At 32.4% G+C, this 71,599-nt stretch overlaps 6 protein-coding genes, 1 long non-coding RNA gene and 1 pseudogene across 16 annotated transcripts in view; 4 read left to right on the forward strand and 4 right to left on the reverse strand.

The window, feature by feature from the left end:
- LOC114396027 overlaps positions 1 to 1,301 on the forward strand; it is a 4,446-nt gene extending 3,145 nt beyond the window's left edge. Inside the window, exons 4-6 of one of the 2 annotated variants that reach the window (XR_003663191.1) lie at positions 1 to 109; positions 251 to 412; positions 559 to 1,301. The exon at positions 1 to 109 is cut by the window's left edge and continues 36 nt beyond it. This is a non-coding gene — a long non-coding RNA (uncharacterized LOC114396027). The remainder of the gene's footprint in view (positions 110 to 250; positions 413 to 558) is intronic. The other variant, XR_003663190.1, reaches the window with a different exon arrangement.
- A 13,546-nt stretch (positions 1,302 to 14,847) lies between these two features.
- LOC114397717 (zinc finger protein 4-like) lies at positions 14,848 to 18,193 on the forward strand. 5 transcript variants are annotated; one of them, XM_028359896.1, is made up of 3 exons: positions 14,848 to 15,261; positions 15,351 to 15,515; positions 17,063 to 18,193. In XM_028359896.1, the coding sequence occupies exon 3, from the start codon at positions 17,160 to 17,162 to the stop codon at positions 17,913 to 17,915; it is 756 nt and encodes a 251-aa protein (XP_028215697.1). In that variant the 5' UTR covers positions 14,848 to 15,261; positions 15,351 to 15,515; positions 17,063 to 17,159; the 3' UTR covers positions 17,916 to 18,193. The 5 variants fall into 5 exon arrangements, with proteins under 5 accessions (XP_028215697.1, XP_028215698.1, XP_028215696.1 ...); XM_028359897.1 differs by lacking the exon at positions 15,351 to 15,515 and adding an exon at positions 16,432 to 16,578 and having other exon boundaries at positions 14,859 to 15,261; XM_028359895.1 differs by lacking the exon at positions 15,351 to 15,515 and having other exon boundaries at positions 14,859 to 15,261.
- Positions 18,194 to 25,386: 7,193 nt separating this feature from the next.
- LOC114395963 (protein GAMETE EXPRESSED 1-like) lies at positions 25,387 to 30,070 on the forward strand. The gene is made up of 7 exons (XM_028357831.1): positions 25,387 to 25,522; positions 27,621 to 28,149; positions 28,243 to 28,830; positions 28,908 to 29,034; positions 29,122 to 29,308; positions 29,386 to 29,533; positions 29,611 to 30,070. Exons 2-7 carry the CDS (start codon positions 27,671 to 27,673, stop codon positions 29,861 to 29,863), a joined length of 1,782 nt encoding a protein of 593 aa, XP_028213632.1. The 5' UTR covers positions 25,387 to 25,522; positions 27,621 to 27,670; the 3' UTR covers positions 29,864 to 30,070.
- Positions 30,071 to 33,360: 3,290 nt separating this feature from the next.
- On the reverse strand, positions 33,361 to 35,236 carry LOC114394512 (uncharacterized oxidoreductase At4g09670-like). The gene is made up of 2 exons (XM_028356105.1): positions 34,639 to 35,236; positions 33,361 to 34,232 (listed from the first exon to the last, which is right to left on the reverse strand). The coding sequence occupies exons 1-2, from the start codon at positions 35,113 to 35,115 to the stop codon at positions 33,612 to 33,614; spliced, it is 1,098 nt and encodes a 365-aa protein (XP_028211906.1). The 5' UTR covers positions 35,116 to 35,236; the 3' UTR covers positions 33,361 to 33,611.
- Positions 35,237 to 41,148: 5,912 nt separating this feature from the next.
- Positions 41,149 to 42,146, reverse strand: LOC114396227 (annotated as a pseudogene).
- LOC114396760 (60S ribosomal export protein NMD3-like) lies at positions 41,927 to 44,301 on the reverse strand. Of its 2 annotated transcripts, none has more exons than XM_028358904.1 (2): positions 44,199 to 44,301; positions 41,927 to 43,759 (listed from the first exon to the last, which is right to left on the reverse strand). In XM_028358904.1, exon 2 carries the CDS (start codon positions 43,731 to 43,733, stop codon positions 42,201 to 42,203), a length of 1,533 nt encoding a protein of 510 aa, XP_028214705.1. In that variant the 5' UTR covers positions 43,734 to 43,759; positions 44,199 to 44,301; the 3' UTR covers positions 41,927 to 42,200. The 2 variants fall into 2 exon arrangements, with proteins under 2 accessions (XP_028214705.1, XP_028214707.1); XM_028358906.1 differs by lacking the exon at positions 44,199 to 44,301 and adding an exon at positions 43,990 to 44,144.
- A 6,928-nt stretch (positions 44,302 to 51,229) lies between these two features.
- On the forward strand, positions 51,230 to 54,370 carry LOC114396821. Its single transcript, XM_028358998.1, has 3 exons — positions 51,230 to 51,637; positions 52,826 to 53,063; positions 53,808 to 54,370. The coding sequence occupies exons 1-3, from the start codon at positions 51,341 to 51,343 to the stop codon at positions 53,954 to 53,956; spliced, it is 684 nt and encodes a 227-aa protein (XP_028214799.1). The 5' UTR covers positions 51,230 to 51,340; the 3' UTR covers positions 53,957 to 54,370.
- Positions 54,371 to 60,201: 5,831 nt separating this feature from the next.
- Positions 60,202 to 66,536, reverse strand: LOC114395329 (transcription repressor KAN1-like). Of its 4 annotated transcripts, none has more exons than XM_028357074.1 (6): positions 65,082 to 66,536; positions 64,722 to 64,798; positions 64,148 to 64,193; positions 63,587 to 63,743; positions 60,590 to 60,689; positions 60,202 to 60,503 (listed from the first exon to the last, which is right to left on the reverse strand). In XM_028357074.1, the coding sequence occupies exons 1-6, from the start codon at positions 66,016 to 66,018 to the stop codon at positions 60,384 to 60,386; spliced, it is 1,437 nt and encodes a 478-aa protein (XP_028212875.1). In that variant the 5' UTR covers positions 66,019 to 66,536; the 3' UTR covers positions 60,202 to 60,383. The 4 variants fall into 4 exon arrangements, with proteins under 4 accessions (XP_028212875.1, XP_028212877.1, XP_028212876.1 ...); XM_028357076.1 differs by having other exon boundaries at positions 60,590 to 60,686; positions 65,082 to 66,535; XM_028357075.1 differs by having other exon boundaries at positions 60,202 to 60,500; positions 65,082 to 66,534.
- Between the last annotated feature and the right edge of the window lie 5,063 nt (positions 66,537 to 71,599).

A 71,599-nucleotide genomic window follows, 5' to 3' on the forward strand; every position in this document is an offset into this window, starting at 1 on the left:
CAGTCTTGATGGTCCACATAATGAGTTGAAGGCTAGCTGTCTTAAGTGAAGTTGCACGCGAAATCCATGGTTATTATGTGTTGAGATCATCACTGAATGATCCATTCAGGTTGTTTTTCTCTTCTCCACCCCACCCCCAAAATGAAAACAGAACATTGTTTTCACTCCATGGGGGAAGTCAAAGAATTTTAAAAGCAAGTAGCACATTCCTTTTGTTATATTATGCTCAGGACTGTATTGGTCTTTGCAGAGATATTGTAATTGATTTGCTTCGTGGAAGTGGACCCAAAGCCAAGCTGAAGAAGGCTGAGATACTTGAACATACTTGAACCTGCAAGGAAAAAACACAGTAGAGAGGTCACTAAAAATGAATATAACAAGGCAATTTGACCTTTTTCATGAGGTGACTATGGTATACTATTTAAGTTTTGTCTCAGTTTTATCAGTGTTTTCCGTTATTAATTAAGGCTCATGCACAGGTTTGCTCAGCCTTTTGATAAAAGTTCACAATGTTTCAATTCAACTAATTTCACTCTGCTTATTATGGCTCATGCACAGGTTTGCTCATTCCTTTTGTTATTAATCAAGGCTCATGCACAGGTTTGCTCAGCATTTTGATAAAACATTAGCAAAGCACCAAAGAATGATCATAAGCACAGCCAAGTCCCAGAACATATTGAGAGGAAGCGACGTACCTTTTCAGATGCAAGCACGTGGCTCTAGCCAAATGAACCATATGGCTGCAAAAATTGCACATTGTCTGTTTTTTTGCTTCCTTATTGCCAAAGTCTTTATGAAATGTAACTAGCAGAGAAACTCATCTAGAGTAAGATACCCTCACCTAAGTCTAACCAAAATTCCCCAAATTACGTGTTCCATAAGAAAGCACAGCTATTAAACGTCCAATATATTATGAACTGGCTAGAACAATACACGATGTACAAATTACAAAATAGGCTGGGGCCTACAAATTACAAAGTATTTTCTTCTCCTATAAATACTTATTGAGATATAGATAGGAGCAGCCATGATAATAGAGTTCTGACGCTAGAAGCAATAGATTATTATCAGTGATCAACTCATCATTAGAAGCAATGAAAAGCTCTCAATGTTACATATGCCCTGTTAGGATGAACTTTTGATGAGTGGATCACTGACAAATAATATATTGCATATTTGCAGTTGAAGATGTTGAGCTTTTTTGTTTCTGGATACTTAACTTATGGGCTCTTGATAGTTTTACAGTTTACATCAAGAATCTCTGTGCTGTTTACATCAATATGACTCTCCGTTGTTAGTAATACAGTTTATATCAAGTATCATTAGATTAATCGCCTATATTATAATGACATTCTTGCATGCTTAATCACTGCTCAATTAGTTCAGTATCATGGGCTGTTGATCAAGTTGAATGAATTTAATGTTTCAGCAACCAAAACGAAAGAGTTATAAACTATGTACTTGATCATTATATTACAGGCTTTTGATTCATTATTAAATTTGAAAAAGTTTTCATCATTGACATGTATAAAGCTAGTAAGTTTTATCCCATTGTTCCATATACTCATGCATCTATGTGTGTTCACTTGGACTGTCAATGGCTAGGGTTATTGTAACATTCAATTTTTCATAAAATAAATTAAAAATGATTTTATTTAAAAAAATAGACTTTTAGGAAAATAATGAAGTTTTCATTATTAAATGAATAAGGAAAAATAGTTTTATTAATTAAAATAATGGTTTTAAGGTAAATAAAAATAAATATATGTTCTTAGAAAACAAAAATGATGTTTTATTTATTCATTTGATAGGAAGTAAAATAATATTTCTACGTTCTCTTTCTCTCAAGTTCGTTTTCCCTTTTTACTCTCGCAAAATCCTCTCTTTTGTCCACATACACTTAAACATGTTCTAATAAAATTGCAATCCCGGACTCGTTAACCGTTGGATCATCATGAAATTTGAACATCAGGTTCGAAACTCATTTTCGCACATCCCCAACGTTGGGATTTACGAAATAATATCTGTGGAGGGAGAAATTTCCCTCGCACGCAGACAGTGAAATTGAGACTCAAATCCCTTCTCCTTCTCTCTAAAGCTTGGAAACCCTAGTAGAGCAATCAGAGGAAAAGCTTGAGAAATTTTAGAGAACCGCTAGAGACGCCACTATCAATGTTGGACTACACACATGAGTCCGCTTAGAGGTAATGAGTTTATCACAACTGAGATTAGAATAAACATGTGTAGGGATCCTTAGAGGATCAAATTAAGATTTATTTTGGAATGTTTATTGTATTATAATTCTTCCTTTACGATTATATTTATGAGATTGTTGTGTTTGACAGACCAATTTGATGCTCTGATGCGAATTGGTTGATAAAATTGAGTGCTCTTGGCATTTTTGTGTTTTTGACCTATGATTTTGATTCCTTTGATTTTGATATAATTATGTGAAATTGTGTTGAGAGGTTTTACTCCCCATGTGAAAAATATTTTTATATAATTTGTTTGTGTTTTGAAAAAAATTTACAAGATTAGCATGATAAATTGTTATATTGGGATCATGAAATTATGATTAAAATTGTGTGTGAGGGATAAAGTGAGCATGTGTTAATTTGTGGAATACAAGTGAACATGTGATGATGGATTGTGACATTGTGAGATGTTAAATTGTGAACATGAGATATAATCGTGAATAAGTGTGTGGTTAATACTTGGTGTGACAATACTTGTGTTGTGAGTTGTGAATTATACAATAACCCAACTAGTGTTTACTTTGAGAAAAATGTTTATGCACAAATACTTGTGTTGTGAGTTGTGAATTATACAATAACCCAACTAGTGTTTACTTTGAAAAAAATGTTTATGCACGAGATGTTAAAAGGAAAGTATAAGGTTCCAAGTTAGGAAGCTGAAGTGTTAAATTGTAGCGCAATGTATTAAATGTAGTGTAAGACCGTGGATATTGTATAATTCATGAGCAGTGTCTACGTGCAAAAGTTATTTTAGGGGTTGGAATTGGTGAAATTGGTGAGTGTTGTTATGTCTTAAGTCGAGTGTGTGATTCATGTGAAATGTGATTGGTGATTGAAAAATAAATTTTAAATGATCAAGTGGTGATGTAACATGGAATGTATTAAGTTGAGCTATGTTATAAATATTTCTATAATGTATTTTGCTTATGCCTTTTTTTATCTGTATTTTATTTAGAAATGTGATAACTCACTCCTTATTGTTTGTGTTTGGATCATGTGATGATCTCGAATCTTGTATTCATGGGAGCAAATGACTAGGTGGATGAATTTAAAGAACCTTGTACTAGAGGACGCTGGAACACAATGCTCTGATAAGATGTGACATTGAAGCATGAGTTTCTGTTTTAATTGCATAATGTTTCAAACAAGTTATTTTACCTTATTTTATTCTGCCGCTTAACTTGAGTTCTTTTATAAACTTAGACAGTCTTTTTCGAGCCGAAAATATTTTTAATAAATTTTATTTGATAACAGTAAAGTAAATGTGATCATTTTATCCACGTGAATTTATTTAAATAATTTAAATAAAATTGATTTAATTAAATTTCAAATTTTTACATATTTTTCTTAATTATATATATGTCAGAGCAGAAGATATCACAGCTAGATATTGTCGGTTTTGTTTATTTACTTATTGTCAACAATAGAGCATTGAATACCGGAACATGAAAGGATGCTAATAACTTAGCTATAAACAAGGGAAGGGAACCTTGCACGACCTAAAACAAGTAGCTTCAGGCTTTGATCAATTGCTTTATAAACAAGATAAAAAAAAGTAGAATGAATGTCACATGCGTAGCCATATGAATTGAAATCAGACAATGATTTTGACACGGAGGGAATGCAAATAAGTATTGCAAAATCATTCGTAAATATGATCGTGTTTCCTCATTTTGCATCAGTTATGATTATATTGCTCATTATTCTAATGGTTGTTTTGTTTGTTTGTCTTTTTTAAAAAAAAAAATCAGGTCATGAGTGAGTTATGTGTCTCATTTTGGTTCTGTTTGGGTCTTGAAAAGCGGTAATGGAAGTAAGCAATGATCCGAGAATTGAACTGCCCCCCTGCTTATGGACTTTGAATCGGATGAATGGAAGTCATACTACTACTTTCTCATGAGACTACGAGAGGTTGTTGGTAATAGTCATTATTCTCAAATATGCAAATCTTTTCCAACTTTTTAGCTTTTTAGATAAGGAGATAAAATAGAAGGAAAACAAATTAAAGAATTATATATGATTTTGGTCCTCCAAATATTGACCCATATTGATTTTAGTCTTCTAAAAATAATTTCATTCCATTTAGTCTAAAATTTTCAAAATTCTCATGTGCATTGCATGGAAAACTCAATAGTTGCAAGTTTTTAATTTTACATGTACTTATGTTTTCAACTTATTTACCGTTAATTTCCCTATTTCTAAGTAAGTTTAACACCTTTTGATATGACCTAATACACATATTTGGGTTTCAAATTAAAAGGTATCAAAAGAACTCTTGGGTAGGAAAGGAATAATTTTCAATTGGATCTATTTGTGAAAATTGCCATAGTGAATCTATCTCATCAAAGGGATATTGAAATCTCATCATCCAGCCCAAGGGGTACCCTTTCTGACCACTGATGAGGCTTAGACATGGAGTTGACAATAGTATTGGATGCCTAGGGATGTTTTAGGAGATGTTTGGTGGTGTACCTTTGTCAGTTAGGCGGTTGTATTCCGTATATATATGTATGCCACAGGTGCCTGCTCATTCCTTTTGTAGACCTTGATGCTATTTCATTACAACTTTGATAAATGCATGTAGATATGTGTGTTATCTTCTACAGACACGTCTATTTTAGATTCAGTTGTCTTTATAAATTGTTTATCAGGTATTTGCAGACGAAACCACTTGCAAAGTGTATCTTGTGAAAGTATATCTAGAGTATCTATATGCCATATGCTTCTTTTACAAATTACTTTATTATATAAGAGGTTATTCCCTTCTCTTTATTCAAATATAACTACATTGCGAAAATAAAATCTAAGTTATGAAAAATGTGAAAAATTTACCCGCTTCTACATCACATTAAAAACTACAATTAATGTTTATTTTCACTACCCTTGGACTAAAAAGAGAGTTAGGTCCTAATTCTGGTAGCGGTTACGGCATATAGTCGCCATGGTTCTTACCTTCTTCAAAAGTGTGGTTGATCCTCCTTTCAAGTTCTATCTGGCAAGAGTACATATTCGTCTTACCATAGTTGTGTTATTGTTTCTGTTGCTTCTAGCAGGAAATACCGTAGCAAGAGCTGCTTTATGAATCACTTTCTAGACTGAGATGCTTGTCTGCATCTTCCCAAGCCAATTTTACCCCCCTAAAATTTCCCAAAACTCTAGTCATTTTAAGCCTTTATCAACTTCAAAATTTGGAATTGAATTGGTTTAATTGATAAATGGTAAAATTACTAGTGCATGAGTACCAATAGATAAAAAAAAAAGAAGCAAACATCATAAAGAGGAAAAAAAGACAACTGTGAGATAGAATATTATGCAAGCTCTTGTGATTTGAGTAAAGGAAAAATCTGAAAGGGAAAAAAAGAGATGCCGCATGGCATAGGATCAACTTTAAGATGTCAACATGGAATGAATGTGGTGTATAGATACAAGTTGACTTTAGATTGGAAGAATTCTTGAACACACATGGCATCTTATCATGTCGTGATCCAAAATAAAGAGAATTAAATAATAGGTTTGATTCGAGATTCATTATATATATATATATATATATATTCTAAACAGTATAACTATATTTGCTATTCATCTAAGGTATATGTACCCAAAAATATTTAAAGTACAACCCACCATTTTAATGCTGATGTTTAATTTGGTCATAATGTCATATGCCAGCACCATATATCCAATCATCTATTGTTTTTATAAAATGCTCTTAGCATAAACCAATAGTTTATCTTTTGATCTCCCAAACCAACGATACCAATTGGTATCTAAAATTCAAATTAGTTCGGCAATCTATCCAATAGATTGGAATCATGAGCATGTATTTGATAGAAGGTCCAATATAGGAAAAGGCATGGCTATGAATGACTAAGCCTAGTCTCTGGTGGGCTCTTACTAATCAGCACTAACTAAATGTTTATACTAAACAACTGTAAAGGAAGGAAGCATGAGAATATATTAATAGTCACCAGACCAAGTGGAAGAAAGAAACTGCCTTAAAATACATCAATAGATTAGAGACGGTAATTATCAAATTAAAGAGGGAGTTAATATTTATATCTTTTTATATCTTCTGCACTAACCTATGAAGTACGGATTCTGACGCCGACATCGACTACGATACTGACATCGACACTGATATCGCGGCACGATTAAATTCTAAAACATAAGACAGGGGGACACGACATATATAATAATAATAATAATAATAATAATAAGCATAAGCATAAAAAATTATATTAAGTAGCACCATTATCATTTAAAAAAAAAATTCACAAGGTAAAAACTGTCTCTTTAAACAATAATCTAAAAACAAACTTACCAATATATTTAATAAAGAGTCTCACCTAAAAAAGTATCAAGATAAATCATCATAATTGAAAAGATAAATAAAAAACTGTAAATCCTAATTTATCTAAGTTCTTCCTCTTCCTTCTTGATCATTATAATTGAAAAATACAACTTCTAATTCTGATTCATTAAGAGATAAATTAGCAACTTCAAGAATTCCATTCTCATCAAGTGATCCAAACTCATCTCCTGCAATGTCTCACATTTTAGCTTCTTCTTGATGATATTGTGAGAAATTTCTTAAAAGAAGACGAAGATTACTATGAAGAAATACTAGATCTGCTGCTCGATGAGGTGTTTTCTTGTTTCTTTTGATTAAATGAATGAAAGAGTAAATACTCTAGTTTCTTTCACAACATGACGATGAACAAGGTTGTCCTAGTAAATTAAGAGCAATCTTTTGAAGTGTTGGTGTTGGTGCATGAGCATCATGAACTAGCCACCAAGACTTTGCCTTCATTAGACATTTATCCCTTAAAGAGTCAATATCATTAAAGCCTTCTCTTCCACCATAAAAGTTTGCAAACTCTACGTTAACTTATCTTCTTTCATTATCATCATCGAAATATCTTATGAAACATTTCAATCTTTCACAAGTTTTCCATCTTGGTGTGGAGGAATTTTATTTGAATCTTCACTTAGCTATTCACAACTATAATATCTATAATAAAAAAATGATTATAAATTAATATAACATATAAAAACTTATGGAAAAAATAGATTTTATAAATGAAAGAATATAATGCATCACATTGGATTTAAAGAATGAGCTAAACAATGAAGAGGTGAGCTACTCTTAGTTCAATGATCAATTAATATTTCATGTACTATCTTATAAAAGATAGATTCTTCACCTTCTCCCTTTCTTTCATGTCGATATATGACCTTCTTCATATTTTGAATCATTGAGTCTCACATTTCACACACCAAATGAAGACAAGTTGTATCCGTATCTATTTTTCTAAGAACATCATAGATAGGAGTAGTGAAAGAAAGTATATAATCAACATTGTTCCACCAAATGTCATCCAACAATGTCTCTTTCACATATTTTGTCTTATTAATATAATTTGCTTTATAAGAAGACCACTGCTCACTAATAACCATCTCTTGAAGTCCTTTTTTTTCAAATGTTTACCTCTTTAGCATCACTATGGTGGAAGCAAATCTTGTGGGAGCAAGAGCTAGCAACTTCAATGTGTTGGTAGTCCTGAATTTGCCTTCCTATAGTAAGGATTCCTTGTTAAATGAAATGATAGTCCTAAAAGAATAAGACATTCCGGCAATTTCATAATCAAGGGTCTCTCTAACTTGCATATTAAAAGAACCTTCAAGAATCTCTCTTTTTTGGATCAACATTGGTTGTCTCTTGGTTAGACACAGGAGGTAAAGAGACAAATTTTTTCTTTGACCTCTCTATTCTTAATGCAGCCTCATTGTCTATCTTTGTGAGTTCCACAAGCCTTGAAGGAGTTATCTTCTGACAACTTGTAACTCTTTTTCTTGTAATTTTTAACAAGTGTGTCCTTACTCTTGTGTAAGACTCATTAAAAACTATTTCACAGAAATTGCATCTAACTTTAAAATTTCTATCGCCTCCACTTAGACCTTTAATCTTTGAAACATAATTCCATAAATGTTTGATGTCATCACCTTGTTCTTTAACTTGATTAGAAGTAATCGTTTCTACAATTAATCAATATAATAAAATAAAAAATAAGAACACAATGATCAATTTAAAAATAAAAACCTATGAATGATTAGTTGTTATATTTAAAAACTATTATCAAAATAGGATATAGAATTAAAAATCAAAAAGTATTAAATGTATTAGTAGGTAAGAAAGTAAAGAAAAAAAATATTAAACTAAAAATTCTTACAAACCTATGAGAAATGGAAAAAAATTAGAAAAATTGAAAAATAAAAAAAAGGTTTCAAACTGCAAACCTTACAAAGTTAGAATGTAATAGGTCAAAACCAAAAGGTTTCAAATGTGCATTTAGCCTTTGTAATGAATTGTGGTGTGTGGTGGGAACCACCTTGCCAGTCCAGGGTGTGATGGGAACTGCACTAAGCGGCGGAAACATGGACATGTCTCTAACTGCCATGACCAAAAGGTGGAGTGTCACTTGCTCACGTGCCATTTGTGTGATCAAAATATTCAGTAAGTGAAAACAAAATAAGATACATAGGCATCAAATGTGTAATAATGTTGTTGCCTTTACCACGTGTATTATAAGCTTCGGCACCGTCTTATAATTCTGTTCGATTACCGAGAAAAAAGAGGTATGAAGAAAAAAATATGTTATTTGATTGTATTGTTTATTACTTTCTTGTGAGATCTAATTTCGATTGGACTAAGATAGGACACAGGTGGCTACAATGTTATGCCTAGTCTACATTGTCGGACTCTTAAAAAAAATGTTTTTCTTGATCACTCTGTGATTTGATTAAGAAAATCACTAATATGTTTTGAACATGTACTTTGGCCATAATGGACTCATTGGTTGGTATTCCTCCATATTAGAAGTCCTTTTAAGTGCAAAATCAATAGAGCATTTGCTTTGATTTGAGGAGCCTGTCTATCTTTTAACACCATTTTCTACTTCATCTGACTAAAAAAAAAAAAAAAGAAACCAATCCCCTTTTAAACACGTGATTAAGCTTCTTATAATTTTCCATTAAAAATATTGTTTTTTTTTAAAAAAAAAGTGGTAGAACATGGGTCACTCTCAATATTACTGTACTAAACGGATTAACAGAGTGGCAATGGCATGTTGATGAATCTTTAACTACTTCTACTTGTATTAACCTACATTGACTTTAACTTTAGTTGTTTGAACCCAAACATGGCTACTTGTTTTGTTATTTACTCTTAGTGCACTATTTTAATGCTCTTTCTTTAGCATTTTATGTTTATATTAATGTTGTTGTGCATTTTCAATTAATGATTCTTTAAAAGAAAGAAGAAACATGATGTGAGATCCAATTGGATATGTATATACTCGTCATAAAGTACTTTTTGTATTGGAAAATTATGTATGAGCATTTTATGTTAGTAGACACTTACAGAGACAAAAAGATAAAAGAAAAAGAATAGAAATTTAATAATTACAATAATATAATATGATAAAAAATATCAATAGAATATTTATACTCTTAAAGTGAGAAAAATAATTACTTTTCTAGTTTTTATACTTACTAGTTTTTTTGACCGCGTTATGTACGTCATAAATAATTTTTTTAATTATCTTTATTTTTGTTTTATTTTGTATGTACTTTGACAGAAAATAACATTATGTGGAGAACTACTGTTATTTGCTTAAAAATGATTTTAGACATTAATTTTGCATCAAGAAAACATTAGTGATTACGTTACTTTAATTTAATTCTTGTTATGTAATTAAAATTATATTAATTGTGCAAAATAAAATTATATTAATTATGTAATTACTTTATGGAGTAATAGATAGCTCTTCATACACCCTGCCTTGTCAGCCCATTAGCCAAGTGCTTCCTTTCATATTTTTTTTTATATTCACGGTATTGCTGTGGGTTTCGTTCCAATTTTACCTTTTTTTTTGGGCCAATGTAACTATGCAAGGTTGGTGCTTTAAAGATTACAGTGAAGCACAAAATCCTAACACCAAATACAGTTACACAGACACAAGAATCTTAAAAATTGACAACCTTAAAGTAATTGATCACTATAGTCAGTTAAAGCAAAACAATTTATTTATTGGAAGATACATTGGATCTGGTCCATCTATTAATTGGAATATATAGATATTAAAATAATACTTGCTTTAGTTATCTGCCTGAAAATTTTGTCTAAAATTAGTATATGTTTGTCAAAAAAAGTATATGTTTGCCAATTGTTTTTTTTTACCAATTGAAAAGATTATTTGATTTGATAAACAAAGTGTCTGATAAATAATTTTTTTTAATAATTTGTGGTATTTTTTTTATATGTTCTTCAAATACTGCTAACTTCTAACATTTAATTTCTTATATTTTATTTATTTTTAACCTTAAATATTTATTGAATTTTCTATATAAGGCAGAGTTTTATTGTTATTTTTTGTTTTTTTCTTCTTACATGACTTATTTTAACTATTACATTATTTATTATATTATTTTAACATTATACTTTAAAATATTTTAAACTAATCAACATAACGAAAATATGTCATTTACTTCAATATATGTTAATTTCTTTTATTTAAAACTTGGTTGAAAATATTTTAAGATATATTATAAGGTTAGAATGCATAAAAACAAAATGATTATGAGCAAACACAGATTCAATGACTTCAAGGAGAGACGATTTTCTATCATTTTAGACTATTACATTAATATCACCATTTAGACTTCCGAAAATGGTTTTAATTTTTTTTTGACGGTTTAAAATTACTATAGAATTTCAAACATTTGCAAATCCGCTAGACTTTTTTTTATTGTACAAATAATTTATGGCAGTTTAATAACCACAAATTTAAAAAACAAATAAATATGAAAAAAGAATTAATAATTAAACTAGAAAATATTTTCTAAAACAAGTGGGAAAATCTAAGCTATTAAATTGATTTAATAGACTGAGATGAGCAAAAGTCACGACCACTCCCTTCCTAAAAGTCTCAGTTCATTTCCATTCTGATTATAAGTTGCAGGTCTAAGATTTCTGGACAATAATAAAAAAAAGGACATGGGCATTTTTATATGTTTATATAGATAAGATTGTAAGGGCTATGAACGCAGGTATTGTTGGGGATTTTGTGAGACCCATTTGTTTCCTAACCATGTCACAAGCAGTAGTATCATACTAACTCGCGAGGCTGAAATTAAAGATCAAAGGAAGAAAAAGGGTGAGTCCCAAGTTGAAAAGAGCAAACAATGGACCTATGGCCATCATGATTCTATAATTTCGTGCGTGGAATAATGGACCATCCCATTATCTTCCTCAAAAATGTCAGTTTAATGAGGGAGTTGAGGGCCATGATATCCCTTCAGTCTCTTTCCATGGTGGGTTAATTTGCTATTTATTTTTTTAGGTATTTCATTGGAGTTTAGCTCGTTGAGGATCATTAAATATTATCAAATTCACATCAAATATTTTCTACCTTGGCTGTGTTTGATAAGATACCCTGGAAGTTTATGAACTATTTTGTTTAGTTTATGAGTTAGTTTGACCAATTTTGTTTGATAGATAAATTTATTTTAGTAGTTTGAAACTTATTTTCATAAACTATCTGATAAGCTAGTTTATAAGTTATTAATTTTTTTTATTTTCATTAATTTACTTGAGTCATTTTTTACCTTTTAAAACTAAATAATTAATTATATTTTTTATGTCGTTTTACATTTATCTGTTAATCTTATCAAACATTTTCAATTTAATCAGTTAATTTATAATTTTCAATTAATGCATAAGGTTCAATTAACTTACTATTAGTTTTATCAAACACAATAATATTAGTTGTTATTCAATAGTCCTTAAAAACATTATATTTTCCGTTAATTACTATAAATAAATTTTGTGATTTTACACTCAATTTTTACAATAAAATTTTATTCTCACTTATATATGAACATAAGAAAGTTTTATAGTATCACAAACCATTTACTCATAAATCACTAAAATCAGTATTCTAAGAATATTTTATTCTCAAAAAATATTTCATTCGATCTCTTCTATCATTCATGATAAACATACATTTGTATGTCATTTTTTTAAAAAAAAAATATTAAAATATTTCTTGTAGAAACTGTCACCCTAAGGTTATGAATCAAAATACAGCTGCATTAGACTCCAATAGATAATACCTAAATTCCAAATTCCTTTATTTTTATCATTTTTTTTATATTCTCTACTCAACGGTGCTATATATTCTGCAAGGTGACTAGTGATCACGATGTTGATAAGTGTGATATTTTTAACTAGAATTAGGTTAGCTAATGTTTCAATATAATTTTAGACGATTTAATATGAATCTGAACCCGCATTAACAACATTATCATTGCTAACATGGTCACATGACATTGATTGTACTTTTCAAAATGATTGTCATTCATGACCTTTCATTTAAATTGTTTAAAAATAAGATTTTAGATGTTTTGCGCTAATTATTCAACCTACATACAATTCATGTAAACAAAAAGTTGCTAAGATATTATGCAATATCTGAGAAAGAAACTAAAACTTGAAGTCTTTTTTATAGGAAGTTTTATTTCATTATTAAACCGTCAAATGGTTTCACTCACAGTATTTAGATCTTGATTGATCCAAAACTTAAATAAAAGACGTACATGTATACACAAGGAATAGAGAAATAGAAAAAAGTTTGTTTAATTTGGCGATTTTTTTTCTTAACTAAGTTTTTTTGCCTTAAAAAATTAGAGAATTCTCATTTTGGTCTTTTATTTTTATTTATTTTATTTTTCAAACAAGTTCTTTATAAATCTTTTTTACTAAATGGTTTCTACGTAATTTTCATTTTACATAATCATTCTCTTTAAATATTATATGTTTCCATTTTTAATTCCTTTAAATATCAAATTTGATCCTCTCAATGTTACAAGTTTTCCATTTCATGTCCCAAACAGAAGTATCACATGAGAAACTTAAGATATTTAGAAAAAAATGAAAAATAAATAAAAGGAACCACTAAGTAAATATATACTTACGATAAATTCATTTTCAAAAAAATCGCAAATACTATAGATACTAAAAGTTTAATTAATTTTGTGTTATGAATGTCATATTTCTGGCTTTGTTTTATTTAATTGAATATAGATGGAAGAATCGTGAACGAAAAGAAAACACGACATTAGGAAATCCTTTCATTGTTTGGAAATAAGGAAGAGATTGATGCAGTAAAAAACGATTATGTGGGTCCCATACAACAATTGTTCAATTTAATTTTAGAGAAACCTGAAGGATATCAAGTAACAGGAGTGTGTAATTGTAAAAGATGAAAGCATTTAATAATTATTGTGATCAAAATAAATAATTTATATTAAACTATTTACTTCAAAATTTAGTAAAGGCTCGTGATAATTAAAATCTTTTATATATTTGATTTTTATTTGGTGAATTTTTATATATTTAATAGTATATTTAAGATTTTAATGAATTTTTAAGTATTTTAATTTAAATAATCTATTTTGATATGACGGTAATGATTGAATGTTCTTATCCCTTACTATGAGACACTCCTACCACTTGATATGATATATATACATACATACACATATATATATATACATACATACACATATATATATATATATATATATATATATATATATATATATATATTATTTTCACTTTATACGTATTAAAAAATAATATCACTTTTTACTTTTTTTCATTTTCTTTCTTTTATAGATCAAACATAAAATACTTTACTTACAAATCATTTCCCTTTTAACTACTCACTCGTGAATAGGAAAAAGAAAAAAAAAAAACTGATTACTTAGTGCGTATTTGGTTGTGAATAAAAATGAGAAAAAATTTTAAAATTATATGTAAATTTCTTAACCTCTTTTTTTCTTTTACTTTAATTTATATATTTTTTTTTCTTAATTCTCTCCCTTTTTTTTCTCTTCTACCCAACCAAACCAACTATTAGTGAGTTATAAACACAACCTGGGTAAGGGAAGAACATGTGTTGTATTGTTTATGGTCCAATCCCAGTGTGTAGTTAAAAAATAGGAGAAACAAATAATGTTATAGCCTTGTAGGCCATATCATATAGTTTAATTTGGACGTGATTGATGGAATATATGAAACTATGAAAACAGACCCGACCCCATGCATTATGGAGTTATCTGAAGCACTTTTGAAGTGGGGATGAGAGAGAGAAAGAAAAAGAGATACAAGAGAATCTTTGGTGAGAATAATGACCACACTGTTACCTTGTTCTTACTTCTTTCCTATACTATGTTCAATCAACCTAGTTGATCCTTTCAACTTTCAACCTTTTTACATATGTCATGGAACCGAGCAGATGTTGTTTGCTTTCTCTAAAAAGCCCAAAATTCTACCAAAATTAAAAAAGGACATATACTATGCCTCGACACTTTCAAAAGTATAACACATTTTTCTTTGGACAACACGTGTTCCAATCAGATAAAACTATTAAACTATTATAAATAATAAATTTTTATATTTAACATAATTATATGTCTAAATTTAACTCAAGAGATCACTTCATTCATTTACTGATGAAAGTATAACACATGATCAAATTCCCTCTTTCTCTCTCTTTAAATTTTGTTTTTCCCAACACCTTTTCCTCTGATTTCTCTGTCCCCCCAACTCTCCACTCCCATCTTACCTTTGCTTTCCCATAATTAAACACCCACCATCTCTTTGTCTCTATTTACTCTTTCTTTATTTTTGTTCCTTTTCAGTTAAATTGTTTTTTAGTATCAGAACAATAAAACCTCTTAGCTCTCACTTTAGCCTCTATTAGTGGTGTTTAAGGAGCATGAAAAACACATAAGACTTGTTTTGTCTTCTCATAATCAACCACACCAAGAGAAACAACAAACAAGGGAAAAATACTACATCATACATGTCTCCAATTCCAAAGCAGTTTATAGGTGATCTCATAAGCAAGCCACTTTCACTTGATCTTGAAACTTGAGAGAGGTTATGTGATACTCTTTTACTGTCATCCCTGTAGTGAACTGCTGCTTGTCTTCTTGCTTTGATTTTTCTACTTTTCTCCTTGTCTTTAGTCTCTTTCTTGGTTTCTAGACAAGTTTGAATCACTGGAAAGACTACAACATGTTTCTCTGGATCCTACCTTCAAACGTTCCATCAACCCATCTGTGCTCTAGTTTTGCCTTGTTTAACCCACCACTAAAATTCTGAAGTGATTTTCCTCTCTAAACTATTTACAAGTAATTCTTCTTTCCCTCCTAGATTTGGCATTGAAGAAAAATAAAACAAGTATCTGCATGCAATTCTGGCTTGGGATATGCACAAGTTATTCTTCAATGTGTTATCTTTTGGATTCTTTCTCTTGTGTGCTAATAATAACATGTTAGTTACTCACTCTATCTTTTACATGTTACCTTGCACTTAGAAACTGGCAGCGTAACAGTTTTTAAACTGGGAGCTGGGTTCTTTCTTTGTCTTTTTCTCTTCTTTTTTTCAATGCTAAAGGATTGACTGAGGTACAATCTATGATGATGTTCAGTATTATCGATGATTTGGTCGTTGGAAATCTATAGTTATAAAATCTTCATTAGAGATTCTAGATTAATTTTAGAGCATAGGTGAGTAGGTTGTTACTAATTGAAGTAGTAGGAATTTGATTTCATGGATTCATCATAGTACTCAGACCAAGGTGAATGTAAATTCACTATTTATTGGTCAACTTATAGTTCATGGCATGTCTCCTAGCTACCTTATTCCAGATTTTCACATACCTACAAAAGAGTGGGCCAGATAACAAACATATATAGGTAAGATTCAATTAGGAACAGTTCCCTGCATGAAGAGTTCAGTGGGATTTTCCTATCTGAATTGGCAATAGGTATCTAGTTCAACATTAAATTTCAATCATGCATTCAGGATTCTTGTTTTATTGATTTTTCTTCTTCTTAGAAGAGCCTAAAATTGCAGAATAGGCTAGAGATAGTGGTATCTCAGCTACATAAGATAAGATCCAGAAACCTTGCTTAGGAAGAGTGTAATTAATTCATATTGCACTAGCCAATATTTTGTCTCTGGGTCATAGACTAAGAAAGATGGATTTTGTTTCAAAAAATAATTAAAGAAAATATCTGACCATTGCATTGCATTTGATTTCAGATCTACCATAGGTAAAATTCAATAACAATGGGGGAAAAACTGAAAGGCTACAAAAAGAAAAAACCAAACTGGTTTTGTAGATGTTTATCATGATGGGGTTGTAATGGTATCATTGATATGCGTCCCATTTGTTAGTAACAAGATAAGGTACCGATGGCTTTTATTGTACATTCTGCTTTCAACCAATACACAAAAAATTTCTAATCATGTACTAATGTTAGATTTTAGTGCCTGCTTCTTTTACCATTTGGGTAGGCCAACATATTGCAAAACAAGCAAAGCAAGTGCCTAGTACAAATGCTTTTTTAGCAGAAAGTCCACCTATCAAGGCACATGCCATCATTTCCTTGTCAATGAAAATGTGTCTCTGTGCCAGGCTGCCAGCACTAATCGTACATCTTCCACAAAGGAAAAGATAAAAAGCATAGGATGTTTGTTTTTATCCCCATACTGGATAACTAATACTCTTTCTCATAAATGGAACCTCTTCTTTGGGGGGATGAGAAGTTTTATGTTCTTTCAAGTTAGATTGGATACCTGTAAAATTATGAGTGTGGTCAAATTGAATCAAGAATTTAGAATTTCTTGCTATGATGCTTACTAAATGTTAACTGTTGGATTTTCATTGCAGGACCAAACATATAGAATTTCTTCAATGGATCTTATTCTGATGGTGGATTGTTGCACTTATTTGGCTAATTAGCTTGAAAACTTAGCACAGCTAAATCATGAAACAACACTTTGATCTTGAAGTGGTGGCCTCAGCAGAATATGAATCTGAAGTTAGCAGCAAGGTTGCTTCCAATATATCTATCCAAGAAACCTATGCAGGTCCTTGCAGTGACAACCTCACCAACTCTTCCAATGTGACAAATCCAATAGAGCTTCATCTCCATTCAGATGCTATCTCCCTTGACTTAACTCTCAAATTCAACAACAATGACTTCTCATTCTCAAGCACAAGTGAGAGCAGCAATGGTCCTCTCTCTCAAACTAATTTAGCAGCCAACCCGCGAGTCTTCTCTTGCAATTACTGCAAGCGCAAGTTTTTCAGCTCACAGGCTCTTGGCGGCCACCAAAATGCACACAAGAGAGAAAGAACAATAGCGAAGAGAGCTATGCGAATGGGGATATTCTCTGAGAGGTATGCAAGTCTAGCATCTCTCCCTTTTCATGGTTCTTTCAGGTCCTTAGGAATAAAGGCACACTCTTCACTGCACCACGGCTTTTCGCCAACAATGAGGCCTCCTGAGATGAAAAGCAGTGCAAGATTTGAGCAAGGATATGTTGGTCTTCCAATATTCTTGGAGGAGGATGAGGCAGAACTCTTGTGGCAAGGTAGCTACCATCAGGTTCCCTCTGAGGAAGGCCATACTCATCAGAATTTCACACTCAGTGGAAGTTCAAATTTGAGTTTTGTTGGTTCGAGTCTTCCACCAGTTGACTTAGAGAACTCAACACCTGAGTTGACATTGAAACTTTGAAGGGTTTATTTGACACTTATTCTGGCTTCTAGTTGTCTGTTTTATTTGTTACATTTTTGTACAGTAGGACATGCATGCAAGGCAATGGTGTCAGATTGGTCAATATTGTCATTAAACTGGCTGGATCTTATGTAATTTTCTTCTTAAGTTTTCTCTTACAAATCACTGTTTTGTTGTTTTGCTCTGTATGTGCTGTTATTGTATAATTACTCTGGGAGGACAAGTTTGGAGGTTCTGTGTTTAGTCATATAAATCAAGTTTTTGTCTACTTTAAATTACTGAGCTTCCACTGTGTTCTCTGTATCATTTGTTTCTACTATGGATTATGTTGAATAATGAACTGTTTAGCTCCTTTGATTATAGGAAAAAGAAAAACAATTGAGATTTCTAAGTTTACATTTTCTACGAAGTATGATATGTGCTCAAGTAATCACGGATATCTATCAGCTAGCAATAGCAACTTGGAGGTGGTTAATTAGGACTCATGTTGACAAATGAATTATACTCTTCTGACATTTTATCTTATATGGTCAGAAAAGACATGGTATATCACAGTTTTTACCAAACCATCAAATGAAAGATAAACGCAACATATTTGATTAGGAGTTGTAACACATAACACACAAGAACCAGAACAAACAAGCATAGATAGATGGTTCACATTAGATCTTCAGTCTCATTTGGAGAATAATAGAGTTGGATTGGATCATACTCCTAGAATCATGCCAAATATGGCCACGAATGTATAACCAACGCATCTGAAAACGTTCCTGAACATCATATAACTGTATAGAAATCAATTGGATCATACCTTATCCTATGCGAACCAATCATCTTATTTATAATTTTTTTTCACTCTTTCACTTTCTTAAAACATAGAATTTTCATTTTTTTTTTTGTTTATTATGAATCCATATATGTTTTGCATTTAGGCAAGCATTAATATATATATATATATATATATATATATATATATATATATATATATATATATATATATATATTTAAATCATTGTATATTGTTAAGAAAGCATTAGAAAATTAAAAGCTAAATATTTTAGGATGTTCTGGAGGTGTAGAAAAAAAAAAACAGTAATATATTGATTTTAAAATCCTCCATTATAACTGTATCCTTCGGTCATCAATGGACCAATCATGTCTAGCCCAATAGACCTTGGATTGATCATCACAGGGAGATCGCCCCTCTCGTAAACATTCTTTTCAATTATAAACGATGGAATCGTCCATTTCGATATATAAAAAATAATCGATTTGAAAATGATAGAACCACTGCTGGGCCTAGTATTAATGAAAGGCTCAATCCTGCTGTGTGGAGAGTGTACGTTCGTAGGAGTAAGAAGGTGGGGAACCATTCTGTTAGTGATGGGCAAAGGGAATCCGTGAATATCCCTGAATTATAGGAAGTGGTTAGCCGTGAATAATATATGGGGGGAGGAGTAGTGTTTGGGGGACGCACGTTTATTGTTATCATTGTACGAGGAGAATCTTTTCTCTGGAGGAGCATTTGCTCTGGATATTTGCTGTAGTTTTCCCAATATTTCCATTAATCAAAAAACCGTTTCATTCTCTTTACCATTTACACTGTTTAATTCATACAATTTATCTGTGAGTTCTATCATTGGTCCGATCTGCCGGATCGTTCGAAAGGAACCAGTGAAGGGTGATTTATGCCAAAGAAGATGACAAGACTGGACGAGTTGGAGGATCGGGTAACATCCATGGAGAAGACGTTTGAAGAGCGAGTATCGGCGTTGGAAGAAACTTTTCGTCAAACGTTTACAGAATTCCGTACCACCTTGACAGAAGAGTTTGCAAGTTTTCGCCGTGAGCCTGAAACAACTCCGGTGTCGTCGGCGGCGGAAGAGACGATGTCAGAATATCGGATGGCAGTGAAGAAGGTGGAATTACCATCGTTTGATGGTGAGGACCCAGTGGGATGGATCACGCGTGCTGAAACGTACTTTGAAGTTCAAGGTACATCAGAAGAAGTGAAGATTAGACTGGCGAAGCTAAGTATGGAAGGAGCTACAATTCATTGGTTCAACTTGTTAAGGGAGACAGAGGACGACCTGACGTGGTTGAAGCTGAAACAAGCCTTAATGGAGAGGTATGGTGGAAGGCAAAGTGATAACCCTTACGAAGAAATGAAAGATTTGCAGCAAACAGGGACGGTGGATGAGTACATCACTGCTTTTGAGTATGTGTCGTCACAGGTAGGGAGACTACCTGAGGAGCAGTACTTGGGTTACTTCATGGGAGGACTCAAGACGGATATTCGACTGAAGGTGCGGACACTGAATCCACGTTCAAGAACTCAGGCGATGAAGATTGCTCGTGATGTGGAGACGGAGATGCGTGGGTCGTTATTGCCTAGGGGTGGTGTTGGTGGGCCACGCAATTGGAAAGGAAGTGGGTCAGCAGGATCTGGGCTTAATTGGAAAATGGGTTCTGGGTCTCATCATAACCCGAGTTTGACCCAAACAGGAAACGGGTCAAATAATTATTCCAATGGGCCGGTTCAAAGCAAAACGGGTTCTTCTCCATCTAACCCAAGTGGGAATGCGAATTCAAGCAACAGTACCACGAAATCTGGAAGTGACGAAGGAAGAAGGTATGTAGGTGAGCGCAATCGTGGCCTCAAACATCTACCTTATGCAGAACTAATGGAGCGTAGATCGAAGGGGTTGTGTTTCCGGTGTGGAGAAAAGTATCACCCTCTTCATCAATGTGCTGAGAAGCAACTCAGATTGGTAATTTTGGGAGATGATGAAATGATTAATGAAGAAGGTGAGGTAATAGCCATTGAAGTTAAGGAAGATGAGGAAGAAGTGCTAGATTGCAACTCTATGGGATTGTGTGGAATCACTGAATCAAAAACAACATTGAGCAATAACCCTCCTACTACACTACGCCTCAAGGGAAGTTTGAATGGAATATCGATTGTGGTCCTAATTGATAGTGGCGCCAGTCATAATTTCGTTTCACCTCATGTGGCCACTGCATTGGGGTTAAATGTGGAACATGGAAGATCCATGGGAGTAAAATTGGGTGACGGTCACCGAGTAACAACAAAGGGGAGATGTAGGAATATGGAAGTACATTTGGGTAAGTTTACCACTCAAATTGATGCTTTTGTTCTGGAATTGGGTGATCTAGATATGATCTTGGGAGTGGCTTGGTTACAAAGGTTTGGAAAGGTGACTTTCGATTGGGAGAAAATGACCATTAGTTTTGTTTGGGAAGGAGAAAGGGTAGAGTTGCAGGGCCAATTTTTCACCACCCAGGATGTATCAACGAGCAACACAGTTCATACTTCAATGGATTCCTTGCACAGCTTGTTAGAAGCAGAGATGGTACCAGCAGTGAATAAAGACACACCAGAGTTGATTGGGGCACAGAAACAGGAACTTGATGAATTGTTGAGCAAATTCAAAGGAGTTTTCGAAGAGCACAAAGGGCTGCCGCCAGAACGGGAGATTAATCATACCATTGAACTACAAAAGGAGGCAGGACCAGTTAGTGTAAGGCCCTATCGTTACCCTCATCACCACAAGGGGGAGATTGAAAGGCAAGTTCGAGATATGTTGAGTCAAGGTATCATTCGAAACAGTTCCAGTGCTTTTTCAAGTCCTGTCATTTTAGTTAAGAAGAAAGATGATTCATGGAGGATGTGTATCGATTATAGGGAGCTGAATAAGGTCACAGTTCCGGACCGATACCCTATACCTGTGGTGGATGAACTATTGGATGAGTTACATGGGACTAAGTATTTTTCTAAACTGGATTTAAAATCCGGTTACCATCAGATTAGAGTGAAGAAAGAAGACGTGCAGAAAACAGCATTCCGAACGCATGAAGGTCATTACGAATTCTTGGTGATGCCGTTTGGATTGACAAACGCACCGGCCACTTTCCAATCCATTATGAATCAGATTTTCAAGCCACACCTCCGTAAGTTTGTCCTAGTTTTCTTTGACGACATCTTAGTATATAGTAAAAGTTGGCAAGAGCATTTAGCACATTTGTCTCAAGTGCTAGAAGTGTTGCAGCATCACTGTTTTGTAGTTAATCAAAAGAAGTGCAGTTTTGCGAGTAGAAAGGTGGAATATCTGGGCCATGTAATTTCTGAACAGGGGGTGGCAGTAGATCCAGCTAAGATTAATAGCATTTTAGAATGGCCAATCCCTCACAATGTTAAAGGAGTGAGAGGATTCTTGGGGTTGACCGGGTACTATCGGAAATTCATTGTTGGTTATGGCAAGATAGCTAAACCGTTAACCGAGTTAACTAAGAAAGATGGGTTTCATTGGGGACCAGAAGAACAGAAGGCCTTTGAGAATTTAAAGAGCGTTATGATTCAAGCCCCCGTCTTAACCCTTCCAGATTTTACACAACCTTTCGAGATTGAATGTGATGCATCTGGGAGAGGAATTGGTGCGGTATTAATGCAGAAAAAGAAACCCATCGCTTACTTCAGCAAGGCTTTATCTAAAAATAATCTGAGCAAGTCAGCATATGAGAAAGAGTTAATGGCATTGGTGCTGGCTGTTCAACATTGGCGCCCTTATTTGTTGGGAAGAAGATTTGTGGTGTATTCTGACCAGAAGAGCTTACGTCACTTGCTACAACAACGTATCACTACAGCTGATCAACAGAATAGGATAGCTAAGTTACTAGGCTATCACTTTGAAGTAGTTTACAAACCTGGTCCTGAAAATAAAGCCGCTGATGCACTATCAAGGATTCATGAAGAAGTAGAATTAAAAGGAATAACTTCATTCCCTATATGTTTGCAAGAGCAACAAATTCAACATGAAGTCAGGAATGATCCTTATTTGCAAAAAGTGGTGACTGATTTACAACAAAATCCTACATCTCAACCGGGGTTCCAATTGATAAAAGGAAGGCTGTTTTATCATAACAGGTTGGTGTTGTCTTCAAGTTCTGATTGCATACCTTTAATGTTGAAGGAATTTCATTCTTCCGCTACTGGTGGCCATTCGAGGTTTTTGCGCACGTATCGAAGAATAGCTGGAAACCTTTATTGGGTAGGAATGAGAAAATCAGTTCAGAAATTTGTGCAGAGTTGTGATGTGTGTCAACGCCAAAAATATTCTGCATCTTCTCCCATGGGTCTGTTGCAGCCATTACCAATTCCGGAGCGGATTTGGGATGACATCTCAATGGACTTCATAACTGGTCTACCAAAATCAAAGGGGTATGAGGCTATTTTTGTAGTAGTGGATAGATTATCTAAGTATGGACACTTTATTCCCTTAAAGCATCCATACACCGCAAGAAAGGTGGCTGAGATTTTCACCAAGGAGGTGGTGCGTCTTCATGGTATGCCTCAATCTATTGTCAGCGACCGTGACCCCTTATTTGTCAGCTTATTTTGGAAAGAGTTATTCCGTTTGCAAGGGACGGTGTTGAGTATGAGTTCTTCCTATCACCCGGAAACGGATGGGCAAACCGAGGTGGTAAATCGGTGTTTGGAAGCATATCTTCGTTGTTTTGCATCAGAACAACCGAAGGAGTGGTCACGATGGATTTCTTGGGCAGAATTGTGGTATAATACCACATTTCATGTGTCTACGGGTACAACACCGTTTGAAACAGTGTATGGAAGAAAACCACCTACTGTGGTGAGATTTCTTCAAGGAGAAACTAAGGTGGAGGCTGTAGCTACAGAGTTGATTGACCGTGACGAGGCTTTACGTCAATTAAAGTATCAATTGATTCGAGCACAGGAACAGATGAAGCGATATGCTGACAAGAACAGAAAGGAGTATTCGTTTGAGGTTGGGGAGTGGGTATTTCTGAAGCTTCAACCTCATCGACAACAGACGGTGACACGACGCATTAATCAAAAACTTGCTCCACGATACTTTGGCCCTTTTCCTATCCTTAAGAAAGTAGGAGCTGTGTCCTATAAGCTGAAGCTGCCTGAAGGAAGTAGAATTCATGTTGTGTTTCATATATCTCAACTTAAGAAGGCTATAGGGAATTATTCGGCTGAACCACAATTACCAGAAGGATTAGAGGTGGAGCCAGAGGCCTTAGAAGAGCCGGAAGAAGTTTTGGCTTCAAGGTCGGTCACGGAAGGTGGACAGCGCGTGCGACAATGGTTAGTGCGTTGGAAGGGACGAACGATAGAAGACACCACTTGGGAGGACGAATCAGTTCTGAAAAGTCAATTTTCCTTCTTTAGTCTTGAGGACAAGACTGTTGCTTCTGGGGGAGGCAATGATAGAACCACTGCTGGGCCTAGTATTAATGAAAGGCCCAATCCTGCTGAAAGGCCCAATCCTGCTGTGTGGAGAGTGTACGTTCGTAGGAGTAAGAAGGTGGGGAACCATTCTGTTAGTGATGGGCAAAGGGAATCCGTGAATATCCCTGAATTATAGGAAGTGGTTAGCCGTGAGTAATATATGGGGGGAGGAGTAGTGTTTGGGGGACGCACGTTTATTGTTATCATTGTACGAGGAGAATCTTTTCTCTGGAGGAGCATTTGCTCTGGATATTTGCTGTAGTTTTCCCAATATTTCCATTAATCAAAAAACCGTTTCATTCTCTTTACCATTTACATTGTTTAATTCATACAATTTATCTGTGAGTTCTATCAGAAAATGTCATAAAAAATGAAATTTCAGAATTTTTTTTTCATACATGTCAAAGTGATGGAAAAGAAAGAATATCTTTTATGTATCCACCAAATTTATCAACTTTTCATAAAATGATGGAAACCAAATTTTATCTCTTCACAAAAGATAAAATTTCCTATGATGAATTGTCTAATTATTGGAGCTATACTAATGAAGAAAAAAGAAACAAATTGAGCAATGAATTTGATCATATATGTATTAACTATATCCGAATATATCTTATTCAAATTATATATTATCTCCATGTTTTATGGAATAGAGACAAGATATAATCATAAAATTCTTTAAGTATATCTTATCTTCATGATTTATGGGTTAAAATATAATCTTATCTTACTGTAATTAGAGAGCTTTATATAAATCCTGTCTCATCTAAGAACAAGGGAATAATACACTTTTATGTTATAGAGTAGGAGATCTCTAGCGTTAGGAGAAATCATAGCACAGGACAACAACCATAAAAAAAACAACAAAATTGTACTAATTAGAAACCTAGTAAAAATAGGAAATCATGACAAAATAATAAGATTAGAATAGAAGAAAGAAAATAAGAAAACAGCACACAAAAAAGTACTGGATATACTTAAGATTTTTATATTTGCACATCAAAATTCTGACATTTTAATAAATAAAAAAAAACCTGCACTCTTTTAAAAATAATATGAAAAAGATGAGTAATTATTTATATGTAATATAATATATTATTATGACTACGGCCATTAGGTGGTTCAGCTTAGTGAGCAAGCTTGAAAGTTGAAACGGGTTGTAACGGTTACGCGCCTTTTCGGACAGAACGCACCGTTTTAACGGGCAAGAGTTGTGTCCCATTGTTTCCTTCGTCCTATGTAAGGTTGACCACATCAATTTCATGATCTTTCAAACGCAACACACAGTGAAACGCGCCCTTTCCACTCAATAGAGGTTTGTTTCTCTCCCTCTCTCTGTGTTTTTATCTTTTTATCATTTTCTGGTGCTTGCAAGTTATAACACATAGTTTTGTGATTGATACGTGCATTCACACAGAAGAAGTGAAAATTAGTCTCTGGGTTTGTTTCATTTGTGTGGGAACTCGAACAATTTACATGGAATTTTTGCTGCTTGACTTCAAATTTATTCATTCAATTCGTAACTTTAATTAACGTACAGCCCTTTCGCGTTCTTCTTGGTTTTCATGAGGACAGTTTCTCCTTGTCGTTTGTTTTTGTATTGCAGCGGCAAAACGGTGCAACAGTTTTTTTTTTAAGCGATAAATTTACTTGTTATTTAGCCATCAAATTCAAAATCCAGATTCTAAATTCATGTTAATGATTGCATAAAAAGATACGGCATGTTTTTTTTTTAATAATTTCTTTTTTGATTTGGTTTTGTTTGGAGATCCTTGATATTATTTTTATGTAATTCAATGGCAGTTACTTTATTTTAATTGAATAGAATTTTTTAACGGGTGTTTGATGTTGAATGCTTTCACATTATTTTTTTTTTAAAAAAAATCTTCCTTTCTATATTTTTTTATTGTTTAGAAATACTAAATTCGATACTATACTTTCACAAAGAATGATAATTCATTGATGCGAACCCTTTCATGATGTGAAGTTGTAAAATATTTTAATTGTGATTTACACTAGTGACTTGTTAAAGGGAAAAAAAAAGAAGGAAAGTTTACTCTCAACTACTTTCAGTTTGTTACTTTGTTTTGTCTCTATCTTATATTTCTTGGTTTCCAAGTTTCTCTTTTCTTATATATTTCTTTTTCTTGTTAAAAAATTTAGTTGAATTGATTGAATAGGATAGTGTGTAATTATTATAAACTTTCTTACCGTGTCTTCGATTTTTACCTATAAAATAAACATATCCCTTTCAAGCATTGACCCCAACAATAAATTATTGAACACACTATTGAAAATAGAGGATCTGCCGAGGTAGACTTTCCTTACAAGTTTCTATTCTCTCTCTCCCAATTTAATTGTGATTTGTGAAGTGCATATACTGCATACTACTACCCGGCATGGAGATTTGTGTTTTTGTTTTCCGCGTTAAAAAGAAGGAAAGAGAATAAAAGGGTATCAATGATGTTTATAGTTTTGCTTATGCTACAATTAGAAAGCCACGATAAGATTTAATTAGCCATCTTCACACCCTTCCCTGAAGTTAACCTTTTCAAGACTCAAAAGGGCACAATGGAACATGGGTTGATTGGTTTACTTGCCCCAGTTGATTACTACTTTAGGTTCGAGACATCCAACCAAAGGTCTTAGGGGTTTGGCATAGAAAAACCAAACCAGTAATGTAAATTAAGAGTTTCGTTTCGATAGTCTCCAAGTTTTGTTTCCCTTTGTCTTCAAAGAAACATAAGACTGGGTGTTGTCCACAAAAAAGAACAAATAATTATTTGCAATTAAAACAAAACAGAATGAAAATATTTAGGAGTAAATTATATTAAAAACCAATCGTCATAATTCCCAGTGTACCGTTACACCCTTTATAATATAAGCAGCCAACCAGAAATTATTCATATTCCTTCTTTTCCCAAACAAACATTTTGATTTTGTAGTCCTCTACTGAAAAACAACCTTTTGCTTTGTTGGTCAAATTTATATCTTAATTTCGACATGCGAAGCTTATATGGCATGTTTCAGCTTCTCAATTTACTTCGTATTCTGGGTTTCGTCTTTTATTTTTTTAGTGATTGTGTGGAACATGATCTCTATAACCGTTTAAGTTGTGAAATATAGTGCGTGTTTGGTTTGATGTTAGGAATTGATTTTGGATACAATTTCACTACATGTTTGATTTCACATTGAAGAAGAATTCAAAACTGATTTTGAGTCAACTTTGAGTTGCATTGGATCCAAAACTATGTACTGAATTTTACTCTTAACTTTATAATAAAACATCCAAACATAAATCACATCACTTCAAAATTAATACCATTCAAAATCAATTTTGCCAAAGTCTATCCAAACACTCCATAGTTTTTTGTAACAAAAAGTTGATTAACTTTATGGTGTGTTTGATGCAGGCTTGATCATCGCTGCAGAACTTGGACATAAATTCTGATAAAACTCTCCAATGGATCATCAGGGTCGTCTTCTTGTTTTTATTTTGCTCTCGTTCTTATTAAGAGGCGAGTCATGGGGTTGGTTTTCATCATCTAAGGAGACTCCCTCTAGTGACAAGACTCATACCACCAATGAAGGCAATTTTAGAGGTTCAAGTGCTGAGTTCTCTATTGAATCCTTCAATGACCATAAGGGAGTGAAGTTAATAGAAAATGCTAAGAAGAAAATGATTAGCTCAAACTCGTGTTGGCAAAATGCTTATCAACATCTTTTTGCTGGATGTTCTGAAATCTTGGCTGTTGATGAGAAGAGGTCTAGATTGGCTTGGCACCTTAGTGATTGCTTTCAGAGGGATTCTGGCAGGTCTCCTTTTCCCCATTGTGACCCCAAATCTTCCATTGCTGTATGCTCAAGATCCTTAGATGACCTTGCCCATAAGGTTTACCTTGAATTCTACCTCGAAACCAATACCATTTGTTATCAGTTGCAGTTAAGTGCAATTTCTTTTCTTATTTGTGTTTTTACTTTTTATTTTGATTTGTTTGTGTCTCAACTTGACTAAAGTTTTATATCCTTTTATAGGACACATGCATTCAAATATGAAACAGAGAGACTTGTGACTGAATTAAAAAGTTCGGCCCAGTATGTTGAGGACAAGTTAGATAGCATTGAAGAGAAATCAGAACATCTATTACAAGGCTCAAGACAAATTCATGATTCTCTTGATTCAATTGGTAGCCACACAAAACAAGTAGCTCAAACTGCTAAAAATTTGGAAGGTCACATTGATTCTGTATTAACGCATTCGAAGAGTGTTTACGAGCAAACTACAAAAATTGCACTATCACAAACACAGTTAAAAGAAGGGCAAGAGAATATGAAGAGAAACTTGGAGGATGGGGTAGGGATGCTCAAAGACTCTTACAATTATTTGGGTAGAGAAATTGAAAAGTTAAGAAATGAAGCCATTGAGATTGAGAATGAGGTAATTAAAGTTGGAGATGCTATGTCATCAAAAATGGACAACCTGCAAAGCAAAGCTGAAGATATTGGGAATATGGCTGAAATTTCCTTAGATAAGCAACAAATTCTTTTAGACGGGCAATCCGCAGCACTTGAGGGCCTAAACTCATTGACTGAGTCTCAAGCTAAAGCACTAGAAGAGAGCAGGTAGATAAGTTAACTCTCATAAATTTGAATTCAGAAATTATATTTGGAAAAATATTGACCTCCTTGGTGTATTACAGGAAGACCCTACAATATTTTGCTGAATATGGGCATAGACAACATGAAGAGCTTCTTCAGCGTCAGCAACAGATTCAAGGATTTCATGATCGTTTAATGGAAAACTCAAAGGAAATACTGTCTTCTCAGGTTTGCAATTTCTTGTAGACTATTGGTTATATATATATATATATATATATGAAATTTTAAACAGGACTTTCTATTTCTACTTTACAGGAATCTTTTGAATCAAAGCAGGCTTCCATGTTTGTTGTTTTAGACAGGATTTTTGCTTTGCAAAATACCTTGTTACTTGAATCTAGAATGATCAAAGCTTTCTTCGTTTATTCCGTATTAATCTTTGTCATCTTCATGTTGACCAGTACAAAGCAAACATACAATATCAGACCATTCCTATATATTGGTATGTATTCCAATTAGTGCTTTTAGTTTATAAACCTCTAATTAATTATTTGACTAAATATCATTGGCTGTTTACAGAGCTTTGTGCTACTCTCTTTGTGGAAGTACTCATTATCCGTTTAACCGGTGATAACATTGAGCACCAAACCTGGATAATAAACATGGCCCGATTATTTTTCCTGGTAGCAGCTTTAGTGCAACTTCTACATGCAATTTTCACATACAAGTAAGTGTACAAATATTAGAAGTTAGCTATTCAAATGTAAATTATATATCTTATAGAATTGCTTGTTAATCATGCAGGAACTATGAGACCTTGAACCATCAAATGCTGCTAACTCTAATAAACAAGGTTAACAGCATGCAAAAAGAAAAGGAGTTGTCATGGGACTTGTATACTGATTATGAGGATTGGTCTGAATGGATAGATGCCGATTTACCTGATGATGTGAATTGCCTTGATGATCCTGACTATATACTTCCACAAGAAGTTGCAGAGAATTCAATCACAGTTACAAAAAATTATAATCTACGCAACCGCAATCTTTTTCATTGAATTGTTACCACCCCAATACTAATTTAGTAATTAGAACTTTGATGTCATCAGTGCATATCCCTTTATTCCGTTAACTAGTTTCATGATTCTGGATTATGTACGTACTAGTGTATGTGTAACTTGTTATTTCACTACATATGAAGGTTGGTATGTAGTGGGAGATACTAATATACGTAAATATGAATATAAATGTAGTTTGGCAACTTACGATGACTTAAATCTATGTCCCAGAATTAGTTGTGATTAGGAGTAGTTGACTTCTCAATTTTTGCTAAAATTATGCACCTTCATTCTGATGGTAGATTTTGCATGTTTTATTTAAGGTGTTATCAAACTAGTGTCTCAACCGGTATTTTGTCTTTTTCAAGTTTAAAATGATATAAAATAGACTTTAATATTTTTTTTATATGTTTTTAGTCCTTTAAATTTGAGTTAATTTTTTTTAATTTTTTAAATTTAAAGTTATTTTTTTAACTTATAGAATTTGCAAAATATTATTTTTAGTCATTCTGCACAATGAGTCAAAATAGAAAATAAAAAATTTATAATTTGTGACAATTTTTTTACCGTGAGAATTTGATTTTATATTTCATATTCTAAAACACGATTTTTTTGGTGATTTAAAGTTCATAATCAATAAATAAAAAAATTAAAGCAAATAATGAATTTTTACTTTTCTTATTGACTTGATTGTAACACAGGAAATTATACTTTAAAATATAAAATAAAAAATCAATTTTTAGCGGTAGTTGATATAAATTGTGAATCTCTTATTAATTGTTTGATTAACATTATGCATAAGATCTAAAAGGAGCATTTTACAAATTTGAGGACTCTAAAAATAATTTTAAATTTAAAGGATTAAAAACAAAATTATTATAATTTGAACAACTAATAATATATTTATTATTTAAGGTTATAAAATGTAAATAAATTTAAAAAAATATAATAAAAAAAACGTTTGTATCATTTAACCATGTGTTAGGAAGTCCGGACAACTTTGTAACATTTAAAAATTTAGTCCTGAACCAATCTGTCTAAATAAAAGATAATACTAATATTGCATGTAATTACAATGCCTAAACCTAGTTGGAAGTCTCAATTACGTGCAATTCAAATAAACAACAATTGACACTTGGAAATGCATAAGACACCATTTTCAATTTGTATGGGTTACACTTGTTTTAGTCCTCAACCAATATATTTATATATATAATATTTATTTAAAATAAATAGTAGAGCAAATAAGACAGAAACATTGTGAGGAATTAACACAAAAATGTGATATCCTCCCCAAGTGAATCATGGATTCTTTACACCCCAAACACTTGAACAATCAATTTCTGCAAACACAAACTTATCCATTAGTCAAGTCAGCGCTTTTTTCATCATAATTCAGAAAAACCAAATACCCTATACCTGAGCGTACTCCACCCAAGGGACCCAAACAAATTTACATATACACACAATATCATAGGGAATAAATTCACTTATGGTAATTGTTAACAGACTAAACATATCAAAAATAGACTTGATAAATCAGTAATTCCTATTACATAATAGTAGTTTGAAAAAGTTAAGATAGGAAAATATAGATCCATACCTCCAAACTCCAGCCCCCCGACAGAAATGAAAAGCTCGAAAACAAAAATTTCAGCAAATTTAAAGAAATGGAACGACAATCTGTTCCTGCATCAAAGAACCCTCAAAGCTTCCACGGAGGAGGAGGAGCTTCTTGCGGGAGAAAGAATAATTCGTACCAAAAGATGCTTCTAATGAAAAAAGGCACTGGCTAAAGGGTAGTCAAAATCAAAAAGATGCATTCTGAAGCTCACTGGCCAATATTCCTTCAACTCACCAAAAAAAATTTCTTCCGATACTTCCTTCCTTCTCTAACCAAAAGATGTTGAATTGGAAATAATAAACGAGTGAAAAACCCTTGTAGATAACACAAACCCACTCTTTCACTACCTACAAATCAGTATGGACCTCAACATTCCACCAAACCAAATCCATTCATTGCAAACATAGGATTAGTGAAGAAAAAATTAGTAGGAAAACAAGTAGGGAGAAATCAATCAGAAAAAAACAAAAGAAACAAAATCACCACGGACCATGCTCTGATTTATCGTTGTCAGAGAGAGAGGACAGCGCAACCTTGCACGACGGCATGGGAGAGGCCGCGGGGAGGCTGCGGCTGACGGAGAGGGGCGGCATCGACGTAGGCAACATAAGGCCATTTACTAATTGGAAAAAAGAAATGAAAATAATTACCCAAAAATTGAACAAAAAAGAAAACTTAAAGGAAGAAAACCAATAATGGTGGCACTGACGATGAAGATTGCATGACGGTCTCCCTGGTTACAACATTATGTCAAGTCTGTGGTTTCCAATCTATATACAAAACACAGTCATAGATAAAAACCTAATAAATGGATTTGTATACTAAAACTGGTCCATCAAAATAGACTTGAAGTAAATTGGATAGGTGCATATATGCACTGCGGTCGCGTCTGAGACACATGCGCCCGCCAAGATCCTATTTTGAGGGATTTTATAACTTTTAAAAAAAAATTATTAACTTCATTATTTTGGTAGAATTTTTAATATATAAGAGTTTTGTGTATTATTTTTTTTATGATTAAATTTATAAATTTATGGAATTTTTTGTCTTATTTATGAAATACGTCTGTTGTTGTTTAGGGATCCCTTTTTAGTTTTTACTCCAAATTTCAAAAATATCAAAGATGACACTGCATATATGATATCAAATATACAATGAAATTGTGAAATCCTTTTTGTGAAGTCTCCAATTTTTTTACTTGATCCACTCAACAGAATACATGCTGTACCTCTAATTTAAAAGTACTTAAATAACTTTAATTATATATAAATTAGATTACTCTGGGTAGAGCTGATACTACTTGCTGTTAACTGATGGCGCACTCATGGAACCCGCATGGATGGTGCATTGCCTGAGATCACAAAACAAATAGAAAAAGGGCGCACTGATTTGTGAAACCCTTGTAGACTTTGGCCGGACTTTTACGGGCCAAACAAAAGAACCTGACCCTCATTTCTTTCTCAACAGTAAACAAAAAATGCAAAGAGAGTCCAACATGAAAAGAAAACGTGAAAGGATAAAATGGGATATCACTGTTATCTCAACAGTAAAAAATCCCTCAACCAGAAGCCTACAAGTGTTATGTTATAGATACACTCATCAAATTTGTGGAATTTAAGTTCAAAACCTACACCAATATCTATTAGTAAATTTCTATTTTTCGCAATAGTAACCCGCTGCATCCAGAAGTTATATAATGATTTCTCCCCTATAGTTTCCATACCTCTTTACCTCAGCATCCCCTAATCGGTTACAGTTTTCACTGAACCAAAGTTCAATGCTTATCAGTTACAGTTAAATTCTATTTTTCAAATGGTTTTTTTCTTAAGTTTACTAGCGACTAAATTGAAACAAAAACTATAATTAATGGAAATTGACTTATAAATAAGCATTGATCATTGATTCCGATGGCAAATTTCATCATCTATACTTACAGTAACATGAACAATTCTGATTAGGAATTGCAGTTTCAAAAGATGGCTTCCTTGTTACAATTCATGACTTATCTATTCCAATTTTCAAACACTCGGTTGGCTTAAGGGTGTTTCTGATGGTGGCATTGGATTAAGGATGTTTGGTGAAGGATCTGTTGGATTAATGACAACATGCTTTGTAACCATCTATCTACAAGCAAACAGGTTTGCAGCCAAGCTCTAGTGACTTGATCACTGCATCAACTACTAGTTGAGTCTTTCTACTGATTTCAGGCCATTTGGTAGAGGGTTTAGATCCACAATCTCTAATACCTGCAACAAGCCTAGAAAACTCTTGCACCATTAGAGCCTCTTGTGGGAGCTCATTGGCCACATGAACTTCCTCTGGTCTCACATTCCACCCAATGTGAAGATCAACAAACTTAGCACCAAGTGTGAGATCGAACGAAGCACTAGTCTCACCATATGGGATTATGAAGTCCCTGAGATGCAGAGAGCCATTGGAACCACATATGGCCAGGTCCATGGAAGTGTGGGAAAGAAAGGAGCAGTGAATGGTTGCAAATGTTTGGTTTGGTTGATCCCACAGCAAAGAGGCTGTGATGGACACGATGACTCCAGAATCGTTTCTTGTAGAATCAGGAAGAGCAGTGACAGAGGTTGGTAGTTGGTAGCCCTTTGCCCACAAGGAAGCACCAATGCAGTACCAGGCCAAGTCACCAAGTGCACCAAGACCATCCAACTCTGGCTTTACTCTAATGTCACTCTCTAGGAATTCAGGTGTTGCTGGCATTGTTGATGTGCTGTGGATCTTCAAAACAATACAAATTATAAATGTGTGTCAGTTTATTGATAATAGCGTTCATGGTTTTAAATTGTGATCCACAATGACTAGGTATTTTGACACTCCACATTTGCGACCACATCAGCCACATTTTTCACATTTGCCACAATGTAAAGGTTTTCTGATTCACCACAACCGTAATTTAAAACCATGATAGAGTTTAATCTTTAGGCAGCCAAAAAAAAAAGAAGTTGAATTTTCATATCCTGTGATTATAAAAAATTTAACATTATTAAACAAATGTATAGAATTGGATGTTCAGCAGCAAATATTTAATAAATTGGATGTTCTGTAGCAAAGATTTCTTACAAAACCTACAATACTAAGAACTAACTAAAAAAAAATTCAAATGATTGGAACTTGGAAGACTTACAAAACGAACTGGTCCAACGCTATTAGCAGAATGAGGAACAGAGAACAAGCGTTGTATGTGGGCAGTTCTAGGGTGATGCAGCCACATGCTACCATCCATGAACTGCACGCCGTTGGATTCAACCGCATCCAAGATTCGATCGAGTTCCGCCACGTCAAGAGCCACGGGCTTCTCCACCAGCACGTGCTTCTTTTTACTGGCGGCCATAACCGCCCACCGCACGTGCAGACTCGTGGGGAGGGGGAGGTACACGGCGTCCACGCATGGATCCTCCAACACCTGATCGTAGCTCCCGTAAACCCTCACGCTGGCCGGAAACCCGTTCTCGGCGGCGAACTTCTCCGCCTTCTCTCTGGAACGGCTCGCGATGGCGCAGAGAGTGGCGTTCGGAGCGAGAGCAATGGCTCGAGCCACTTTTCTGGCGATGTTGGCGCAGCCTAAGATGCCGAAACGCAGGGTTTTACTATTCTCACTCATGTTTCAATTCAATTAAGTTAGTTATCTAGATTTTGGAGCACCATGTCCATTGCTTTAAGTACTTTCTTTCACTTGCTTGTCTTGTGGATAGGATACTACTCTCTTGAGGATCTGCCACTAAATTCTTTTGGTGGATCTTTCCACTCATTTTATCATTCTAATTTCTAAATACTTTCTAATTCATTTTAAAGTGTACTATTTAATCATTTTATTATTTTTTTAATCTGTGGCCAAATGAAAAATATTTTCTAACAATATAACATAATTAATAAGGCTTTTGTTTAAATAAATCTCTTCGTAGATATTTATAGTAAAAAAACAATAAGAATGACAAAATTAATTAAGTTTTTATCATATACTAATGTTTTGGTCACAACAAACCTTTGTATCGCTTAGGGTGAATCTAACATCGATTAGGGGTGGTATGGTTGGGGTTAAATTAAGGAGAAATGTGCATGTGATGATGGTTTGGTTTTGAAGAGATTGCAAAAGTTTTTTAAAAATGTCAGGGTGCCGCACTTAAAATCTTTCACACAAAATTGAAGAGAAGTGCATGGAAATGCCTCTATCTCCGTGTAGAGGTTACTGTGCTCCCTGGAAGTAGTGTATCATCTCTCCAAAAAGAATGTCACATCCACGCCAATAATAATTTTTTTACTAATCTAATAATTTTAATTCAAATATTTTTATCTTATTTTTTATTTATTTTTCTTCAGTAAAATATCCTTTATTTTTATTCTATTTCTCTTCTCATCTATTCTCTTCTCATCTATTCTCTTCTTTTCCCTTCTCTTCCCTCATTACAACCAAAGGATGGCTTAAAGATTGAACATGATTACAACATTCATTCTACTTGTACCGGTTTTGGGAATAAGTTTATATATCCACGATTTAAGTCATTAGGTAATTAATTCTAATTTTAATAATAAAGTATTATTTTATTTTCATTGTCATATTTCATTATTTAACCAAATGGTTCATTAGATAATGTTCTTGATTAAAATTAAAGACTTGTTATTATAAAAGAGATTATGATAATAAGAAATAAGTTTGTTCTAATTTTAATCTAAACCGTTTTTTATCATAGGATTATTGTAAATAGGATATTAATAATCCAGATAGATTAATATATATGTGATAGTATTTATTGGATAAATATTAATATATCTCATTTATTAATTTGCATATATAGATGAGTCACATGTTGATGTAATCATTGAACTGACTCAATTGAAATTTTCTAATGGTTAAAATTTATCATAAATTGTCAATAAAAAATTTTCAAGAAGAGGTATAATAGCTTTCTTTGGCATGAGATTGTCATAGTAATTAACAGGTTATTTGTTGTATTTTAATTCCAGACACCTAATGTTTTAGAGCACTTGTTGAATGGATATTGAATATGATTAAATACCTGTAGAATTAATGATTAATCAAGAAGGAATCTATCAACTCTTGGTAATGATTTTGAGCTCTATGAATAAAATTATATCATTGCCAGAAAAATTAAATGAAAGAAGAAATGAATTTCTTAAGTCATTATGAGTTAATTCAAAAGAGTTTGACACTAATATCATACTTTAGAGTTAACTCAGAGCTGTAAAGATGAAAGAAATTATTACACTATTCTTCTAATAGTTCTTGAAAGTAAAATGCTACTTCATGTTATCCGGACGTTAAGGAGAATTGCTAGATACCTACCTTGATTAGTATATTAATTTGACTAATATATTACTGGCTTAGTATTGAACCTACGAGGTCACATACAAACGAGTGTTCTAATCTCTGTTAAAGAAATTATTTTAATATTTGGTGATTAATTAAATTAGATAATTTAATATGATTAAATGATTAATTGATTTCAAAAAGGTGGAATATTATTATATTTTTGCCAATACTGAAAATATAAATAATATAAAAGATTTGGTGAAAGAAGAGAAACAAACATATATGATTTTGTATTTAAAATTTGGATTGAAAAGACGGTTAGATACAAGTTTGACTTGGTCAATTATTATTTCAATTTTAATTGCTAAATAGTTAGCAATAAAAGGTAACAAGAAATAATATAGCTTAAAAAAAGATACTATCAATAATAATTTTGATTTGATCAGAAATTTAGTATCTTTAGCGTGCTATAAATAGAGTTTTAGGTTGCACGTTGAACTAATCCTAATATCACTTCTCTAGTCTTATTTTTTCATTTGTCAAAGTTGTTGACCAATAGAGGTCTTGATGGAGATACATGTAGAGTCTTCACACTATTGAATAATTTTTTTTTTGTTTCAAGAGCTCATCAACATGTATATTTTTTAATATATCATCTGTTTATAATATAATTTAAATACAAAATAGATCACTTTATTCTATAATGTGTGCTTTTGAACACCCTTTAATCCTACGGCACCAATGAGTGAATCTTAATATTACTTGGAGTGTAAAAAAAAACTAATTTGAACCGAATCTATTTAGAACTAAACTTGAATTGAATCATTTTAAAAAGACATTATTTCGGGAGTAAAAATGCTATAAAAAATTACTTAAGATACTATTTTATAACTTTTAAAAAATAAAAGACTAAATTGTAACCTAAAATAAAAATAAAGGATTATGTGAATAATTTAAATTTTAAACTTATAAAGATATTTTTGTAAAATTTATCTGACTTAAATTTTCTATTTAATGAAAAAAAAAAAGAAATCAAAGAAAATAGGCCACATATAACTGAAGTTTAAACTAAGAGAAAGTATCATAAGAAAAAGCATTGATATTTTTCAAATAAACCACCATTTTGTCCTTGATATAATATTGTCACATCAGTTCTTCTTGAAATTAAGAAAAATATTACATTAGTTTTTAAATTTTTATCTTAATCCTTAAACTTAAACCGAGGGAAATAATGTAGAATAGATGTAAAACATCTTGTTTGATTGATGGAAACAAAAAGAAATGATTCATGGTAGTTGAAAAACAGTGTGTTTTACTTATTTCATTATTTGATAACTTCTACTGAAAAAAAAAACAAATATATATAAGTCTCACTTCATCTCATCTTAAGATTCTTTTATTAGAAAAGAAATTAAAATGATGGATTTTTTATTAAAAAAATTATAAAATTATCCTTTTTTACATTGCAGAATATTTTTTGATATATGCCGGTGATACTTGTTTTAATACTGTTTTTCTAGCACTATAGATTAGTTGAAATTCATTAATTTAAAATAGAGTGTACATTGATAAATTTCTAATACAATATAATAGGTTAACAATTCGACACCCTTCCTCTTGGCAGACATTTATGCTTTGTTTAATTGGTGGAAAGAGAGGGAAATGTTGTAGAATAGATATAAAATACCATGTTAGATTGATGGAAATAGAAGAAAAAAATGATTCATGGTAGTTGGAAAACAGTGTTTTACTTATTTCATCTTTTGATACCTTCAGACAAAGAAAAAATATATATATCTCGTCTCATCTCATCTTATCTTAAGATCCTTGGATTCCAAAAAGAAATTAAAGTGAAAGATTTTTTTATGTAAAAATTATAAAAAAAAAAGTTACATTGCATGATATTCTTTGATAAATGTTAGCAACATCCTTTTTAACACTCTTTTTCTAATACCGTAAAATTAGTTGAAATTGATTAAAAATATCCATTTTAGTATTTCTTACTTCTTATTTTAATGATTTTTTTTTCTCATGATTTAAAAATACAACTCATCAAAATTTATAATTTTAACTAATTGTATAAAGATGGTTAACAAAAGAATATAAAGAATGTCACTAACATTCTTTTTTTAGTTAGTGTATTTATATAATTTTATATATTTTTTCTTTAATTTTTACACATTCAAACCAGAGAAGAGAAATTTTTTCTTTCTTCTCAACCAGCTAACCATAAAATTTGTACTTGTTTTTATTAACAAACATAATCTTATAGATATATTCGAAAAAAGGGACAATTTTTTCTCTGGAGATCTTTTATCCTCTTAGTAGGCCCTTTATCATGGGTTTCTATGTTAAATTTTTATTAATATCAAAGATCAATCATTGGAACAAATTATAAATAAAAGAGTGATGAGTTTCGATAATATTGACTGCAATGATAATCCTAATAATATTTTGATAATTGTTCTAATAGAAATTTTGATAATAATTTTGATAGTAATTTCAATGATAATAAGAATTAGGGATTGGAATGGTAAAATTTTTTAGAAAAAATGAAAATTGAAAAAAGTAAGATTTCGAGAAGAAATGAATATTAAAAAAAAGTAAAAGGATTTAGAGAAAAATAAATACTGAAATTGTAATGTTGGTTGAAAATATTGTTCTAACTCATCAATCCATGAAAAGTTGAGGGGATTTGAGAGGATATAAGAATGTTAAATGTTTCAACCTTTATTACAAATATACAAACTATTATTTATAAACAATAATTTTTAACTATTTATAACTTACCAAATAACTTTCGGTCGTCATCTTCATTATCGTGATTTCTGTCTTTGATTTTCATCCTTGGTGGATAATAAAATTTGTAAATGATTAATGATGGTATAAGATTAATTTTGTAAAATTACTATTCTCTTTTATCTATTTATTAATTTTTTTAATCTATGTAAAATAACTTACGACAAGTAATTATTTTGGAATTAAGGGTTTTAGTTCTCGACCATGCGAGCTTTGCTACATTCATGGAAGTTCACTAGTAGGCATGGGGATCAAGCTTAAGGAACTGAGAGATCTAGGTTATCTATGGAAAGATAGAAATAAAATAACTACCTTTTTAAGTATTTGCTTAATCTTATTAGGTATAGGTGCTCCCACTGAGGCTAGGAAGTAAGCCCCACAACCCAAAGCTGCGAAGAACAAATAGAATATGCTACAAAAGCCAACTAACAGGGGTATTCCTACTTATGAGAACATAGTAATGGAGAAGGTAATAGTCAAAATAGGATGCCAAAACTTTGACGAATGCTTGTCTCCTTTCCTTCATTTATCAACTTTATCAAATAAAATAGATTCGTAAAAAAATAACTTTGTCAAAATAGATTTAGTACTAATATTTTATATTGTTTAAAGGATAAAATATAAAAATATGTACCCTTTCATTATTGAAAAAAATTAACAAAATTACTCCCTCCTTTCTATTGCTTCCACCGAAACTTTTTCTTCTTGCTTTATTATTTTCAACTTGTTTAAATGTCCAAAATTTTCTCTTCCTAACATAGCCCAAAATTACATAAACAAAATCAAAGCTAAAATAATCTTGAATCGTCAAAATTTAGAAAACAACTATATAAGCACATATCAATAAATATAATCACAATACAATCATCAAAATAATTATATCTACCAACAAAACACAAATATCAACATTTCAAGGAAATTAAACCACCAAAGAAATCAATTCATCTTAGTGAAAATTGAATAGAAACGTTTAAAAAAACATTGAAATTTTTTTTTCTTCTTATTTTCTTCTTCTGCTAGAAGTGCTTATGAAGAACCTTATTCAAGTAGGTTCATATTCTTACTTACCAGTTAGTTATAGATAAACTTTTCTTTAAGGTTAAACTTATGGTCAAGGAAATCAAAGTTATAAAAAGGTTTTCATACATAAATTGAAACCTAAGACTCAGAATTAACTACTCTGGAACTATGATACATGAAGACTGAAAGAGAGTATACAAATTGATCTGTTTAAACAGGTGCAGTCCATATAATTAAATAATTATGAGAAAAAAAAAAAGGATGACAAGATTCCATTCTGCAAGAGAATCAAAATAATTCTGAATTATAAAATTTTGATTATAGCATATAGATGTATCTTATCTGTGTAAACTCACCAGACATAAATACCTTCATTTCCTCCAACATCAGAATGGGAAACTTGTACTCTTCTGCATCCCTGCCTATCTATATACACTCGTACTTTGAGAAAAACCATTTTATGCTATTGACCATATTTCATCATATCTAACCAATCTATTACAGTCTATAGTATATATCATCTATGGAAAATTTACTTAGTGGTCACTATGAACATGTAGCCATACAACCTTTTGGTAGCAACCTCTCTTCTTGATCCACAGTGTCCTTAACTGCCTGATTAAACTCTATCCATTAAGAAGAGTTGGAATCCAATGGACCCCATGAAAATGTTAGATTTGGACTTGCAGGGCAAGCAGTAACCAAATCCAAAACTGAAACTGGTTTGAGGGTCTGAGGAAAATTGAATGCTAAATTATCAAGTTTGTGTTCATAAATTTTCTCATTTCGGTCCAATTTGTACCGTGAAGTACCCTGAAATTCCCCTTTAGCCTCCCATGGAACCCAAGGCACACCCCTCAGATTCAACCTGATCAATATCACATTCTCCGAAGGCTGGCATATCCTATACACATCCAGAGCAATCTCACGGAACAAAATTTTACCATGAAACCTCAATGCCCAGAAGATCAATTTGTACTTCTCAATACCAGTAAATGTGTTCAAAGGGTCTTTGAATGTTATACCATCCCCGAAATAATCAAATTCAACATTAAATAAAATCTACATTCCCCCCCCAATAATGTTATATCATAATTTAACAGTTTAAAATATGAATTAGATGGAGTGGATGGTTTGGGTCAAGTTTAGCAAAAGCGGAAATGATAAACTTTCTCTCTATTTTTTTAATATGTATTTCAGTTTAACGGAGGTGAAGATGCTCCATGTATATATTTCTGCTAAACCCCTTTTGAAAGCTCTCAATACTTTGCCAAAAAATAATTTAAAAGAACAATGATAAAAGGGACGAATAAATGCATTAATCTCAAGAGAAATTCACCCTTCCTTAAAAATCCGGGAAAACTTAATAGAAAAGGAGCCAGACATATTTAAGGCAAGCTGATAAAAGAATGCTAACACCAAAGTTATTTATAAGTATTGTTACTACTGCCTGCAAAATTACTATCTTATCAGTCTTTCAATAAACAAACCATCAGAGATTGCAAAATAACACAACATAAATGGGAGGGGGGAGCCTTTGACATGAACAAAAAACCAAAATTCCTTAAAATAATAATCAAGATAGAAGAAGCTTTTGTTCATTCCGTCATGTTATCCTCTTCATCTTCGTGCTCACTCAGATCAAGATCAGCCAGCAACTCCTCCAATGGAACAGAAGATTCATCACCATCAGAAGGCTTGTACTCTTTATTTCGGTACAAAGATATGTTGAACCTCATTTCAGGGTTTTCTTCCAGATCTTGAATGAATTGTTCATATTCTGAGACCATTTTATCTTGATCAACTCTTCCCTTATCATCAACCTCCATCTCAAGTGATTTAAGCTTCCATGAACGAGGCTTCCCACGCTTCTTTTGGTGCTTCTCTTCATAACTCTTCTTTATTAATATTGCTTCAGGAATGTGTCCTTTGTACTTGTCAAATTCCATGTCATTACTATTAGCCCCATACAGATCATAACCAAGAGCATAATCACCAGGATTTAAAAGATGGCCCAGATGAGTCTTGATGTTAAATATGGTGTCGTTCTTTCCAAAATCTGAAACACGAGCCACTTGAGCATCTGCTAAACGATATTTCGTGCCACCGATAGTAACCTCAGATGAAACAGTCTCCACATCCAGCACTATATATTCCACCAATTGTCTGCTAGTAAGTAACGACTTGAAGGATGCTCTCCAGTACTGATCAGCATCTATGAAACAGTGCCTCAAGGTAAATGGATCAAGCAAAGCAATGCTGCTAGTAACCTTAGTGCAAATCACAAGTGGACCAATATTTCCCAAACCAGCAGCAACTCTAGGAGGCAGACAGATTAAATCCTCACGGCAAATAGGGCTGATTTCAACAGAAAATGTATATTTGTAGTTGTAGTTATTACTCTTTGGATCATGAGAAACAAGCTGCTTATCGTGACGGCTCCTTACTGGAGCAACTTTCCCTATAAACTCCACAAATTTGACTCCATGACTTCGATTAGAGAAAAAGAAGTCAATACCTTGTTCCATCTGCTTGATTCTTATAGCAGTGGCAGCAGCACCATGCTTCAGAATCAGCTGCTCCAAATAAAAGAAAGTGCGCCTGTGAGAAACGTGTTGCCTTAGTTGCACAGAAGCAACCCACTGGTCAGGATTAGCCTGGACCCTAGAACAGGATTCACACATATGCTCTTGTTGAACATACTCTACAGGATAAGACTGTTCAAGTATTGCTCCATTCAGAACCTCCTTCTGAACCTTGACCTTGACTTTTACCCTCCTGGAATGGGGCTCAGTCCAAATAAACTCGGCATGCACCAACCTCACTTTATTCGAATTCAAATTCTTCTGCAATTTCTTCAAGCAAAATGTCAGCAACTCCTTTGATTCCAGCTGCAGCTTGACCCAACTTCTTGGTGGCTGCAAGTAACTCTCACACTCAGGGCAATGCACCAGCACAAGACGCTTCAGCAGTCCTTCTGTAATATCAACTTCCGATCGCAGACACTTGACACACATATTAGCAGCATTGGGTTGCATTGGAATTCCACATTTGCAGCACAAAACACTGCCAATTGTCTGGCTAACCATGAACATACCAGATTCCTGTGCCATGCCTGATGAACCAAACATATTGAACAAACGAAGATACTATTTCCCTGTTCCAATTTTTTAAAAGAAAAAGAGCATGAGCACACGAAAAAAGGATTAAAGGAAAGCTTTCAATTGGAGAATTAAAAATAAACAAAACAAAACAGACCAAAGCTCCCGCTGATTAATCAAAACTTGTGAAATATTTTAATTGTTAGAGAAAACAAAGGCACAAATTTCGAACATATTGCATGAAAAAATAATAGTAAATAAAATAAAAAAAATAAAGAGCATTCACCAAAACGAGTACGGAATTGACAAGTGAAAAATTCAGAAGCTTGGAAGAAAAATACAATACACCCACAAGCATAGAGTCGTTAGAAAAGATGGAATCTGGGTAGAAATTGGCATGGAGAAAATAAGAACATGGAAGCAAAAGAAAGCAGAAGAAAAGGGTTTCTAACAAGATTCATTGAATCATGAAAAACAATGAAATGAAAGACTTACTGTGCTGAGAAGATAGATCAAGGTGAAGGCAGCGGCGTAGAACAACAAACCTATTTATATTTATTAGTAGCGTGGGTTAGCTTATTAGGTCCTGCACGTCCTTATTAACCGTTAGATCACATATAGGACCTAATCAATGGTTTATATTATTTTTCGAATGTGCCGCACAATTTCGATTTGATTGTCGTTGATGTTTGCTGTTATCTTCATTTCTCGAAAGTTTTTTCTGAGAAAGAGAAAAAAACAAGGAACAAATCTTAACGGCTAACTTTTAAAAAAACTATATCTAACGGTGCTAAAGAACCTAATTAGGGATGGGTAAACAGACTCAAGTCTATAGACTGGCCAGTGAAGTCCGCGGTCCGCGCGGGTTATGTACCAATTTTTTTAAATGATCTATGATTATGTCATATTTTTATGTCCGTCCCGCTTAACCCGCGGACTTTGCAGGTTTGACCCGCGGGGTCCGCGGATTGCTCGCAGCCCAAATTAGATTTGATTTGTGTGACCCTGAACTAATCATATTAGGTTTGATTTTCTCTTTTTCACTTTAAATTTTTCTTTTAAAATAACATATAAATAAATATATTAGATAAAATAAAGATTTAAAGATAAAAGTAAAAGATTTAAATTAAAAGATGATAAACATAAAAAAGATAAGTGATAACATGCTAAAAATCTTCATTTTGCCATAAATAATAAAAATATCAATTCTTATCATTTAAGCTAAAAATAATTGTTAAATAAATATTTTTAAAGATATTTCAATATATTTTTATTATAAAAAATAACTCACATCCTATTTAGCCGTTATCATTATAGCAAACTAAAAATATTTTTTTTTCCTCATGATTTTTTCTCCACCATGTAGTCACGCACGCGCAAGTCATACGACTTTTTTCCTTAAAAGGAAAACAAAACGCAACTCACATGGAGAAGGCTCAAGCTACTTCAAGTATGGAATCATTTGTTGTTGGAGATGTTTAAATTTCATATTTTAGATTTATTGTTTGGATTTTTTTTTGTTAAGACATTATTTATTTTATTGATGTAATTGACTAATTATTGAGATTTTGTTTACATCTGTATTGAACTTAATTTGATTATATTGTATTTTTATTAAAATTAAAATTCTTTTAAAACTAGGCCCGTAGACCGGCCCGTTTGACCCGCGGGGTTCGCGGGGCGGGGACGGACCAATTTATTTGGTCCGTGTAAGAAGCGGGGCGGACTGGCCCGGTCCGCTGCCAATGCAGACTTATGCGGACGGGCCTTAGGCGGGACGGACCGGCCCGCTTACCCACCCCTAGACCTAATTCACTTACGCATGGTAGAACGCGTCTTATTAGTATTGGTATATGGGATGCCGAAACACCGAAACAAAACCAAGTTCAAAACAAATTCTATGACGGTGTGACCATGTAGTCTTCTAGAACCCATGGGCTTCAAACCCTATTTTCAAGGTGTTGCTATTGGTTTCACCAAAATTGCTCTTTAACTCCTATTAATCCATTGTAAGTACCATTTTGCAATAATTAACACCATTATTTTCCATTTTATCACTCTTTTCTTCTTCCTTTTATCCTTTCCACTTTTTCTTTGTTCATTCATTTCTTCATTTTCTCTTTTTCCCTCTCTTCATTCCTTGTCTAATGCAACTTTTCCTTGTGAAAGGTATTTTTTTTTCTGCGTTTGTAAATATAATGGAATTATGACTCCATTTTTTTTTTAGGTTTTGGTAACACCACACATCAGGATCATATTTACAAAATTTGTTAAAAAACGGAATTATGATTTCTTTGGACTGCAAATTATGCAACAAATAATTTTTTGAATGAAATAACCAAATTTTTGTATTGATTTTGTAAGTCAATGGATTGGAATACTTTTATGTCCAATGAGGTTATAATGTCACCTAGACGTGAAAATATGGATGATGGAAGCCAAAGTTTCTTTTATCAACCTCATCTTTTACATGGAGCCGAGCCTAACGACACAGGTTTGAGGAAAGATAATGCTAAAAACATGGGTGATGATGACATTGATATGCAACCGCAATCCAACAATCCCAACTTTTCTAGTTATTTCATGACTGATGAGGTATATTACATGACTTTTATATTTATGTGCTTTGTGCAGCCTTGTGTTTTGTTACTGAATAATTTTTTTATTCTTTTAGGTTTTTTCAAGAGCACAAATTTTTTGAATTGGGCTCGACGTGTGGGAAATGAGCATGGTTTGTAGTTATGATTCAAAACTTAGAAGTAAAAAATGTTATATTGAATTGCGAAAAGGGGAAAGAAGTACAAACACTACAAAGATAAGTTAGTGCACAAGTCCATTGGAACAAAAAAAATGTGGGTTTCCTTTTAAATTAAAAGAGAGGCTTGTGAGAACCATAGAGAGAAAACTTAATGTTGAATGTGATTTTCATAACCATAAAGTGATATCAACAATACTTGGTCATTCTTATACTGGTCGTTGAAGCAGTAAAGAAAAAACTGTGATTAACCAATTGATCAAAAACATGGTGAAGCTTAGTCAAATTTTATTGATAATCAAAGATCAGACAAATGTCAACATCATCAAAACCATATACAATGAACATCAGAAATATCTCGTGAACAAAAGGGGTCCAAAAACAAAAATACAACATCCCATGAAGCTGATATAACGCGATGAATATGTTTACTGGTTTAGATGAGTGGACAATGAAAATGTCATCAAAGATATATTGTGGGCACTTCTAGATTTCATAAAACTCCTAAATTCATTTCCAATAGTGTTGATTTGTGATACAATTTATAAGACAAGCTTATATCATCTTTCGTTGTTGGAAATTGTTGGTATCACTTCAACAAACATGACTTTCGTTGTTGCCTTTGTTTATTTAAGTTATGAGAAAATAAATAATTTTGAATAAGCTTTAAAAAAGGTGAAAGGATTGTTTGTGAAAGTTGATTTATTGCCTAAAGCTATTGTCAATGATAGGGATCTTATTTTCATGAATGCATTGGAGATTGTGTTTTCTTGTTACGTCCATTCCATATTACAAAGAATGTCAATGCAAAATCCATATGGATAAGGCTGAAAAGTGGTAAATTATAATGGATACTTAGGAACTATTATTGTAATCTCCCAATGGAGATTCGTATAATGAATGCTTGAAAAGCTTTGCGAACCGGTGTACATTTATAAAGTGCTACTTGTTGCTGCACATTTAGAGTTACTCATGGTCTACCATGTGCTTATGAGCTTGCTAAATTTATTAGTATATATGACTCCATTCTCATGAAGTCCATTCATGTACATTGGAAGATGTTATCCATTTATAGTTAAGAAGACATGGGTAACTCTTGGGGGACTTAACGCTAACCCATGAACCTTCAATTTCGAAGCGTGTTGATGAAATGAACATGATAGTTGGTAGTTCGAGAACTCTAGGTGTGACATGCAAGGTTGGCCATGACAACAAGAAGACAAAAATGGATCATTATATGGATGAATTTTCCTATGAGTTGCAACAATACATTTTGAATGTTGTTAATGTCACACCAGATGAAAATTGTGGTTACAAGGCAATTGCAGTCTTGCTAGGCTAAGGTGATGAGTCTTGGTCTCTCATTTGCCAAGATTTTATTCAGAAACTTCAAACATGACACATTCTTTATGTTGAATTAATAACCTCTTTGTATGTTGAACGTGGCCCAGTACTCACTGTGAAGTGGATGACCATTCCCAACATGAGGCATGTCGTTACTAGTCAATATAATGTTGTATTGGTCTACTTATCTAGGCTGCAAAATTGTGTCTTCTTTCCACTTAGAAGTCCCGCACCATTTGCGTCCCATCTCATTGCAATTGAATTTGTAAATAGAAATATATTATTCATTAAAGATATCATTTACTTTTGTAAACTAATATTCATTTATTTACTAAGTCTGTCTTTTGTATGATTTAACACCCAATTTTATCCGAATTATTTATATTATTGAGAAAAAAATGAAGGAAAGAAATGAAAAAAATTATGATAAAAAAGGAAGAAAAAAAATGAAAATAAAAAACGAGAGAAACTTTTACACCTTTCTAAGTTTAGTTGCTGGAAAGACCAATTAAATCAAAGAGCTATTGACCCATTAATCCATTGAAATTAATTAAAGTCAAATACCCTTGACCCAGCTTCCACAATCCAAACCCACTTTGAACCCAACTCACTCTTGTATTCGAGAATACCATAGCCTCTGCACAGCTACCACCCCACAACCCTTCTTTGTCCAATGTTCAACCTTGACAAACTCTAAATACGCAGCATCTCTTAGCCATCATCATTTGATCCTCCCGAAACACACTTCCGCACGCAATCTCTGCCACGCACACCAAGCTCGGGGGTTTCTTTTCAAGATGTATGTGACGACAGACTTGAAATAGAAGAAGCAGAGGCCGGAACAAGCAAAACAGGGCTCAAGAAAGAAAAAAAATGAAAGACTCATGATTGAAGAATAGTTGCAACACGCAAGACCCTTTTGGTGGTAAAGTCAACAATGACTCTCACTCTGATATAAGAGGAGAAAGACACAAAGAGGGGGAGGGGGTACTTTAGTGAGGAGGATGAAGGTTTAGGGGAGAATTTTGTATAAAGGAAAAAAAAATTGTGAGGAGGTAATAATTGTTCTAATTTTCTTGACTCAAAAAGGATCCAGCTTGTATTTGGGCATTGAATTATTAATAGAAGGAAACCTTCCAATTGGTAATTCATTTCTTTGTGCAATTTTTGTATAAATATGTTCTCTATTGGATATTCTTTTGATGTTCCCTGAGTTCTCCTTCTTGTTTTGAACTTGGAGTTGTTACTGACTTTGATAATATCACTTGTTTGATGCTATGCGATTTCTTAGTTCTTGCCAACTACTTGTTCGATAAAATGCATAGATTAATTGACTTAGCTGAATTTTGGCCCTTCATTGTTGTCCCTTGATTTCTGTCAGTTATTCAAAGTTTTCTCAACGTTTGGGGTTCAGCAATATCACGCTGGATGTATATGTATTCATGAGGGGCCTAAGATGAGTGGCTCTTTGGTTTTAGTCTTGGTGTTCTATTCACTGCTTTAGCTCTCAGTGTGATTTTAGGTCCTGGTGCTCTTACTTCAAACCAAAAGACATACATACGCAGAGATTGATGAAAATGCTTTTGGCCCATTGCTTTCCGTTTTCGGTGCTTGTAGTGTCCAATGACTGAGTTAAGGAAAATGACTTCAACATGTTCTATTCCATAAGATTGGTCGTTTCGTAGCAATTACATTGTGGAAGGCTAGAAGAAATGAGTGTTGAAACATGCACTGTTGCACCGCGCCCCTCCATTCACTTGTTTTCAATTTCCTTTTCTTTATTCTTTATTCTTCATGCTTCATTCTTTTTTTTCCTAGCTAAATTCTCAGTTAGTTTTGTCCTCTTTATTACTCATCCTTTTTACCCTCTGTATGAATGATTAAGTTTTTGCATGGGTCTAGTCTATGTTTGCTGCATTAGTTAGGTCCCCCCCTCTTATTCTCTTTTTGCTAAGTGTTGGTTCATTTTGTTTTAATGCTTTTTTTCTCAATCAATAGTAGTGTCCTGATTTGGTCACTTAGCATTTTGGTGCATCTGGACGTCGCTTTTAAGTTAAAAGGTTTTGAAATTTATTCAAAATGAAATTAAGGCATTGGAATTGAAATGATAATGTAGATAGGTAATATTGATGATGTGAAAAAAGTTAACAATTATAACTTAATTAAATAAAAATTAATATTTCATAATTAAGTATTTACAATTTATTTTAACAAAATTGCATTAAAGAATTGGATTTGGTGTACACCTCTGTCAATTTTATATTTTAGAATGTATCTGTAAGAGTTCAAAAATCCTAAATTTATTAAATATAAATAACAAGATGTTAATTCTCTTTTTTATCCAAAAGTAAATAAATAAAATATTTTTTTGCCATTGATTTTCATTTTAGGGTGAAATAAATATTTTAAAAATTAAAAATAGTTTGCTTAATTAGAGGTAATCGTTTTCATGATGGACGTTGTAGGGTGCTAAGATATTTCCTGCGGATAATTGACTCTCGAATTCAAAACTTGTTCCAAAGATCATTTTCTTTTCAAAAGGTTTTTTTTGTAAATTTTCTCTTAATAAACTATGGTGGCGACTCATCTATTCTTAAACCTATTTTTCGTCGTCCTAAACCATGGTTGTGACATATGATAATATAGCTTCTTTTAAAGGATAATTGTCCCTTGCCTCCTTTTGTGCCGCAATATAGAAGATATTGCACATCCAAAGCCTGTAGCAAAAGCCTTACATAAAATGCATGCAAGCTTTCAACTCAATATAATTTTATTAAGCTAGAGGGTCTTAATTTGTAGTAGACATTTTTATGGATTGAAATAATTTTAAACATTGAATGTGTATCCAATTAATTTTATGGATGCAAATCTTCATATGTAGTAAACATTTATATGAAATTTGATTTAATACACAAGTTATTTTCATCTCTATTAAAAAACAAAAAAAAAGTATAACGGAAGTATGATTCCATTGTATAGTGTGCATGCCTTATTGATCCCACTTGCATAAATGAATGGTGTTTCCGTTGTACACATTTCCACACAATGGAATTGTAATTTTGTTGCCCTGGGGTGTGAAAAAGTGTGCAATGGATTCCGTTGGGCATTGTAGGGAATAGGGTGTTTTTGAAAATTTTGAATGGTGGTAGGGGTCAGCAGAAAATTGTAGGGACCAATAGCAATCCCCAATTATTACTCATCAGCCCAATATTTTTTTTTAAAATGTCAGTTCAATTAGTTTTTTTTATACCAGTTTTGAATTAGTTTTAGAACAATTTAACTAATTCTCTCTAATTCTAAGAAGATTTATATTTTCAAATTAATAAACCTGTCAGTAAATTAATTCTTAATCAATTTGATTTTATTCTTTCATGTATTAAAACTTTGATTATCAATAAAATGATATAATTCCTTGATGCAATCTTCGCACCAAAAATATGTAGTCACGCTCACACATGGGATCCACCTTGATGCAACTTTTCTTCTTAAAAAGATAGAGAATCTAATCACGCTCTTTCTCCGCTGCCTGTAACTCAAAATGGCAGAGAATTCCAACGGCAATGGCGTCTACGTCAATGATGATGAAGAAGAAGAAGAAATGAAGTTGAAGCAGAAAAAGCAAAGAGCGAAAGAGACCTTGCCGGAGGTCCTTAACCGCATCGCCTCCGCCATTCTCTTCCCGGAACCCGCCGATGCCGGATTCCTACTTCGCCGGATCAAGGTCTCCGTCGCCGACAACGCTACTCTCCTCCCCGAAGCTTCCAGAAACTCCGCCCGCGACGTTCTCATCTGGACTCGCCGCGGCACTCCCTTCCGCGCGCTCTTCGTCATCTCCGTAAGAATAAAATTAATTATTCAATCCAGTTATATTTCTTCGATTTTGTTGATTGGATCGAGATTCCTCGCTGTTTATGAATCTTTTCGTTCTTCAAAAGCATTTATAGACTGTGCTTTTTAGCTTCTCCATGCGTTTCTCTTGGTTAAATATTTCAATCATATAGATGGACCTGTGTGTGAGTAACTGATTATCAACTTGAAGTGTTTTTTTTTTTTTAAATTAAAAAATGTTAAGAATTCAATTAGGATGTTTATTTTATACTGTGATCCAATCACAAAGGAATTGTTAGATTTTTTGTGTTTGGGTGAGTGTTTTGCAAAATTAATTCTAGTTAAAATTAATTTTAAAGTGAAGTGAATGTACATTTGCATGCTTTTTATTTTAAAAGCAAGTTAGTAGAAAAATGTTGATCTCACACAATCTGCCTGAAGTTACTCCAACTCAAAATTAATTCTGGACCAGAATCAATTTCTCAGTGTGTAACCTTTTGTAATGTGAGTTCAGATGATTCAATGTGAACCTAAACAAGCATAATAATTACTTTAAAAAATTATATTTAGCATGGTTTGTGATTAGTTTGTAAACATAAAAATTATAAAAAAAGTAATCGGTTGTTTGTTCTGTTCTGTTTTTGAAATTTTATGAAATAAATCATTTCCTTTCGTTAAACATTGAAAATACTAGTCAACAAAATGCAAATAAGGAAACATCTTTATAGATGTTAATTGATGAAAATAATGAAACTAGAAAGTTAATAAAGATGCATTGTCTTGGATTAAGGAGTACTAGTTTCAAAAAGTTATGGCATTGCATTGTAGATGCAAAAATAAGCTAATGAAAAAGGATGCTTAAAGAGGGGTTCTGATGGATTTGTTTACATGCAGATTATCATCATTAGAATTCAAAGCATGCAGAGTTGTTTCTTTTCGTGATATTGAACATGGGGAAAATCACAAGGAGACACATGGTTGTCACTTATCAGTTTTTGTGTCGTTTAATCATGTCCTTTTGTAATCAGAATTGTTATAATAATGATGAACCATGTTCTATATGTTTCTAAAATAAATAAATTAAAATTAAATAAGAAACTGTGTTATATTCATATGAAGGAAGATTTTATGATAAGATAAATTTATCTTTTGTTGTGAATGTTTATGATTTTGTTGTTTTTCCTTATTGCTGCAGGTTGGGACGGTCACTTTTGTTGCTTTGACAGGGCTGCTTGTGTTTATGCTTTTCTTTCTAGCTGCGACCGTAAATGCCATTGTCATATCGTTACTGATGTCTTTGGCAGCTGCAGGAGGATTCCTGGCTCTTTTCTTTGCTTTTGTTACAGCTATATACATTGGAGCATTGTCAATTGCCATATTTGCTATTTCAGTTACCACATTTTGGGCAATTGTGGCTATTCTGATGATCACAGGTAACAAGTTGTTTGGTCACCTCATCCTTTTCTCTTTCCTTTTCCACGCGTTGTGCTTTAGGTTTAATTTTGTTTGCTATTACATTGTTATCAAAACTTTTATCAGTTGTGTGAAATTCAATAGTTTGAGGACAGCTATAGACATATATCTCTTCCACAAGATGTGCCTTTAAATAAGATTTGAAATGATATAAACTGCATCCTTCTGTTGCAATTACGATACTTGTGTATACTAGCAGTTAGATTTTGCATGTTCCCATCCTAGTTTCTGCATGTATATTAGTATATACATTGATCAAATGGATGTTTACAACTTTGCATATGATTGCACTGGTATTGGGCTTATCTTTGAGAAAAGACCAACTGAACTCCTAATGAGCATGGGTGATGTAAAGGTAATGGCCTAATGGGTTATATGTCCACTATCAGAATTTTGCTTCATTTGGCAGCTTAAGCTTACCAGTCAAACAGTTGCCATAGACCAACATTGCCTGGTGTGGTGGATTCCTTCCTTAGAATTTCAATAAAATATAGACTAATTTATATGAAGATGAAAGCCACCAGAGAGGCTCTGTGGCATCAATTACTTAATTGCAGCTGATTTTACCCTCTTCATTCTAAAATATAAGATTACGTTCATGTTTCTTTGATGGATTTTCGTAATGTTTCTTTTTATTTATTTATTTTATTATTTTTCTGTGGGTTAACACGACACTACTGGACATGGAAATCAATATGAACCAGGCTGGATTGGATTCATTTACACTGTGTGGCTGGTAACTAGAAAAAGCTTTGGATTTGCTAAACACTCCTTGGACGTGACCAGCTCTGCAATTTCATCTTACACTACTGCACGGCATGCCCGCTACCTAATACACACGAATTCAAAGTAGGGGATGATCACAAATGGAAACTTGTGTACAAACCCTAAGCTACATGTCCATGTTTTGGAATGACGCGAGCTTCTGTTGGCTGGTATGAAGCCTTGTTCTTAGATCCTTCATAATTTGGTTTCAATCCCTATCCTTTGTTTCATATCTGAATAGAGAGATGTTTAGATAAATAAGCCAGATTATTGTGTGTTTGTGTTTTAAGTTTGATGTTAATACAAAACAGTGGCTTTTCTTCTGTAGCCGTCTAGTTACCTGGTGTAGTGCAACTTATAGCTGATATGAAATTACATTTGTGTGTAAATGATGTAATTTTGAAACAAGGTATGTTTGCTGCATTTGTGGGAACAACTAATGTACATGCGGTACTTGTACAACCACACGTCACATAATTTAATCACATCATATTCTGATATATTTATATTTTGTTATAAAGCTAGAAGGCAGAATTCCGATTTGACATTCCTATTTTTTTTTAATCATTCCACTAAAGATAGAATAGAGATTCTATTCCACCACTAAGCTATAGCCAAAGGGGAAAAAAAGTTAGATCCAAGCAGTGAAGGCATTACATCAAACAGTGTCCGTTTGTTATTTTACTGAAATCAATTTCTCACTCCGTAATACAGTTCCTTTTGCATGTTGCACCCCAACCTCCCTTACCCCGAACTTCGAACGCATGTCCACTCCGCCCACGAACTCATCATTGTGATCCTAACGATTGAGACATTTCTCTTGCACTCGAGATCGTGGTGGCGATCGGTGAGAATGGTTGTGACAACTCCATTGTGGCTGATCGGTGAGAATGGTTGTGACAACTCCATTGTGGCTGTGCTTTGCCTCCAATTTTGAGAACAGATCTCTGGTGAATGATATATTTCAGGATCTCCAAGGGGTTCCAATGGTTGGCGAAGAGGCTTGGTATTGCGGAAGTGGTGGATTTTATTTTTTCTACTTTTTGCGTGACTAGACCTATGTTAATGTGTTGTTTTTGTTTGTATTTATTGCTGGATTTGTGATTTACTATCTCCATCTGATGTTTCCCCTTAGGTTTTCATTCTAATTTGAGTTAATTCTGCACTTTAGTATTCTGATTGTTCTTCCTTATTCTTGAGCAAATATGAAAATTCTTTGATTTGATCCATTTTGAAGTGCTAGTTTTAGAAAATAACGAAAAGAACGGGAAAAACATTTATAGATCATGAGTTTGGAAACAATCCATCAAGCAAAAAAGTGATTCAAGCAATTTTTATGTCTATCATACATCAACAATCAACATGAATTATATGTTAATAATAGCTTATTGTATATATGTATAACAGCTCTGCAGAATAACTTGAATTGAAGCACAAATAAGTGTTGGACAGATAAAAAAAATTGGTGATAAAAATTCTTCTACTGTAACTTTTGTTTTCCAGCATGTTGTTTTTAATGGATTAGGAACAAAGAGGGGAGAAACGAAGAAGGGTAGGGCATATTGGGGGAAAAATATATTTAATAACCATGTGCTTGTTACGTGAGACTCTTTGTAAACAGAGTAAACGTCGTTTGGGATCGTAGGAGAGATCACTGTAACTAGATATCAAAATAAGGAGAGTTTTGTGTATGGTAAAAAACAAGAGGGGAGAGGAATGTAATAAGTGATAAGCACGTGATAGATAAGTGTAATTTGTTTTTTTTTTTTTTGTTAAATCTGTTTTGCTCATAGCCATAGGCAATGAAATAGATTTAATTTGTTGTGTGTTTTAATGCTAAAATCATTGTTAAAGACATGAAACTGAATCTAAAATGTAAAAAAAGTAAATTTTAAACAAGTTTATAAAAATGAGACCCGATGCATCCGATCTAAACCAAACTAATTTGGTTTGGGTTTGGCAAATAAAATACAAGAACCTAAACCAACCTCATCCATGTACCTCAGATCTATTCAATCATCCTTAAGGACCATGAGAATCATATTCTCAATTAACTAGGAAGGTTTATGTACCTCAAATTTAATTATAGATGTTTTTATTATTAATCGTAAATATTTTATTTTATTATAGTAAATATGAATAAATTAAAGAAATAACACTTTTAAAATTGAAAAGGAAAATATGGAAATAATTTATTAAAATCAAGACACATCTTCTTTATTGATGTGATGTATCATAATTTAAAATTTAAAAAACATAGTTATATTAAGATTGATTAAGGTTACAATAACTTTAAAATTTAATAAATTTTAAAAATATATAATTAATTTGAAATAGTATATCAAATTTTAAAATTTAAATTAAATTGGAATTAAATTTAAAATGAATAAAAAATTTAAATATTTAATATAAGACACATCTTCATTTTGATTTTCTTATGGTAGGGGGAATGAGAAATCCCAACATAAGCTTCAAGTTATTGTGAATTACTTGGTCAATTCAGATTTATTTAGTTTGACTGATTATTTGCTTTTGTCGTTATTGAATTGGATAGTCTGGATGATGTTAGATCACTTATTAGTTATTATTATAACCAGTTGAAATTGAAATATAAACTAGGCACTGAAAATTAAGTTAAGCAACATAATTTGTGATAATCTAGCTAGGGACAAGGTATGTTATTTTGTGAAATATCAATGGAATCTTGATCTTGATTACTAAGGATTTGGGATTTTTAGTCGAAGAAAATATGTAGATCTACGGGAAGAATTGAATTTCAATTAACATGGCAAATTTGATGTTCAAGTTTATTTTTTAGAACTAAGGTCAGAAATATATATATATATATATATCCAAGCCAAATTTTGGTAGGCATGAGCCCTTTCATTAAAAACATAAGAATAGAGTTCAGTATATTTACCTATTGTATATCTTTTTAAGATTTGACCTGACTTATATATAAAAACTTGGGCTGACTTTAGAGCTTGTTTAAAAGCTTAAAATAATTTGACGTGACTTAAGTCTGATGTAAACTAAATCATAAATTTGTGTCGGATGACTTCACATATTTTCACTCCTATCTAAAACTTTGATTGAGATAAATCTTGGTTGCTTGAGTAAGGATTGAAAAGACTCATAATCTAACGTGTTGTGCATTGTGAAATTCTCTATTGACTTATTTTGATCTATCTCTTTTATCTCTATTATTTTACGTGTTGCCTTAGTTTAGTTGTAGAAATCGTAATGAAATTCATCACTAGCATTAAAGTTGAGTTTCAATATAACGATGAATTTGTAGCATTGCTACTTTGTACACAAATCACTTAGGACCACTCTTCACTCTCACTTTACATTGTGTGATTCAATGCACTTTGTTGAGTTTTTGTATCAATCCATTGATATATCGATTTCCACTTGTATGATTTCTTTTAAAACTTCTTATTTTTTTAAGAAGGATAAAATATAATTTAGGTCTTTGATAAATTAGTAAATTTTATTTTTGGGTTCTTAATAATTTATTTTTTGCATTAAATCTTTAATAAAACAAAAAAATTACTTTTGATCCTTAATATTTTGTTTTAGTTCCTAATAACTTATATTTTGTTGTATATAGTCTTATTGAAAAATACTTGATAAAGACTAATAACAAATGAACAAAATTTATTAGGGATAAAATATAATATTCGTTAACTTATCGTGGATAAAAATCATATATCAAAGACAAAAAATAATTTTTTTATTTTATTAGAAACTTAATATAAATTATTTTTTTATTAGAGATCAAAAATAAAATTCACTAATTTGATAAAGATTTAAAATATATTTTAACCTTCTAAAAATAAATCCATGTTTATCACTATTAAGAAGTCCATTATTATTAAGCTTCCGCCTTATTTTACAAAGAATGTTATTGTGCTAGTAAAAAGGATAAATAGAAAGTTGAAAGGAAAAGAGGTAAAGCAAAACCACTTTTTTATCTTTTCAATGTCAATAAAATGTGGAACCAGTTTTTAAAATTTCCCATTTAAAATATTTAATCATAATATATATATATATATATATATATATATATATATATATATATATATATTAAGATTAATAATATTAAAAAGTTGAGTTAAAATATAAATAAAATAAATCATAATTAAAAGAGAAAAAGATGAAATGAGAGGCCAATTTTTATTACCTTTCCTTGGCTATTTTGCTCTCCTTGACTTTTGGATGGTTAGGCTACTTTTGATCCTCAAAGTTTTGTCAATATATAATTTGCACAACATCATTCAACTCTTTTGCGCAATTCTTCTTCATTCAGCTAAATACAATTCCATTTAATGTCCAGATTTTTTTTACTTGATTGATAACCTCCCCAATTTTGTTAATTATTATTATTGCCCCAAAGTGATTCTTATTTCACCATTTTAATTTGGATGTTACCAAAGTGATTCTTAATTTTTTCCTTCAGAATATACGTGCTCCATCTAGCTAGCTTCTCAAGTATGATATGATGCTATATTTCTTTGTAAAATTCTTGTCTTGAAATTAAACCACTCCTCTATAATTCTGAATGGCTAGCTCTTTAGGCCTCGATCAATTATATATATATATATATATATATAATATTTTGAATGACAAGGTTACAACACAATGATTTGACAGAAACTTCTCTTCATTCCTTTCTGAATTAAGTTTTGTTCATGGAAACAGATTTCCTTTAGTCAGGCATATACATGCAGTCATGAATTGACATCGTTGGATGAAAATTGGATAGTTTAAATTTCAAATACATATTTTAAGACTAATTATTTATCAAGATATATAAAATATAAACTGTCAAATCTTCATCTATATATCAGTTCTAATTAGTTCACTGCGTGAATGCATTAAATCTCTAAATTGCAGGGAATTTGAGTCCCTTAATTTGTTCATTCATTCATTCTTTTGATATCAAAAAACCTGTTTAATTATTCTATTCTCATTGCATTTGTACTGGTTAAATTTCTTTCAAGAAAGTGGTTGATCTACTAATTAAAGATTGCCATTAAACTCACAAAACTCTTTTATTTCTTTGCTTCTTTCTCGATCGACATGCTTCCTTTTCTTTCACTTTGATATCTAGCTAATTGCACGAAAGTCTCCAACTCCCCACCACAAATTGCCTTGCAATTTTTCCTTCCACTGCATAATATCCCTTGCCACGCGTTTGCTTCTTTTTTTCTTTGTTTTCACACGTTGTTGCATATATATACATTAATAACAAGATGACACATTCTTGATTCTTCACTACAGTCCCTATAACCTGAGAATGAGCTCGACCTACAAGCTAGTTGAATGTTGTCTTCCCTGTTATATATTGACTCTCTCCTTTCTTTGCTTGACGCAATAATTCATTTTCCTTCATTGATCTTAGCTTTCTTTACGTGTTTAGTTTTAAAATTATTACAGTAATCAGTAATCACTACATATTTTATGTACTTTTTTTTAAGACATATTTTATGTGTACTATTTTTCATTATTTCTTATGACAATTTAAATATTAACTTAATGATTCATGATTTAATAATGATTTGAATATGTTTAAAATATCTCATAAGTGACTAAATTATATTTTAGATTCCTAATAAATATTTCTGTTTTTTTTAATTGTTATTATTATTTAAGTGATGACATATTATTTTATAAATTAATTTTTTTAATATTATTAATGATTGTGATGATGCCATATTGTGGGTTAGAGACTTAAAATAAAAGTTTTAATATATTAGAAATTTAAAATAATAAAAGTTTAATAGAAAAATAAAAAAAATTGATGATTAATGAGACCTTAGATGTATTTAAGTCTTTAATAATTATTTGGCACGTGGTTTTATGGTCTCTTTGATTTGTACGTAAACCTCAAATTTTTAGGAACGCCACTTGTAAACTGTAATTTACTTGGATTGTTGGACCTAATAATAAAGTTTACATTGCTCTCATGATTTTCTTCCCATGTAAAATGCCACAACTTTTACGGAATAGTGTATAACTGTATATTTATATTGAATTTGGCTAAGTATTTGAGTAGGGTTTGATATATATATATATGCTGAGAAAAAAAAAATGAAATAGGACAAGAGGAAAAGAAGACGAGAATTGGACGATTTAATCAAAATAAGTTTTCTATTTTCTTTCCCCTTCCTTTTTATTTCTCTTCATTGTTCTTCTGCAGTAATTTGCAGCTGCTACATCAGTTTCTTTCCCTGTGCCTCCTCTCACCAATAAATAAAATATTAAATACAAGAAAAAGGCTAAACAAATTTGTTCATGAACTCGTAAAACTTCCAAAAAAGAATCAACTTTATAGAACTATATAGGGCTTTTAATTTTATTTTTCTGATTGAATATATATATATATATATATATATAGTACAACACCTCTCTATTTCAGGAAAGATTACGAAGTTTGTCACATGTTACCGTGGGTTGTAATTAAACTAATTAAGCAAACTAGCTAGAGACAATAAGGGAACCAATGAAAATTAGGCTTGTCCTTTGCCATTCCAATCTGGTCTCCCTAATGTGAACTCCAAACTTGGGTTCTTGCACTCTAAATTTGATCCTGACAAACTGTTCTTGAGTTGGGTTGAATCACACTCCTGCTAAGGGAAACATGCAATCATTCATACATGAGGGATGATACATTAATAACAACAAATATAAGTATATAACCCATGCTAATTAGTACCTGAATTTGATGCCCTCCTGATATTTGTTGTGACTGGAAGATTGGGGGTCTGAAACCATCTACGTCATTAGAGTTATTTTGTTGCCATGTTTCTCTACTGCTGATCAAATTGATCATTAAGATCACAAGGACACAAGCAAGTAAAAAGAAATTGAATTAGTGCCATTAATGCTCCTATATATATATATATATATACCAAACCGTCAGCTGCTAGAGTAAATAGTATATGTACTGATAATTTAAACGAGTTTCATACTGTTATTTAACTACAAATTAACATATATGTCTCACAAAAAAACAAACTATACATATCTTATAATGCATACTTATCATAATTATGAATGTCAATGCATTGCAAAACTACACTTTATGCGTGCTTTGTAATAAACTAGATGAATCTTCACCACAAGTTCAAACCACAAGCACTATGGAAAAGCTCATTAATTCACAAAAAATGCTCCTTGAGCATCTGAGCTTGGAGGGCAGGGAATACAGATGTTTTTGGCATATTAATTTAAGGACAAACATGGTTGGTAGGAGTGGAAATTTCTATTCTGGTCGAAGAAGCAATATACATCATATGTCCCAACTGAATTGCAACAAGACCATAGCATTCAAATCATGGTGGTGCAATAGAAAAACGAGAAAACACTTGGATTTAAGTAGCTCAAGGCTTTTAGGTTGAATCCACTATATATATATTGTGTTGGTGCATTATGTGTTTTTGTCTTGGACTATATTTATTCCAGAAGAGATAATCTTATTCAATTAGGGAACATTCACAGTAATTAGTAAGACTAATTCCAGTAGAATATTTTTTTTCATAGACTCACATCTTAAGACCAGTTCAAGAAGAATCAGATATCAACTATCCGTTGTTACTCTCCATTGATTGTCTTGTGAAACATATCATGTATCTTTTTGGCTCATTTTAACTCTTAATCCTAAGAGCCAGAAATACTTTAATGAATTACATATAAAAATATCAAAATCATAACTGACCAAGCAACATCATAGCAGATTAAGAGCCAACACACAAGAGAATAAAAAATTAAGATATTTGTTGTCTAATCATTGTCACGAAATATCTTCCATATATTTAAGTTTGTGCTCGAAATATTGTTACTTTTTATCAGACGTAGTTAAGATATCAAGACCCTGGAGGAGCAAACTAATTTAGCTTCTATAAGCTATTAGTTCTGGACATATAAAATTTCAAAGATAGGATCGCACATATAATTTCAATGAAGAAAGAATCGCAGCACGTACAGAAATTTGAAAGTGTCTTATATTTTGTGATCCACAAAAAGAAAAGAAAAATAGATTTAATTATTATAAGCTATGAAAATTTATTTTTTGCCCTTTTATGAAATTATTTTTGACCTGATATGCATGTATAGTCTTCTATTTTTATTAACCAGTGATTTAGTGATAAATGTATGTATAAATATGTGATATATCAATATAAACATAAAAATTTTAGTCGTTAAATTACTTTTCTTTGTGTGTGAATAGATATATTGCATTCAAAGAGAATTAATTAAAAAAACCTAAGCCTACATATTCCAATTATGATAAAAGCTGTCTATTCAATATTCACACACACTATATATATATATATGTGTGTATATGTATATAAAAGTAACAAAGGACTCATTGCGATGTGGTCAGGCAAGGCACATGCTAACTGCCAGTCATACGTACAATAGAACTCCATTATTCTAACTTACGATTATCAGCCTTTTGCTTCCATCAAAGCTGACATTTCTTTAATGAAATTTTTAAACCATTAGTTTAAGCTAGCTTACTAATTCAACCGTACGACAAACAGAAGTGGTGTTAGTCTAAAGTTTAGTAAATCCAGAAGCAGAGAGAGAGAGAGAGAGACCTCTCAATTTTTAGAAGGTCATGGTTATGATGAAGGTATAACTAGACGCATAACGTCAAAAGTAGTAAACAACTTGAAAGATTTTTATATGGAAGAACACCTTCTCCCCTCCCCAAAAAACAAAAGGTTACATGCTATCTTTACTTGCAAGAGAGGCAATTCATCCCCTCGTAGTATAAATCTATCTTTTACTCTTTTTTGGGGGAAAAAATAAATACTTAAGTATGCACATGCATGTATTTATATGTGTATGAATGTTTCCATTGTTATGTTAATCACTTAGTTGTATATTTTGATATAATTTGGGCAATGGGTAGTTGCATGAGAATCCATCCAGCATTTTCTGTCTCAATCTTCAAGATAAAAGCAAAGAAATGCCATTTCAAGTGAACTTAAGAAGAATACGCACATTTCCCCACACTATATATATGAGATATTTCAAAATACATTGTTAATAATTAGTAATGTAATCTTGAAGGAAGACCTACTCAATACGGAGGATTTAACCATTTGTGTTTTATGCATTCTATTCTATGCTAAGAATAGAAATCTATAGCATGAGGAGAATAACAATCATAATTTTTACAATATTCAATATAATTAAGATCAAATATGCATTGAGAGTCGTTATTAGTAGGTAGTAATAGGACACACACACATACACTTCTAAAGGGAGAAAAGAGAGGGGGCAAAAAGAAAAGCGAATGAGAAGCCTCGGGTTGCTTTCATTTTATCCTAATTAACGTTGGATTATGATGTCTTGTAGCTTTCTTTTGACATTGGCTACATATCTAAGGAGAAAAAAAATTAACTAATGTACAAAGATATATAAAGGAAGCAAAAGCGAGAAAGAAGAAAATCAAACACAAGTAGTAAAGCAAAAGCTGCCACAAGAACCCTTTTTATTCTTCATAAAAAAGAGTGTAATGGTTGGACGTGCGTTGATTTCTAGGAGATACCATGCAAAAGCAAAAGCAAATCAATCAACGCAGTGTCCCAAAACAAACATTAAAAATTTATGTCAATATAAAAGCACACAAAACATATGAAACAATTTTATATACATACTCTAAAAAGAGAAAGAGGAATTTATAATGGTATAATGTTACCTTGAAGAGTTACTCCATAGAGTGTTGTTGCCTGAAGAGTAGTCCATATCTTGTTGCAGTGGTCGATCAGAAAGGCTTCTTTGGTCTGAAAATTGACGCATTCCACCACTGCTTCCCATTGGAGACATGTCATCTTCTCCTGATCCATCTGAAAGGCCTACAACAATAACAATGACACAAAATTAATATTAAATATATGTATGTATATATGCATGCATGCACGCATCTTCATAAATTTTATATGATTTTTCTTGAAGTAATGTGCAAGTCTTGTTGATATCTTATATATATCTTAGTGAAAAAAAGCCTTAATTAGAAAGGTATACATGTGTAAGGTTAATAAAGGTTATATATATATATATATATATATAATACTTGGCCCGGTAAAAAAAAAAGACAGCAGCAGTAAAAAAATGTCCGAAAAGAACAAGGTATGGCATTTTCATTTATATATAGTTTTACATATGAACGAAATGAAATTAGCGTAAGAAAAAAAAAAGACAAGACTATATATGCTCAAAAAAGGAAAAAAACGGTTGAAGGTTGAGCAATATGAATTACCTGAAGAAGCAGCAGGCTTGTCAGTGGTCTTAACAGTTCGATACATCTGGGAAGTAGAAATCACATAAACAAGGCATTTTATTAATTTACAAAGGCATTTTCATTTCCACACTTTTAAAGAGAACTACAACAAGTACACACGTATAATATAATATAGTTATTCTTTTTTATGAAATAAATTATAAAGAAAAATAAATAAAATAGATGGTGATTCCCATTTAGATCCCCTTCAACATTGTCTCTCTCCCTCTCCCTCTTATGTTATAGCCTCTGGATTGTCTGTGGTTTCCTCATTAATCACGAGGTTTTGATGTTTGATAAGGTGGTAATGAGAGGTGTATTATTGGTAAATGAATATTACTTTTGTCTATTCTTTCTTTCTCTCTCTTTCTAGCTATAAGCAGAAGCTGTGTGTGTCTGATTTGTTTCAGACGATAAAGCCTCCTACTAAGCTCACATATACAGTCTTTAAATTCATCCACTCCCACATTCACTGCTTTCTTCATCGGCTAATGTGCCTCTTAGACACCAAAACAAACACAAGAGAAAGAGAGAGAAACTGAACATTGCATACCTGCAAATGGCTTTTGACATGAGCTAATGTGAGATCCTTCACATCCATGAGCTCAAGAACTGACTTTGGTGTAGCTCCTAAAATTCATCAGCTAAATAAGATTAGCCAAAAAGCCTAAAAGAGGAAAAGAAAGAAGAAGAAGAAGAAGAAAAAAACCTACCCAACAGTCTAATGCACATTCTTTCATTACAAGAAAAGAAGATATTATATGGCAAGTGAAACTAAAGTCAAAAGTTTTATAAATAAAAAATAAAAATTATATAGTATTTTTAAAAAGAAGGGACTGGAATTTGAAAGGAAAGAAGAAACAGTGGAAAAAAGTTAGGGGGAAAAAAAGATAAGTAATTTATCTTTAATTACTTTCATGGCCACCAAGAAGCTCCACAGCATGGACAAATCGAGCGTGGAGTGTGCTTGTCCACCGCATTCTCGGTGCTCTCATGCTCCTCTTTGCTGGCAACTTTGGCAAAAACCTTGATCTCATCAACCCTGCAGAGGTCTCATGAGAGGGTCCAAGTCCAACCCCATAGTGTGGTGATGATGAGTGATGGTGGTGCAATGGATGATGAGATTTGAAAGCCTCCCCGGAAATTCCATTAAACCTTGTGGCCGTGGCAGCCCTATACGCCGCGGTAGCAGCGGCGAAGTAGGGTGCAGCTGGAGAAGAAGAAGAAGACGAAGAAGAACACAGAGGAGAACAAGAAGAGGACAAAGAGGGATATGTTGGCATGTGATGATATAAACACATTTTGGCATGATGATCCTTGTTGTCTCTTGAATGTTCCGAGGGCAAGAAAGGGAATGAACGGTTGTGATACACCGGAATCCCCTTGATTGGCCTCAATCCTTCTGATGACACATCAAGCAAAGAAACCCCATAATTTATGTGACTCATGTGATTGGAGGAACTTGTAGTAGTGCTTGTCGTTGTTGTTGCTCTTGAAGCATTAGAATGGTGTTGAAGATGATGGAAATGAGCCTGTTGGGTTTGATAATAAGGGTTATTGTTGATGTTGTTGTTGTGGTGTGGTAGTGGTTCTTCAGGAACTCCTCCTCCTCCTCTTCCTCCTCCAACACTGAAATTCCTTCCCAAAGAAAGCTCAATGTGAGCTTGTGAAGGGAAATTTGTGCTTGTTGAATTGCGTGCCTCATAATTGATGCCACCACCACCACCAGATGTGTTGTTGTTGTTGCAAATCGAAGAAGAGGAAAAGGAAGTGCTTGGTGGACTTATGTGAAGGGAAAGATCAGGTGTAGAAGTTGAAGTAGGTTCAATGAAAATCCCTTCCAAGGGCATCTTTTTTAGAAGGGGTATATAGCTTGATGGTTACAGAGTATATATGAGATATAGAGAGAGAGAGAGAAAGAGGGTGCTTCTCTTTTCCTTTATAAAAACCAGATTTTGAGATTAAAGTGCAATATTCACAGCAAGGGAACTATGTAACAATCCTTTTGTTTTGTTCTTCTTCAGTGCCCTTCAAACACATAATGAAATCAATTTTTATTTTTTTTCTCTCCTCTATTTTTCCTTTGCTCTTTTTAGGCTTTCCCCGGGAAAGAATCTGGAAAGCTAAAACTCTTGCTATCTGAGAAGAAAACTTTGTGCTTTTGAAAGAACCAAAAAAAAAAAAGAATGATAATAATAATTATTATAAGAGAATTGAAGAAGATTGTACAAGAGAGAGAAAGCTAAGAAGAAAAAGGAAGAATGAATGATAGCAATCTTTAGTAAACAAAAACAGACATACTCAAGAGAAAGCGGAAGAGAGTGTGAAGAGAGAGAGAGAGAGGAGGCAGTGACGTTCACCTAACAGTGGAGAGATGAGAAGGGAAATTAATTTAATTTAATTTATTTTATAAATAAATGGAAGCAGAAAGAAAATGGAAAAGAATTCCAGAAAGGCATAGAAAAGAAAAACAGGTGGATTTGCGTTTTGTTTTCCTCGAGAGTATATCTTGGAAAATGACACTAGTGAGACGTATGATACACAAACATTATTATTTTTTAAGTGTTTTAATTATTTTTAAATATTTAAGACAAATGCTAAGGTACGGATAGAAGAATCTAAAGTAAAAATATTTTTATTAAAAAAATAATGTTATTTATGATTTTTTTATAATTTTATAATAAATATTTTCTTTTAATTTCTTAATATGTTATTAGCAGAAGATTTATTATTTTTTTACAAATGAGACATCAGAGGATAAGAAGACTACATATGCGGAATTTTCTTAATTAAATACATATTACAGGCGCAACAATCCAAGCTCAATTTGAGATAGACGTGATGAAGATGCATATTTGTGGTTGGTTTAGATGAAAGAAACCCCAAATTTCATAAACACGTGGTCTTGAGTTTAATAATATGCATTTCATGTGTGTGATTGTGAAAAAATAAATAAAATTAAAATTATAGGGAAGTCTGCGTTTTGACTTTACTGTTTCTCATTAATAGTGTTGAAAAATTTACTTTGAGTGGTTTATCCCATATTAATTAAGAAAGGGTTGAATAAAAAATATATAAGAGATGTCATCCATATACTTAATATCTTACGGTTTTTAATAGAGATATGGTATATGATTTTTTGGTAACCCTTGTTATTAGCTTGTTAATTCTTTCATATGCTTCCTCAAACTCTTCAATAATTAGTATCGGAGTCTAATTAGTTAGGTTAGTCAAGTAGTGTGTGAGGACTCCAACAAATTGAATAAGGAAATCCCTAAAAAAAATAGTGACAAAATGATTTATATGTAATCTTTAAAAAATTCATCACTAAAATTTTGTAACCCAAGAATTAGTGAGGGAAAGTAATTTTAATTTGTCACTATTTTTTTTATTCAGTAGCTAAGTAAATATTTTTAAAAATAAAAAAAGAGATAGATGAAGTAATAAAAGTTTATGCCTTGATCTTCATTATCGTAAAATAATATTTGATGAAACCGCACCAGTGATATCAAATGTACACAGCTAACAGTAAAAAGTACAAGCAATCTCAGTCCGAGCCCAAACCCACAGCTGGCTACTGTATATTTATGCTCATAACTGCACATAAATATAAAGTAACCAAAAGTATAAAAAACACAATATACATTTCTCATTTTGTATATTATGAAATAAAAATTTGATTGCATTTAGCAACGAATTAATAAATTGTATGATTATTTCATAAAAAAATTAACATTTTTATTAAATTAATTATAATTTTAAAATAAGTCCTTTTTTATGATATCAGCACCGTTTACGAGAAGCTATTAAAACAATCCAATTACGAAAAAAAATTAAAATTATTTTTTTATAAAAATATATCAACTCAAGTCATTAAAAAAATGTTGGGGTAAAAACTAAGTTTGATGAAAAAATCACTCCAAACTAAAAAAAATAAAATTTAACTGCTATATATATATATGTGTTAGATTTTAATTAAAAATATATTTCATTTTTTCTTAAATATAAGATATTGTTTTGAAAATTTTTTATCTTTATTTATAAGATTTTTTTTAATTGTTCTTTATAATTATTTTTTGGATTTTGTTAATCAATATCTTTATCACATTGATTAAGAAACTAAAAAATTATTTATTATGAAAATTATAGAAGAAAATAAAAAAAATTATAGACCATATAATTTTGTGCATTTCAATAAAATCTTTCTCGTTTTAGTTTCTTAGTTAGTGGTTCCCTTAATCATTTTGCCATGTTGAAACTTTGATGGCTCGTAACAGTGGGAAGCCCGGCTTGTACTAAGTTGATTAGGGCATGCTTTTACAAGGGTAATTAACCACCAAGTAATGTTTCATGTATCATCTTGTATTTGGTGTGGTTTTAAGCCTTTCCTTGGTACTATCTATGATAATTCTATTTGGCAAATAGGAGATGGTACTCACATTTGATTTTGGAGTGACAAATGGTTTTCGAGCCCTATTGTTGAACTTTTATACATCCCTAATCATCTTCACTCAAGCTTACGTGCTAGGGTGATGAGTGATTTTATGCATCAAGGAGTTTGACATTTTCCTGATTTTTTTCAACAACTCTATCCTCAACTTGTTGTTGAGATTCAAAATGTGGCTCTACCACTAGCTCACAGAGAGGATCATAATATCGTTTGGTGCCCTTCTGTCTCTGGTACATTATCCTTCAAATTGACCTATGATTTTATGGGTCCTAGACAGTCACCAGTAGTCTGGAGCAAGCTTTTATGGCACCCCGCAATACCCCCATCCAGATCATTCCTTTTTTGGAGATTCCTTCATGATAAAGTACCTACGGATGATAAATTAAAGAAGACAGGTATGTTGATAACCTCAAGGTGTGATCAGTGTGGCGCGTGTGAGGAAACAACAAATCATTTGTTTCTTTCATGTCCATTTGCTCAACAACTTTGGTTACGGGTCTTTGGGATTTTTCTTCGCCTAGAAATCTCCTTAATTACTTCTATTTCTCAATCCATGAGTAAGCAAGCTAAAGATATGATGTTCTCAGTTATTATCAATTTGATTTGGTACTTGTGGTGTAGTTGAAATCATGGGAGGTTCCAAACTAGTAGCTGGAATTTTTGACACATTAGAGATCTAGCTTGTTTCTTTTGTTGTTGCATTGGCAGGTAGTTATTTCTTGGGCTCTATGTATTCAACGATGGAGGAGTTTGTCATGTTCCAATCTTTTTAAGGTTGTTGGTCATGCAAGCAAAGCTCTTGTCATTAAGGGGGTTCATTGGTACCCTCCTATTGTGGGGGTGGACCAAATGCAATATTGATGGTATTGCGGGGGCAGCTTCTTAGGTTGTTTCTCAACTCACTTAGGGGTGACAACAACTTTTTGTGCGGAGCTTCAGGCAACTATGGAGGCAATCAGAATTGCTAAGAAACGAGGTTGGGACCACTTATGGCTGGAATGTGATTCAACTTTGGTGGTTCGGGCTTGTACATCTCAAGACTTGGATACCTGGTGGCATAAATCTCAATGGTTTAACTGTTGCTTAGCTACTCATTCCATGTCCTTTAATATATCTCATGTTTTTCGTGAAGGGAACCAATGTGCTGACAGGCTTGCAAACTTTGGTGTTACATCTCATGGTTCAACATGGTGCGATACTATTCCAGATTTTGTTAGAGAGCTCTTTAGTAGGGATATATCGAGGTCACCAAATTTTAGATTTGGTTGATTTTTTTCATGTACTTTTTTGTTCTTCAAACTTTTATTGTCCTCTTTTCCTTTTCTTAATAATATTTGGCTTGCGGCATATGATAGGTTGAGCTTGGGATGCCAAGTTGCAGCTTTGATGTTTGCATGCCCTAGGTTTATTTAAAAAAAAATACGAACACTAATTAATATTTGTCTTATTTTTCTAACCAAAATGCACTTAATTATTTTATTCCATAAATATTAAATGCTATGAATTGTCTCTTTCTCTCTTACAAAGATTGAAGAATCAAAGAGTTAGTTTTAAAAATTAAAATTTCATTACTATTATTCTCTCTCCATACATTGATTATTAATTGATACTAGTTTTGAAAATAATATTATAATTACAAGCAAATTCAATACTAATAATTAAATCAACCAATTTTCTTAATGATGAAGGAAGTATACTACTAAATTAATTAACTTTATTTAACGGAGTGTATTAAAAGTTAATTGCACATTAAACACATCTAAGGGAGAAGGGTGGGATGGCATTAGCTCTTCTTATTTCTCTCTCTCTCTCTGGTCAAAACCCACATATTTATTGTACAAATAAAAAAATTATGGTGATTTTCTATGAAACATATTAGAAACATAAAAACAGCCTCATGTGTGACACATTCTTCCCCTCTCCTCAATGTTTAAGTATATAAATATTTTTTATCTTTCTATACAATTTATATATAGAAAATATATGCCTATTTATTATTAATGAAATAATGTCTGATTTTCTTGCTTAAAAGGGAAAAGTCTGTTATAGTTAGGACAAAGCTTTTATATGTTGTTTACATTTTCAAATTCTCTGGTTGTAATCGATTTTTATAATGTTCCGTGTACAAGCTACTAAGTATTAATGATAAAAAAAATAAAAAAATCATTGACCCAAGTGTGAGTGAGAAAGGACTACACAAAGGGGTTTTTGTTTGCTTCTCCATTTATACATATCCACCTAAAAAAACTGAATTAATTAATGACACCCACATGGAAAATTATATTACATATTTTATATGTGTAATTAATTCCAAAGAAAGCGTTAACCCTTTCTAGAAACAGTCCTCATTAATTAATTAATTGAAAAAAAATTCTATTTTAAAGATCCTAAAATTATTAATGAAGGAATAATATTTAATATATTCTTTTTCAATTATTTCTAAATACTGTGAAAATGTTTGGAAATAGCCTTTCACGTTTGGGAGTGTTACAGTTTCAATACATATGTAGAAACAAGATGAGTGTTGGATTGACGTTAAACATAACTTTAGTTGAACTGAATTAATATCCAGAAACGCATAACTTTAGTTGAACTCAATTAATATCCAGAAACATATTAAAATTTTAAACATTTAATATAATAAATATTTTTAATTTTTAACTTTTCTACCGTGAAGATATTATTGTTATAGATAATTAATATTTATCAATTTTATCAATAATTAATTTTTATTAAAAATAATTTGACTGTTTTAATAAAATTTTATGTTCCCAGTATTTAAAGTAAGACTTTATTTAAGAAATTTAAATTCAATTTTATTAAATTACGTATCATGGTAGTTTTGTTTATTTTTGCATATTAAACCATGTCAAAGTTCACTTATATATTCCACACAAAGTGAAATAAACAGTTAAAAACATCAATAAATTATAGGTTAGAATGATTTTAGTTAGACTAAGTTTATTCAGGTAATATCTTAC

The sequence above is a fragment of the Glycine soja genome, chromosome 18 (assembly GCF_004193775.1).
Source record: "Glycine soja cultivar W05 chromosome 18, ASM419377v2, whole genome shotgun sequence".
Taxonomy (NCBI): Eukaryota; Viridiplantae; Streptophyta; class Magnoliopsida; order Fabales; family Fabaceae; genus Glycine; species Glycine soja.

Coding starts and splice junctions, on each gene's coding strand:
- LOC114395329 (XM_028357074.1), bottom strand. CDS start 66,018: ATGCCCTTGGAAGGGATTTTCATTGAACCTACTTCAACTTCTACACCT. Junction 63,744..64,147: donor CAAGCCTGCTGCTTCTTCAG/GTAATTCATATT, acceptor TTATTGTTGTAG/GCCTTTCAGATGGATCAGGA. Junction 60,504..60,589: donor CAGGAGGGCATCAAATTCAG/GTACTAATTAGC, acceptor TGTTTCCCTTAG/CAGGAGTGTGATTCAACCCA.
- LOC114394512 (XM_028356105.1), bottom strand. CDS start 35,115: ATGAGTGAGAATAGTAAAACCCTGCGTTTCGGCATCTTAGGCTGCGCC. Junction 34,233..34,638: donor GCGTTGGACCAGTTCGTTTT/GTAAGTCTTCCA, acceptor ATTGTTTTGAAG/ATCCACAGCACATCAACAAT.
- LOC114396821 (XM_028358998.1), top strand. CDS start 51,341: ATGGCAGAGAATTCCAACGGCAATGGCGTCTACGTCAATGATGATGAA. Junction 51,638..52,825: donor GCGCGCTCTTCGTCATCTCC/GTAAGAATAAAA, acceptor TTATTGCTGCAG/GTTGGGACGGTCACTTTTGT. Junction 53,064..53,807: donor GGCTATTCTGATGATCACAG/GTAACAAGTTGT, acceptor AATATGAACCAG/GCTGGATTGGATTCATTTAC.
- LOC114397717 (XM_028359896.1), top strand. CDS start 17,160: ATGAAACAACACTTTGATCTTGAAGTGGTGGCCTCAGCAGAATATGAA.
- LOC114395963 (XM_028357831.1), top strand. CDS start 27,671: ATGGATCATCAGGGTCGTCTTCTTGTTTTTATTTTGCTCTCGTTCTTA. Junction 29,309..29,385: donor CAGACCATTCCTATATATTG/GTATGTATTCCA, acceptor GGCTGTTTACAG/AGCTTTGTGCTACTCTCTTT. Junction 29,534..29,610: donor CATGCAATTTTCACATACAA/GTAAGTGTACAA, acceptor TTAATCATGCAG/GAACTATGAGACCTTGAACC.
- LOC114396760 (XM_028358904.1), bottom strand. CDS start 43,733: ATGTTTGGTTCATCAGGCATGGCACAGGAATCTGGTATGTTCATGGTT.